The sequence below is a fragment of the Nelumbo nucifera genome, chromosome 6 (assembly GCF_055504915.1).
Source record: "Nelumbo nucifera cultivar China Antique chromosome 6, China Antique-T2T, whole genome shotgun sequence".
Classification (NCBI taxonomy): domain Eukaryota; kingdom Viridiplantae; phylum Streptophyta; class Magnoliopsida; order Proteales; family Nelumbonaceae; genus Nelumbo; species Nelumbo nucifera.
Genome location: NC_142654.1, coordinates 62,459,731 through 62,531,819, shown reverse-complemented (window position 1 = coordinate 62,531,819; position 72,089 = coordinate 62,459,731). Strand labels below are relative to the sequence as shown.

Here is a 72,089-nt window from a genome sequence, read left to right as displayed (position 1 = left end):
ATCCTTCTAAAATCCTTCAAAAGGAAAGTCCTAATTGAATATAAATTCGAAATACTGCTAACTTGGTAAAAACAAACTAAGATAGAAACTCTGTGATGGCGCCAATTTGGTAAAAACGAATTAAGATAGAAATCTTGTGATTATGCTATTTCGTTAAATATTTACTAAGCTGTGTCGATGGCATCATCTCTACTTCTTATATGTCTTGGAATGGTCCCAACTTGCATAGAGCTTATTGGCCTTCTTCTGTAAATGTTTACTCAGTTGGTTCAAATCCCGTACTACATCATTCTCTCCCAGGTTTGAGAGAATCCAACGTCGGATTTATGTTACTATTTAAGAGGCTACTACATATGTTGTTGCACTTCCACCTTGCTTTTTTGTTTCTAACCCTTTGACAGATAATTGGTGATGTAAGCCTCCAATATGAATTGAGATTTCTTCATTGTATATCTTAAATTTTAAAGTATATTTCTTGCACTTCACAGAACCTGAATCTTCTTTTATTGACCATTTTGAGCATTACAAGAGTGCTTGCCAATAAGGATTTTCATAGATGTGCATGTAGACAATGTGATCATAATCCCCAAGATGATAAGTATTATCTTCATCATATTGAAATTCATAATGAATGATGGTGTATTTCTCCTTAGTAATTGATTCTTCATCATAGATTGGAGGTTTGTTCCAATCAAGTTTCTCTTCAAGAGATATTGCTGATGAGAATTGCCACACAAGATTTTTGTTACAATCCTCAACAAAATTAAAACAATCAACAAAGTCATAAGATTTGGTTTTACCTTTAGACTTTGAAATTGCTAACTCCTCTATGGAATTCCAGTCAATGAATTCATTTGAGGCTATACCTCCATTAAACTCTGGGAACTCAACCTTGAGATCTGTTTCCGATTGCTTTTGTTCACCACTTGCAACTATAGCTGATTTGGTTGTTTGCCAAGTAGAGAAACTTGCATGAAACTTTGGGATCTCAATATTGAAACCTATTTCCCACTATTTCTAATCACCACCCGCAATTATAACCGACTTGGATGCTTGCCTTAATGATGAAAAGGAATGAGCGGAAGCACTTGCATTAGAGTTGTTGTCCCTTTGCAGCGATTTCAGCTCTTGAGCAAGTGCCTTGACTTGTCTTCTCAGCTCTGCTACGTCTCCTTACGTTTTGTTGTTGGGTTCCTGCTCCATGATGTGAGCTACTTGTTTCTTCTTAGGAGCCATAATCCGAAGAAGGATCAAACATGAGCTTTGATACCAAATGGCATAGTACGGAAATGAAACACGTTGAGAAAAGCTTCAAAGAAAAGAGTAGAAGTCGAACTATCAGGAAGAAGAATTCTTCACTGAATAATTAAGAGAAAATTCAATATAAAAAATTATCTTAGCCTTCCCCTAGCTATTCTTTATATAGGCATACACCCTTATGGTTCATATTCCTAATCTGAAAACACTCCATAATAGAATCCTACTAAAACTCTTTAAAACAGAAAATCCTAATCTAAGAAAACACTCCAAAATAGAATCCTACTAAAATCCTTCAAAAGGAAAGTCTTAATTGAATATAAATTCGAAATAATGCTAACTTGGTAAAAACGAGGTATGATAGAAACTTTGTGATAGTGCCAACTTGGTAAAAACGAACTAAGATAAAAATCCTGTGATGATGCTATCTCAGTAAATATTTACTAAGCCGGGTCGGTGGCGTCATCTCTACTTCTTATGTGTCTTGGAATGGTCCCAACTTGCATAGAACTTATCGGTATTCTCCTGTACTACATCAGAAGCAAAATACTGTGGCACTTTCTTCAGTTGAAGCAGATGCATTTCAGCCACTAGTGCATCTTATGAAGCAATTTGGCTTAGAAGACTTTTGGAAGACCTTCAATTTGTGCAAGATGGTGCAACTACAATCTACTGTGACAACACTTCAACTATTGCAATGACCAAGAATCCAGTTTTTCATGAAAGAACAAAGCGCATTGAGCTAAGGCACCACTTCATCAGAGAGTTAACTAAGAAAGGAGAGATTGAATTGAAGTTCATCAAGATAAAAGATCAAGTTGTTGATATTTTCACCAAGTCTCTAGCTTTTGAAAAATTTCTGCATTTTAGATCTCTAATGAAAATTACAAATTAAGAGGGGGTGTTGAAAAGTAAGTGGTAATTTTATAATTTTCCTTTATGTTTTGTCTTTTGTATTAAGTGGGTTTGTCTTGGGAGTTGGAAGTTGAAAGGTCTCTACCGTAAAAGTAAAACTCCTTTATATTTCCTGTAATTTGAAAGGTCTCTACCGTAAAAGTAAAACTCCTTTATATTTCCTGTAATCTGAAACATTTTGTAATGGAGCTCAAGAAGCTAAGAACGTAGTAAACCCAGAACTCTACGAGGGCTTTTCATATTCTTCTCGTATTCTCTTCATTCGACATTCCTCTTCTCTTCTACAGATTTTTTGCTTCTTCCTTTGATTTTTACCACCACACTTCCGTTGCTCTAACACATATATAACACTAAAGTGATCATGTGAAACATGATTTTCACTGAATTTTGTAAAACAACAAATTTAATTTAACTTGATAATTCAAAAATGAGTTTTAGAGGGTCATAGCATGAAAGAAGGTGACAGAAGTGCATATATAGTAACACTGCCTAACAACTGCTAGTTCGATGATGTTAGAGAACAAAACCTATTCAAGGACCTCACTTAACAGCTTAAGTTTTTAATTTGAATGGTTTTCTGAAATGGTATTAGAGCCACTTTGACTAAGTGGTCTAGTGTTCGATTCTCGTCACCATCATTTTAAAACCTATTCAAAGACCTCGTTTAACAACTTAAGCTCTTAAGTTGAATGATTTTCTGAGAAATGAGAACTTCCACAATGACCTTCTGGACCAGTCCATACCCAAAACTTGAACTGAAGAGTAAAATGCAGGCATTTTTTGTTCCAAAGGATTGGTCATATTGGCGGAGACTGTTCTTAAATGAAATGGAAGGCATTTGAGTTGACTCAGTCTGGTATATTGAGTGAGGTTCTGGTCACATCAGAAGTTGCGATCAAAGTCAACTCAGCTGAGTCAGTGCTAACTTGTCAGCTACAGTCCTACAATATGGTATCGATTGATTATTCTGCCATCACAAACCAAGAGAGATGGTTTTCTTTTCTTTCTTATTCCTTTTCAAAGGGGGGAGCCGGGGAGGGAGGAACCAATCAAGCAACAGAAAATAATTGAAAGGCAATGAAAAGTAAATAGTCGAGATGAGACGTACTCTATTATTCTTTGTTTGATGATAGCAATTTTTTCTACTGGAGTTGAAACGTGGACACAGAAGTCAATAGCTTCTCCCATATCAGGACTACGATAGAAATTACTGATAGGCTTGGTTGAGAGAACACTGTTTGGATATATTATCTTCTGGTTGTCATACCGTAGAAATACCGTACTTAAGATGTTCATCTCTTCCACTATCATCTGATACAGGAGCAGAAGTTAAAGTCCCTACAACCTTAAACAGTTCACATGAACAAACTTCTCTGTGCATGAATATTCTAAAAAAAAGGAGAGAGAGAGAGAGATTACCTGAACTCCCTCCACTTCGCACCGATCACCAACGTCATATGGGTGCATTGCAAACAAGAAAATTATTGATTCGAATACCGTCTTACATGTGTTCCCAAAGATAAATACCACCACGAGGATCTGAGAGGAAATAGCGACCAAGAGACGGCTGGTTGTAATCCCGAGTATAAGAAGCCAGATAATCACTATGATGATGCCCACAATGACATTTACCATCTGATGGAGTTTGTTAACAGCTGTTTTCGTATCATTTAGTGTCAAGGCAAGAGCTCTCCTTTCTCTAAATGCATTAACCTGAAAAAATTATCACCCTATCATGTTTATCAAGAGTAGAATAGAAACTGCACACGTGAAATTCCAAAGCCTAAGCAAGCAACTCCTAGAAGCTCAATATGCCTAGCCATGGTGGTTTTGTATTGAACAAAGGGTTACTGCTATATTGAGAAATAGACTGCTAACCATGCTCAATTTAGAATCAAGAAGAAAACAGCATGAACTTTCCCTTTCAGTAAAAGAATAAATTATTGGAGACAATATAGTGATTTTGGGTCTATTTGCACAAGATCCAGCTTTATCCCACTATTTCGATGCTCACAAGATAAAAGATGTAGATGATAGATTTCTATACTGCAAGAACAGCCTTTTTATTATTTCCTTTTTTATTTTTTGGAAGAACAAGTTTTTTTTTTAATCTTTAGCATTTATAACATTCTTTTTTGTTTCTCTAGATGGTGTTTTATCATATAGATACAGATAACTTGAACAATATCCTTTCTCATATTTTTCTTCATGTTGTATGTCTCCCTACTTTTCCACCACAGTCAACATAATTCTTGTGGCTGCATTTTTTAGGTTTTCAAATTTACCCAACAACATAAGTGAGTCGTTATCTACCACAAGTAATGAGAATGGTAATAACCTTGTAAGAGTAAGAAAATAAGCCTACATAGAAATTCCGTTTCTGTGAAATGGAAAAATATTCTGTATATGTTTTTATGTATTGTGAAATTGTACTGGAAAAGTATTCCTTTGAGTGAAAGAATATATCTCCACAAGTAAGCTAGTATTGGTTCAGATGTGCTTTAATTAGATGTATTCAGCCTTTTCTACCATGCGGAATCACAATTGTGGAGAGAGAGAGAGAGAGCATACACATGCACAGGTGTGCATGTCAAATGTCTTCTGCAATATTGAAAAAGGAATATTTTTTTTGAAAAATATATTAAGGGTATTACTATATAGGGGTGTCAATCGGACCAGGTCCAATCCAATCCAATGAATATTTTGGACCATTTTGGACAGGAAAAATGACCTACCACCCAGTTCTTCAAAGCTGACTTGCTGATTCTCTTATTTTCAGTGGCTCCTTCAAATAGACTTATGGTCTTCAAAGCTTCATCTTCTCTCAAGAATCGCATAAGATCCTCGGGGTAGATATACCTGTCAAATAAAAGTTAAAAAATTCTAAGACAGGAAAAGGTAAAAGAGGAAACATGAATTTATTTGTATACTCTAAGGAACATTTGCAGAATGTCAAAGGTTGCAAGTTACTCCATGGAACAAACTTGACATCAAAGATTCCACACAAATATCCCAACAACAAAAGGGAGAAAATTGAAGAAAAAAATTGCAGCCAACAAAGGAAATTCTCTAGCAAAAAATTCCAGTTACCCTTACAACTGGGAAGAAGGAAAAAAAAAATGCAATTTAGAAGCTCTCAAAATTTTAATCCTCTGTTTCAGGTTAGGATCATTTTAATCCACGCAAAATTCAAACAAGGGACACATCAACCGAATACTCGGTGTGCTCAATGAAGAAGAAAAACCCGCATTCCCTTTAAATATTAACATAGAGCTGCAGAATTATGAAGCTTCTCAACCAAGAACAAATAATTCACAAAAAGGAATCTATATATATATATAATGGAAAGAGGAAGGAAAGGAGGTGAGGAGGTGAGGGGTTCTCTCACCACAAATCTCACATGTGACTCCTCTCCTTTCTCACATATGCGCATATATGTTTTTTAAATGAAATGACTAAAAATATAACAAGTCATCAAAATTAAAATTTTCATGGGTTTCCATTGTCTCTCATAAAATTCATATTTACTCTCTAATAAGATCATTCTTAAACCCCCCCCCCCTCTCTCTCTCTCCCGCTTAATAGTCAATATTTGTAACATCTCCCCTCACTATTAAATCTCTTCTTTTCTCTTAAATCTCTCTTAATCCCTTTTAACTCTTTTTAATAAAGTAGGGAATGGAAATTAGATGGAGGGGGTTAGGTTAAGGGCTAACTTAAATATGAACCCTAGCTTGGAGCCAAACTAATGTCAAAACCCAAATGTAAATACATGAGGTGTACCAATCTTCTTCTTATATTAAAGTCATAAGAAATCATTGCTCATTTTCATGGGTTATAGAGCTTTTGTCACTTTTTTTTTATGTATTAATTTAATGTAAATGTGTTTCATCGATTGTTTTGGCTCATTAATAAAATGTAGTAATACAGCACATAATGTGAGCCTTTCTTTATCTCTGTCAATTCAAATTTGTATTTTTTTAACTTGGATATTTATCTCATCCTAACCATGTTTTTTCAGATTTATAGTGCTACACAATGGGGTTCCCCCAATCCTACGAGCAGTGGGATTTGATCCCAAGTCTCGGCAACAAGTAGAGAACCTACCAATTCCAATTGAGTCACCATCAGTTGGTTCTCATGCTAAATAGTTAAAAAAAAAAAATTCCTACTATTTTATTTTTATATGTAATGAACCAGAAATACATAAAAATTTTGGTGAATTTCTACTACTTCATTTATCCCTTAAAAGTAAAAGGGAAAAAAGCAAAAAGCAAAAAGCACTTGTAAGTGGTGGCCGGCATCAAGTGGAACCAAAGTCGACAAAAGAGAAATACATCCTAAATCCTAATGAAAGAGAATTCTTAGACGGGGAAACAAAAAGCAAAAAGCAAAAGGCAAAAGATGATGATAAGGAGAGAGGAATCAGGGATGGAAAGGAAATGTATACATACTTGGAGCCATGCCTAGTCACATTGTTGAATATCTTCTTTGCAGCAGCTTTTGCTTCAAATTCACTCCGTATCTGCATGGATGGCTCGTCATTGTAAGTGGAATCCGAAATCCTTTCATCCAGTGTGGACAGAACGCCATACCGAATTATATTCATCAGCCTCTTCATATTCCAAGCAGAGATATTCTTCTGGTTCAACTTGTGCAGGTGGTCAATTGTGATGCCCTGATCATCTGGTTGCTTAGAAAGTGTACCGGAAAGCCTGAAGCTCTTTGCAACCTTGAGACTCCTCTGGATAACATCATTATTTACAATTACTCGCTCAACTTTGTTCGACGATAAGGCTGCGGCCCGGAGGTCGGGGGGTACCTTAGCACCCGCATTCTGGAGGTTCCGAACCTCGGCCATGATCCTCTCGTTTTCTTCCTGTATATGCTGGATTTCAATCAAAGGGGGCCCGGAGAGGGTCTCTATCACATATTGATTGAAAAGAGAATCCTGAATCCTATCAAAGTAGGTGCTGACATGGAAGGACGATGCTAGAACCTTAACTAGCAGTGTTTTTACGAGCCATATAAACGTAGTTACTAAGAGTGAGAACAAAATCTTGGTTATGTAAGGCACAATCATACCATTTGCATCTTTCTCCATGTTCCTGTCCAACATCGCATGCCAAGTGATCAAAACCAGGACTAACCAGATACAGTTCTGAACAGCCTTCCTCACCCCATACACAAAATACAGAAGCCGCTTTCGTAGAAGGAAGTTCCGCTCGATGAAGAACACCACCAGATGAATCCCCCACCCGGAGACTAAACGCCCACAAATCAATACCAGAATAAGGACCTCCCATTTCCATAAATGGAGTCTCCACACGGTCTTGTGCTCCAGCGCAGGGATTGAAAGGCTGCAAATTAGTGCTGCCACGAGTAAAATTAAACTCACCCATTGAATAAGTGTGAAGGCACCGATCTTCACTTTCTTGTATTCTTCCGGAATGTCCTCCTGCAAAAAAGGATCGTCGTCGTCCTCCTCGCCTGTCTTCCCCATCAACCCGGATTTCAACTGCCCGGATTTCGCCACTCTCCCTGATTTCCGATCATGTTCCTCCGGTGGATCCAGGAGCCTTGACTTGGTCCTTGTTGGCAACAGGCTCGAGTTGCGCCGAAACGTTGCATTGGAAGTGCATTTCAAAACCTCTCCTTTGCCATCACCACCACTCAAATCCGCCAGATGATTGTATTGCTGCCGTTGATTCTGTTCCTCTGTGTCCGACGATTCCTTGTAACGTCGTCGGATGGAATCCGGGGCTATCTCAACGCAAGGCTCTTGGAAGGAGACCTTGTGATCCCTAAACGAAGCCTCCCTGTTCACTGGGCTGTCCACAAAGGAAGCGGAGTTCCGATTATTCTGAAGCTCGGCCATCTCCAAGTCCATATCCAATAACATCTCTCCCGATTGCTTCTGTTTATCCAAGAACTGCTCGATCAGCTTCAACGGCGGATCGTCGACCCCTTGCGGTTGATTCTGAAAGAAGAAGCTATCGGCATCGGCGCCCGATGCATGTTTGTCAATGTTCTCGGCCACCATGCTTTCATCCTTCCAGAACTCGTAGCTGGATTCCCGCCATATCCTAATACCGGGCTCCACCACCTGTTGAATATCTGTGCTGTTGTTATTGCGAGAATTAGTCTGTTTTCCGTTATCATTGTTGTTGTTGTCGACCTTGACGACAACCTCTCTGCGATTGGTCGGAGAGCCAGATTTGGATATTTGGTCGTCGATATCTACTAAGAGGATATGCTGCTCTTCCTGATTCGGTTCTTGCCCGGTGGCCGAGATTTTGCGAATGTGTCTTGAGGAAGAATGCGCTTTAAAGGACCTTGTAAGCGATTCCATGAAATGATGAAAATAGAGGTTGTGGTTGGTGCACTTACAACTTACAGAATGTCTGGGAGATCGAAGAGGGAGGGTGGTCTCGTGAGTTTCAACCACCTGAACAGAACCCTCGACATAGATTTATCTTGTCGCGCCTTCTTTTGTCTGATTTCTGCTACTGAGAAAGAAAGGGCACAGAGAGAGAAGCAAAAATACGAAGAAGCCCTCCCTGCAGGATGCTGCGACTCTGCAACAAAGAACAGTTGAACAGGTGACCCAGAGCCAGAGGACGACGACAAATCGAATCGATAGGAGTATGCAACGTAAACATAAACGTCTAATCCGTGCGTTTCTCCCCTCCGCTTGGTCTCTACTTTTTTAGTTTGTAGAAAGGTCTCCAAGACTCCAACGAAACAATAAACAAACGACTTTTTATTTTAATAAATTAAAGGATAACTTACACAAACACCCTTGTAATATCGATCAGTGACAACTATCCCTGAATTTTCATTTGCTGTAACAAAAGATGCACCCGAAACTTCCGGACTTTTTGCTCCGAAACCCTCAAACTTTCGACCCTGAAAATAAAAAGGGTCATTTTCGATCCCAATGTCGCAAAGGGAACCTCGGGGTAACTCGGAGGGTACCTGCAAGGAAAAACAAAGTTATTAGAAAGTCTTGGTCAAGTAAGTAAGGGCTGAGCTCCCGAAGCATGGTTTTCAAAACCGGACCGGACTGGACGGTTAGACCGGAAAAATCAGTAACCGTTCAGTCCCCGGACCCGGTTATACTGTAAACCAATAAATCCTAAAACCCATTGAAAAGGTAAAAAATAGCTGACTCGGGTGGTTGAACCACTAAACCGTTTGACTTGGGCAACGGTTTGCAGGCTATGAAATTCATTTTCGTTGAATTAAAAAAAAATAAAAAACAAAAGAAGACCCTCATATCCCCAATTCCCAACTCTTTCGAATTAGGGTTAGAACGAAAGTCATTCATTTTCGTTATAACCCTTCCTTCCTCTCAGCCATCATACCTCGACTGACGACCTGTGGTAGCCACGACTTACGGCGACTGACAGCGATTCACGGCGACCGGCGACAATTGTGAGCTTCATCTATGTCGGTTTGCATTTTGTAATCAATAGCAACAAGGAGCCCAGGACTTAGAGCGGTGGCCGACGATTTTGCAGTAGTGGTTGGGGGTTTCTAACATGTTGCGGCAATAGCAATTGGCAGTTGACACTTGCCACTTGGAACTTGGAAGCAATACTTTCCTCCCAGAGTTGTAGCGGCAATCACCGGCAACCAAACTAGAGTCCACAGGCGGCAATTTTTGTGAGCTTAACACCATCACACCACCATTACCGGTAGTGAAACCGTGAAGGTATAAAATGCTTTGCTTAATTGATTCTTTGAATTTTTTTGCTTAATTAATCTTGCTTAATTTTCTTTTTCTGAATTCTTTGATTAATTAGTTATAGAGAGTCACATACTCACATTTGCTTAATTAGTTTTGCTTTATTATTTTTTTTTTCAATTCCTTGTTTATTTGTTATGTCAAAGTATGACGATGATGATGTGAAAAGAATGATAAAATCGCTTTTTATTTTCAATTAATTAATCAAATGATGGTTATTTGCTTAAATTAATTGCTTCTTGATTCTTGATTTTGCATTATTAATTTATTATATAATTTTTGCTTCTTGGTTCATGCATGGATTTATTGATGCAAGATTACATTGCATATATTTTGTGTAAATGAATGTGCTTGTATGGAGTGATTTTATATTTTGGTTAGTTATTTTAGTCAATTAATGTGTTATTCTAAAATTTAAATTTTAAATTTTGTGTTTGTATGGATGGATTTGTTTTTAAGTTGGGTTTATTTGATTGAATAAAGATGGTGGAATCCCAAAGTCTAAATACTAATACATCTGATACAACTCCATCACAAGAGTCCATTTCATCAAATGCTAGAGCAAAAACATATTCTTCTTGGGAGCATGTTTCCCTTAAAATTGACCCTCTTAATCATCAAAGTCAATGACATGTTTTTGTTGTCAAAAGACTTTTAAAGGGGGAGGGGTTAATAGGATGAAACAACATCTTGCTCAAAGGAAATGTGATATTGCAATTTGTCGTAAAGTACCCTATGATGCAAAATACAAAATGGAGCAATTGTTCAATGAAATGAATGAAAGAAAAAGAAGTGAAAAACAGCCTATGAATTTTGTTGATGACACTAGAACACAGTGTGGAAAGAATGATAATGATAATGATGTTGAGATTAGGGAAATAGATCCACCTATTACACATGATACTTATCAAGGGAAAAAATCAATTACATCATCGGGAAAGGAAAAGCATATTCAAGGCTAATAACTAGCGTCTTTTGTTACATGGACCACTCTAGGTGCACAACCAGGTATTAAGAGTGTATTGGCATCTAAGGGAAAAATTAGTTATGTGGATTGTGTTGTTATGAAGTGGATATGTGATGCACTTGCTACTATTGGTTCAGGGTACAAAGCTCTTTCTTTTCATAATTCTAGGACCAATTTGTTAAAGGATTTAGTTCAGGAGGTTCAAATGTCAGTTGATAAACTCCATAAGGATTGGGCTATATATGGTTGCACTATAATGGCTAACGGTTGGACAGATATACGCATCTGGACATTGATTAATTTTTTAATGTATTGTCTTACAAGAACTGCATTTATGAAGTCTGTAGGTGCTTTTGAAACAATCAGGAGTGTAGAGAATTTATTTCCTTTGTTTAAAGAAGTTATTGATTGGGAAAAATCAGAAAATGTTGTTCAGATAGTCACTGACATTGCTGCAAATTATGTAGTTACAGAAAGATTATTGGAAGCAGAATTTCTATGGACTTATTGGTCACCTTGGGCAACACATTGTTTGAACTTGATGCTAAAGGAAATTAGGGAAATGGGTTATATTGCAAATGTAGTTCAATGTGCATCTAAAATTATAAAATTTGTCTACAATCATATTTTTGTACTCTCAATGCCAAGGAAGAGACCTAGTTGAGTTGAGATAGTATGTCCTAGACCCACTTGCTTTGTAACTAATTTCATTGCATTGGATAGCATTTTGAAGCACATGCATGATTTGCAAAATTTGGTAATAGATCAAAGTTTTAATGACTTTAGGTATGCCAAAGATGCAAAGGGGAAGGAAGTAATACAAATAGTTTTGGATTTTGAATTTTGGGCACAATGCAAAATGATTGTGGGTTTCACATCACCTCTTATTAGGGCATCGAGACTTGCAGATTCTGAGTTTAGGCCTGCAATGGGGTATATGTATCATGCTATGTTAAAGGCAAAGGAATCATTGAAAAAGTATTTTAATTATAAGAAAGTTGTATATGGCCCAATCATGTAGATTATTCATAGAAGATGGAATAGACAAATGGGTCAAAGGCTTCATCTTGTAGGATATTATTTTAACCCGACCTTTCAATATGATCCGAAATCAAAAGTTAATTCCCCGGCCATTATATCTATAGTTTTTTATGTCATTGAAAAGCTTGTAGTCAAATCAGATGATGTAGAGATAAAGCTAAACAAAGAGGCTACTATTTTTGAAAGTTGTGGTAATTTTGGAAGACGGGCCGGCCTGGCTCCCGGACGGGCCTTGAACAGGTATATGGGCCCGCAAGCTTAACCTCGGGCCAAAAAGCCCGGCCCGCAATAAATTCGAGCCGGGCTCGGGATTTGCCAAAATAGCCCGGCCCGGCCCGACCTATAATTAAACCTAAAAACCATAATTGAATACCCCTCTTTTTTTCACCTCTTTGCCTCTTTCCCTTCTTTTTCCAACCGAACCCTTCTTCTCCACATCCTCTTTCCCTTCTTTATATTCTTTTTTTAATGTAAATAAATTATGATTTATATTGATTATTGAATTCAGAATTTATATTGAATTTATATTCTTTTTTAATGTAAATAAATTCTGATTTATATTGATTATTGAATTTATATTCTTTTTTAATGTAAATAAATTTTGATTTATATTGATTATTGAATATGAAAAAATTCTAATTTTTTTATTAGGTCAGGCTTCGGGCTCGGGCTTCGGGCCTAACATATTTCCATTAATGAAGAGTAAAAGCCCGGCCCGAACCCGGCCCGGCCCGGCCCATGAACAGGTCTAGTGAAGACATTTAAGTCAATGCCTCCAAGTAATAAATATATTTTTTTCTTATAACATGTTTATTATTTCAATTTTATTTAATAAATTAAATCAACTCTATTTCATTACATATAGGTGAATGGTGGTTGAGATTTGGTTGACACTCCAAATTTCAAAAGAATTGTTGTACGGACCCTTAGCCAGACATGTAGCTCATCTGGATGTGAACACAATTAGAGTGTTTTTAAACGTATACACACACACACACACACGAAGAGAAGGAATAGGTTGGAGCACAAAATGCTTAATGACCTAGTATATGTTCATTATAACCTGCATGTGATGGATGGGTAAGTGTTTTATGTTTCATAATTGTCTATTTTTTGTGCTTTCGTTGCATCCAATTTATCATTTATTGCTTTGTAGGAGAAAATTGAAAGTCTTGACCCAATTGGGCATGAACATGTTGATGTTGTGGAAGATTAGATTGTGCACGATGATGAGAATCCTCCATTACTTGATGGTTATGAAGAGGGCGATATATTTAAAGCTTATGAGACAACATTTCTAATAATGAAATCACCATCAAGAAAAAGAGCTAGGACTAATGGTAACTATTATTGATATTATCTCAAATGGCATTTCCATACTTGATTCTTTTAGCTATTTTTTGAGTTCTAATTTTCTGTTTTCATTCTTTAGATGGTGATGATAATTTTTCATTGAGAAATGGGGAATCGTGGAGGAAAATGTAGCCAACACCAGACTTGAAGATGTAGATGAAACATAACCTCTTGAAGATGAAGATGAAGATGATGTTGAAATACCACCTGGCTTTGGTTGTTAGTTGGTACCATTGAGAAAGGAGGCTAGCATATATTTTGAATTTAGATTATTGGATTAGTACAATTTGCATGTTGGACTTGAAGTTTTGATTTGTGTTTAATACTTGTTGAACTTGGTTTGTGATCTTTTTATTTTTGAGTACCTAAGTATTGTGTTTGATGAATTAGGAATGCATGATGTTATGGCAATATCTATGGAATCTTTTGCAAATTTTCTTCTCTTGTCTTCTTAATATTTTTGTACAAGAAGTCCAAAGGAAACTTTGAGAGACTTGACCATCTGAAGGGGTTCCTTTCCATTTGTATAGGTAATGGCATTTCTAAAAAAAGTCTTGCTTTTATTTAGTTTTACTTCTTGTTATGTACAGATTCATTGAGTTACAATTTCTAATGTACAGCTGATTGTATTTGCTATGAATAAAAGCGAATTGGTTAGAGTAGAGATGTTTGATCTTCAAAAAGCTCAAAGGTACTTGAGTTTTTCCCTCATTTTCTAACATATAACAGATTATAATGGCATGAATGTTTAGGAAAACATTATTTGAAGTTTACTCAACTCTATGTTGATATGAACTAGATAAGCAAATTGTTTGAACTTTAGGAAAACATTGTAGTTTAGTGAACTCTATGTTTATATGAACTAGATAAGCAAATTGTTTGAACTTTAGAAAAACATTGTAAGTTTAGTGAACTCTATGTTTATATGAACTCAAACTTTTTGTGTTTTTTTTTTGTATTTTTTTATATTTTCTGTGAACATATGACTGAACACATATCACTAAAACATCCTACGTTCTTTTTTATGTTTTTTCTGTATTTGTTTGCAATTTTCTATTTTTTACATTTTTTTGTGTTTTTTCTATATGTTTTGGATTTTTTTTTGTATTTTCTGCACATGTATGAGTATGACTAAAAACATCCTAATTTATGATTATTTTTTTCTGTATTTTTTAGAATGTTTCTATACTTTTTTTTGTATTTTCAATGTGTTATGTACTTTGTTATTTTTGTATTTAATAGTTTTATTTTTCTGCATTTCTTGATTTTTTATGTTTTTCTATATTTTATTTTTATATTTTCTATGTGTTTTGTATTGTATTATTTATGTATTTAGATAGTTTTATTCTTGTATTTTTTTTTGTATTGTATTTAATTTTATGCTATTTTTTATTATTTGTGAATAAATTTTTTTTATTTTTAATTGATTTATGACATCACGGGTCGAACCATTCGATCCAAACGGTTGAACCGCTTAACCGAAAAACAGTCCCCATATCGGTTCTGTTTCCAAGTTGTTTTTAAAAACCTTGTGCCGAAGTGATATGGAACATAATGAAACCAAAAGTCCCTAATCCATATTTAACGAACCTTTATATAAAGCAAGGGTCGTTTGTGTCAAATGAGACATGTTGGGGTGACGTAGGACACTTGGAGTCTCCTAAAGGACATGTGCAGCTCTCGATAGAATACCTGGAGCTTGGATAGGACATGTGTAGTCTCCCTTATGCCACATTGCTCTTGCATGGAGAGGTCCTAAGACCCATTGATTGACAAGATGGACACACATGATGATGGCATTGGCAATGACTGTCAACGATGACTGGGGGTGTCAATTGGACTGGATTTGGTCCAATGTGATCCAGTCCAATGTGAGTCCATTACAAATGGACCTAGTCCAATCCAATCCAATGAATATTCTGGACCATTTTGGATGGGTCCAATTCAATGTTCGGACCGTCCAATCTGTTCAAATTCACTTTAATTTAGATTGGTTTCAATCCAAACCCGGTCAATTGGCACCTATGTTCTTATCTTATATCAATGGATTAGATATTGGCTTAATCCAACCGAATCCAATATAAGTTTGTTATGGACAGACCAAGTCCAATCCAATCTAATAAATATTTTGGACCGAATTGGTCCAATCCAATATATCTTATTGGTCCATTCAATCCATCCAAATTGATTTTGGACTGGACAAGTCCAAAATCACATGGTGGAGTTCAGTCATGCTTCCATTGAGGTCGCTTAGTTAAAGGGGTCGTGTCAGTTCATGCTACGAACTTGGGTCATACGCCAAGTCATCACTTGGTGTCCTGATGGTTTAGTCGGAGTAGCTGCTAGGTTGTTCCCAACAGGTTCAGCTCGTCGAAACGAGCTGAGTATGGCAAGGTGGTTCCTAGTGCTAGGGGTGCTCATGCTTTTGTGACACATTTTTTAAACCAAACCGATATCACCAGTTTTTACATTTATCTGAATCAAAACCGAACTAAAACAAGCAATTAACCGATCTTCGATTTTTCAGTTTTTTTATATTGTAATTTTTATTAAAATGAAAAAAAAAATCAAATTCAAATAAGAAAATCAACCTGTAATGCTACATATGATACGTTTTTCAGAAAAACATCAATCAACCTCATTATTCTCTCAAAAAAACCTTAAACCTGTAAATCCATGATCATCCATTAATCAATCTAAACCGAAAAAAGAAGAAAAACCTATGCATCCATTAACATGAAAACGTAATGAATCTAATGATACGTTTATCATTAAAAATTTCAATCAATCTAGTGTGATGAACCTAAAGAAGTGAGAAGAAAGTTGATTTTGAACAGAAAGATCACACACGCACTGGGTGATCATTGATAGTATTAATAGTTGTTTTGATATGGTTATCATGTACAAGGATAAATACAAGTGGAGATCAGATTGGTTAGGAATTTTGTCTTATCTTGATAAGTTATAGAAGATGAGGCAAAATTATTTATCTTGGATAGCTGGTATGTGGGCCGATGCATGAGCCTGAGGAGTGGGCTCACTATCATCCCCCCTCAAGCTGGACGGGGGTGTGCATACGTGCAGCTTGTGAAGAAGATGAAGCAGACAGGTAGCTGGTAGACTTTTGGTGAAGAGATCTGCTAATTGCCCATGAGATGGTACGTGATGGACTTCTAGAATGTTGCGAGCAACCTGTTCTCAGACGAAGTGGTAGTTAACCTCGATGTGTTTCGAGCGAGCATGAAAAACTGGATTGGAGGTGAGAGCAGCAGCTGACATATTGTCACACCAGATGACCAGAGTGGAGAGAATAGGAACATGAAGCTCTTTGAACAGAGAGCACAGCCAAGAGATTTCCACAGCAGTGTGAGCAAGGCAGCGATATTCGGCTTTTGTGGAGGAACGAGCAACTGTGGGTTGTTTCCTAGCACACCAGGAAATAGGTTGTTTCATTGCAGTGAGGTGTGCTTCAATGGGTTGCTAGAGATGTTGGCAAGCTTGACAGACTGGGAAGGCGATGCCAGGCCGGGTGAGGGTGTCATATTGGAGTACTCCAATAAGACTTTTGTAGACGGTTGGATCCTTCACCGGTGGGCTTGAGGAGAAATCAATTTTGGTAGATGACGTCGGTGTGCAAGTTGGTTTGCAGCCACCCATATCTGCATGATCAAGAAAGTCGAGGATGTACTTGGACTGATGAAGGGATAATCCATCACTGGTGCGGTGTACCTGAATGCCAAGAAAGTATGATAACGGGCTGAGGTCCTTCATTTTGACAAATGAGTTGAGTTGTTTGACGAGAGAAGAAAGGGAAGATGGTTTGTTGCCTGTTATGATTATATCATCAACATATAACAGCAATAAAGCATGTGTGCCACCCTGATGGTAAGTGAATAAAGATGGATCAGAGGTGGAGGTGTGAAAGCCCAGTTCGACTATGACGGACCCAAATTTATCATACTAGGCCCGCGGGGCTTGGTGAAGCCCATAGATAGATTTGTGCATATGAAAAACATAATCAGAATGAGTGGGTTCCACGTAGCCTGGCAATTGAGCCATATACACCTCTTCATGAAGGTCACCATGCAAGGATGCACATTCAACATCTTGTTGGCATAGTGGACAGCCCAAGGAAACTGCAAATGAGAGTACAACGCGAATGGAGGTGTGCTTCACTACCGGACTGAATGTTTCAATGAAATCAATGCACGGTTGTTGGTGGAAACCCTTGGCGACCGAGCGAGCTTTGAAGCGTTGTACTGATCCATTGGGGTTACGCTTGATGCGGTACACCCATTTGCAGCCTACAACATTCATTCCAGGTTGGTAGGGAACCAACGACTAGGTCTTTTGCTCCCAAAGTGAATGAAATTCTTGGTCCATGGCGGTGTGCCAATCAGGGTGTTTAGACGCTTGGGTGTAGGAGGTCGGTTCAGTAAGGTGGAAGGTTGTAAGAGATGTTAGAAGGGGGTATTTGGTACTGTACGCCTTAGGTTTAAAGATCCTAGATTGGGAACTAGTGACCATAAGATGGGTGCATTGAGGCGTTGTGGACTGAGTAGGCGGTGGTGGGCCAGTGGTTGTTGGGTGTGGTGGTGGTTAAGAATGAGCTGTAGTTGAGGGTTCAAGCGAGGTAGGGAGTGAGCCCATGGTTAGAAGAGACTGGGCTGGGTTGTTGGGGCCTTGGAGACTGGTTAGCGATGGTACTGGGTGCTTCTGTGTGAGATGGTGGACCGGGAGGAGTCTGGATTGTGGAGGACTTGGAGGACGTGTGGTGTAGGAAGCGGGTTTTCGGTGTGGGCCAAACAACACTAGTAGGCCCATAAGAGGTTGGTAGCCATGGAGAACTGGTGAGCGGCTGAGGTTCTGATGGTGTGGTGGTTTGGGTTGAAGGGAGAGAAGGGAATGTGTGTTCATCAAAGACAACATGACGAGAGATGTAGACTTGCCCATTTGTAATGTCCTTGCACCTATAGCCCTTGTGGGACGGGTTGTATCCCAAGAAAATGCAACAGGCAGAACAATGGTGAAGTTTGTGTGTAGAATAGGGTTGTAGCCAAGGGAAGCAAAAACAGCCAAACGACTTGAGATGTGTGTAGTCCGGACGGGAGTGAAACAGCCGTTCAAACGGGGACTGTGAGCGGGAAGCTAAAAGGGGCATTCGGTTGATGAGATAAAGAGCAGTGGTGAAGGATTCATGCCAAAAGTGGATGAGTAAGAAGGGTGAGACCCATTTCAACGATGTGGCGATGTTTATGCTCAACCACATCGTTTTGTTCGGGTGTATGAGGGCAAGATAACTAGTGTGTAATGCCATGATCATTAAGAAAGGAAGATGATTTTGTTCCAAAGAATTCACCCCCCATCAGTGTGCAACACTTTTATCTTAGAATCAAGGAGATTTTTTATTTTGGCTTTGGAGGATACAAAAATGTCATAGAAATGCGATTTTAATTGCAATGGAAAGAACCAAGAGTAGTGAGTGTAATCATCAATGAATAAAGCATAGTACTTGATTTAGAAATAGAGAAAACCGGGGCTGGTCCCCATAAATCACATTGTAGAAGCTCTAATGGTTTGTTGGAATGGTGATGGACACTAGAAAAGGGGAGACGACATCTTTTGCCAAGTTGACAGGATGAACACATTGTGTTACTATCTTTATTCTTGATAGGTAATTATGAAAAAATTGCAAGCTGAATATCACAGGAGGGATGACCTAGACGATGGTGCCAGATGGTTTTAGTGGGGTTACGAGTGGTGAGAGTTGTGGGATTGTTGGTTGTTACTATGGGCTGAAAGGGGTAGAGTCCTCCTTCAGTCGGCCCTTGTTGCAGGATCCTCCCGGTCTTCTTGTCCTGTACAACAAAGCTAGAAGCATAAAAAACAAACTTGTAGTTATTATCTTTTGAAAATTGGTAAACTAATAGCAGGTTAGAGGAGGCATCGAGACAGTGAAGAACATAATTCAGATGAAAAGTATATGGATAGGTTAAAGTGGAGGTGCCGGTTTGTTTGATGTTTAAGCCATGTCCCGTTACCCACCGTGACCGAGTTGGAGCCAGTATAAGGGAGCAGGTTAGAAACCTTACCAATATCTGGAGTGATGTGGTCAGAGGCTCTAGTATCAAAGTACCATGTGCCGTCATCAAGAGGATCTCGGGAAGCTGCTGCCATTGTGACTAGTTTTTCTGGTGGATGTCTACCTTGGTAGGTGAGATTCAGCCTTAGGAAATAGTCAATGGCTATGTGTCCAACTTTGTTGCAGATTTGCTAGGTTGGTTTAGAGCTGTTATTGGTTGGACGCGGAGATGAAGTGGATTGGTGGCGCCCTTGATTTGATTGTGAAGGCTGCGGGGTGGTTGCATTTTGCTGTTGGTGGTTGGAATCATGCTATGGAGTGTATTGGTGATTTGAAGAGTTGGGATGGCGAGGATGCTCCTGTTGTCGTGTCTTGGCTGCAACAAGGGCATGAGAGTTCTCTGTAGGAGCATCTTCGACAAGGGACATCTCTTTGCAGATGAGCAGATCATGAAGTTCTTCCAGTGTGACAGCCGCAATCCGAGCACGTCCACGAATAGTAGAGGCAAATGGACGATATGATGATGGCAATCCATCCAAAATATAGATATGTAATTCATCATCAGATACGGGTGCACCACATCCCGCGAGTTGATAACTGATAGATTTAACTTGCTGGAGGTAGTCATGCATGGTGAGAGATCTCTTTTTCATACATTGAAGTTTCTTGTGAATGGAAGTGACGTGCATGGGGGTGGACGAGACATAACGATGTTCCAGAATATCCCACACTTCCTTGGATGACTTTATGCCAACCATGTAAGGCAGAGCCGATCTGGACAGAGTGACCTGTATCCAAGAGAGAAGCATCTAGTCATGTTCGTACCAGGTTTCGAACATTGGATCATCAGTACTTAGAGCTAATTTGGATCCATCGATGAAAGACATAAGCCGATGCCCTCTAAGAATGGGCTCGAACAATGATTTCCACAGGAGATAATTTGTGTTGTCGAGCTTTATGGGCACAAGATTGGAGATATTTGATATCACCAATGAAGAAGATGTTGGGAATGAACTGGCGTCAATCTGGGAAGTTGAGGTTGAAGCTGACATGATGATGATGATGCAGTTTTTCTATGGCTCTGATACCATAAAAAAGTGAGCAGAAAGTTGATTTTGAACAGAAAGATCACACACGCACTAGGTGATTATTGATAGTATTTATAGCTGTTTTGATATGGTTATCATGTACAAGGACAAATACAAGTGGAGATCAAATTGGTTAGGAATTTTGGCTTATCTTGATAAGTTACAGAAGATGAGGCTTATCTGGGTTAGCTAGCGTATGGATGAGGTTTATCTTGGATAGTTGGTGTGTGGGCCGATGCATGGGCTTGAGAAGTGGGCTCACTATCAGAACTTCCATTGTTTCAAAACCTGTACTGTTGTACATGATACATATATATCATAAAAAAATCAATCAACCTACACAATTGCACATCCATTCTCTCAAAAAGCAAAACTTATACATCCATGATCTATTAATCAATCTAACCCAAAACAAACATGTGCATCCATAATCCATTAACTTGTACTGATGCACATGATACATTAAGTCATTAACATTTAACCAATATAAACCGAAAGCATTAAACACTCCACTTGTATCATAAAAGTATTAGCTAATAAACTTGTATCCTAAAAGTGGTAAGTTAGAAACCACTAACTAATAGACTAATCAACATATATTATGGTACTAATAATGTTCAATTACCATAAAATATATATTGTAAAAGTTTCACATCATCCACAATATATTGTAAAATATATTGCCGGTGACGATGGAATCCTCTAGTTCAGCACTGTCATTGTCCTCCGCGGTTACGATGTCGGCATCATCCTCCTCTGTTACTAACAGCATGAAAGACTTGCTTTTGCATTTATGGTTGAGAGACCATTTTTGGTCGCAATTGTAGCATAATCCCCATTGTCGTCGTTCTTGCATTTCACTCGGTGTCAACCGCTTAATGGGGATATTTGAATTGTTGGCATGAGCTTGATGGCATGTGGTCGGATTAGGGGCCAGGAGAGCTGGGACAGTTGAAGGCGGAAGAACTGATTGCAGGGCATGTTTATTGCCAGACAGTGTAGGTGGCGGACCTGATATAGGTGCTGTGATTGAAGATGAATGTTGGGCTGAACTTGCGTTCCTACTCTGCCACCTTGTTATTGAACTAGAGCTCACGGGATTTCCATCGTACTTGGCTTCGAACATGCGAGCTAATGAGAAAGCTTCATTCAGGGATCTCGGCCACGCAATTAACAACTCTCGTTGTAGCATCGATTTTAGCCCAGATGTAAAAAAAGAGTTCAGCGAGGACTCTGAAATACTGGTGACTCTGTTCATCAGTCGTTCAAACTCTGCTTGGTATTCGCTCACCGACGCTCTTTGGATAAGTTTTGATAAGGCACCTTGGTAATCCTCAAATTGTGAAGGTCCGAATCGTAACAAGACTTGTTGGAGGAAATCGGCCCATCCGGTCAGTAAGTTGTTATTGGACATCCACTGGAACCATTTGGATGCCATCCCTTCCATATGAAATGCCACGATCCGTAATCTCTGTTCCTCTGCGGTCCCGACAAAATCGAAATATTGTTGTATGCGAAAGATCCATGTAAATGGGTCGGTACCGTTGAAGCGGGGAACTTCAAGTCTCAACGAACGGGCTATCTCGGAATCACCTGTTGTTTTTGTTCGGTTTTGGAGCACTGGTAGTGCGGGGGTAGGTAGCAATCCTGAAGAGTTTCCTCCATTGGTATCAACTCCCTTGCCACGAGCCTGAGTTTGCAGTTGCCCAAGTTGGTGTTGCATGGTTTCGAGTGATAATGTTTGAGTATCGTGTTTTGCTTGCAAGAATTGAATTTGAATATTCAAGGTGTCAAATTGTTGTTTCATGGCAGCAAGAAGGTTTTCTTGCATGGTGTTGAAAATTTCGGATTGGTCGGCCATAATTTCGAACGATAACAGGTGAAGATTGGTAGGCAATGAAAGCACCAATTTGATACGGCCTTGTATCGGCTCCGGCACTCTTCCGAGTGAGTGCTTACTCCTACGTGAAGGTAGAGGAAAGAAGAAAGGGGAAGAAACAGAATGAGAGAAGGCAACTAGGAAGATTAAGCAGAAAGTTTGGATATTATTTCACTCCCCCTCCCATAATACAGCAAAGGACAATATATTGAGTCATGCAAAATAATTAACCAAAACAACTTAACAAATAAGAAGCAAATCTCCTTGATTATAAGAAATCATTGTGACACAATTCTCTCCATCTATTTTCCTTGATTAGAGGTCCATCATCTCCACAAATCTGTCTTGACAGATTTCCTTTATTTGTAGATGTAATTATCATCCATCCGATGTGCCGCTTTCCTTACTCGGGTGGAACGTCTAACTTTGTGCTCATCTTGATTGATATTTTCCGGAATTGTTGGTGTATCATTCTCCTCCCCTTGTAGCACCACCTTGTCCTCAAGGTGTAGATTCAGATATATCACTCCACTATACAAGTACTTGAGTTTCAACCTTCCCATGTTTGAGAACCTGCCGCGTTGCACAAATTGCCACTAGTACCGAGACCGGTCTATTGTCCACCGCGTCTTGAGGCAATGCAAGTGGAGCACCGACTTCTTCGCCCCGTAAGGGCCTTAACGTCGAGATATGAAAGACGGGGTGGATTTTAGAATCAGCAAGTAAATCCAAGCGATATGCCATCGTGCCAATGCGCTCGAGGACTGTAAGTGGCCCATAATATTTTTTGGCCATCTTGTTGGATGACCTGTGCGCCACAGAAGATTGTCTGTAAGGTTGTAACTTGACCCATACCTTGGTCCCCGGTTCTAGACTTAGTTCCCTCGTTTCTTGTTAGCTTTTTGCTCCATGCGGTGCTGCGCCTCGCGGAGATGAATTTTCAACTGTTTAAGTAAGGAATCGCGTTCCTCCAACATCTCATCCAAAGCGTGGACCTTGGTGGTATTCTGGACATATGGTGGAATTATTGGCGGCAGACGTTCGTACAAGGCTTGGAATGGAGTCATTTTGATACTACTATGGTAACCGGTATTATAGTTGAATTCCGCCCACCCCAAATAATCATACCAGCTCTTTGGTTTGTCTTGGGAGAAAGCGCGTAAGTACTGCTCCAAGCCGCGGTTTACCACCTCAGATTGGCCATCGGTTTGAGGGTGATATGCGCTGGTATGCTTTAATGTCATCCCACTTGGCTCAAAAAGTTTGCTCCAGAATTTGCTCATAAAAATGGGATCTCGGTCAGACACGATTGTGCTAGGGAAACCATGGAGCTTGACCACCATGGTGGTAAACATGTCCGCAACCTTGATTGCCGAAAAATTTGTGGGTAATTCTCCAAAGTGGGCGTACTTTGTCAGCCTATCGACCACAACCATGATAACCGTATAACCATGGGATACGGATAGAGCCACCACAAAATCCATCGTCAAGTCACCCCAAACTTGTGACGGAATAGGGAGCGGTTGAAGCAATCCCGCTGGCACCTGTGTTGAATGTTTAATCTACTGACAGACCATGCACTCCGCCACAAATGTCTCCACATCCTTGCGCATTTTGGGCCAAAAGAAGTTGGTTGAAAGCCGCACCAGAGTACGTTTCACGACTACATGGCCTGCCATCGGGGTCGAATGAAACTCCTGTAGTAGTCTGTTCTTAACAACGGAGTCAGGGCTAATATAAAATTACCCTTTGTAAATCAAGAGCCCATCATGTCTGGTATAGTCAGGGGGCAACGAACCAGTGTCAAGTTTTTGATGAAGCTGTATCAAGTCGGGTAGTGTACCGTTCTCAATGCACAGCTGATCCAAAAATGCTGGGGTCGAGAAACTCGTGATCATCATGGATTAAGCAGGTTCAGACTCCGATGGCTCGTCTTCATGCATGCGGGACAAAGCGTCAGCCACATGGTTAGCATGCCCGGGCTTGTATTTAATCTGAAAATTATAGCCCAATAGCTTTCGGACATAAATCTGTTGCTCTGGAGTTTGCACCACCTGCTGAAGAAGTTCCTCAATACTGCGGTGATCTGTACGGATAATGAAGAAACGACCCAACAGATATTGTTGCCATTTGTGAACCGCCTCAACAATGGCGTAGAGTTCCTTCGGGTAAGTTGAGACGGCGCGCATTCGTATCCCCAACTTCTTGCTAAAGAAGGCAATTGGTTGGTTTTCTTGCATCAACACCACACCCACCCCCACGTTGAACGCATCCGTTTCGATGATAAATGTGAGATCAAAGTTGGGTAGTCTTAGCATGGGAGCATGCGACATTGCCTCTTTTAACGCTTCGAACACAGCGTCTGTGTTTTCTGTCCATTTAAACTGGTCCTTCTCTAGCAATTCGGTCAGTGATGCCGTGATGTGGGCATACCCCTTAATAAATCGGCGGTAGTAACCCGTAAGCCCCAAAACCCCACGATGTTGCTTGAGAGTTGTAATTGGTGGCCAATTGAGCATAGTATCAACCTTCCTGGGATCGGCATGCACCCGTGTTCATCCACTATGTGACCCAAGTAATCAATGGAATGTTGACAAAAATGGCATTTGGAGAGCGTTACATAAAATTGATTAATTTCCAAGCATTGAAGAACTTGTTGCAAGTGCTGGACATGCTCCTCATTGGCGTTGTATATCAGAATGTCGTCGAAGAAGACGACAACGAATTTACGTAAATGGGAAGCTAGCGCCTTGTTCATGGTGGCCTGAAATGTGGACGTCGCGTTCGACAACCCAAACGGCATAACTAGGAACTCATAATGCCCCTCATGAGTCCTAAATGCAGTTTTATAGATATCCTTCTCATGCACACGTATTTGATGATAACCGGCACGGAGGTCCAATTTGGTAAACACCGTGGCGCTGCCCAATTCATCAAACAACTCGTCAATGGTGGGAATAGGGAATTTATCCTTGACGGTTGCTGCATTTAGGGCCCTATAATCTACACAAAATCGGTACGTACCATCCTTTTTTCAAACCAAGAGAACCAGAGAGGAAAATGGGATTTGGCTTGGGCGAATGATCCCTTGATCCAGCATTTCTTTAACTAGCTTTTCCATTTCCGTCTTTTGGAAGTGAGGGTATCTGTACGGCTGGACATTCACTAGCTTCATCCCCGGTAAGAGGTGAATTCGATGTGTTTGAAACCGGTGAGGAGGGAGGTCCGTAGGAGGGTGAAATAAATGCTCGTAGTGCCGCAACACCTGAATAATTGCATCTGGTAATTCATCTGGGAATTGGATGACGGTGGTGTCACTTTTTGGTGGTGCATCATGTTGTAAGTGGTACAATTCTTAGAGGTTCGTCACATCCTCGGCCGAGACAAGTGCTTGTAATTGATTGAAGGATATTCGTTTCGGGCTCAAAGCGCCGTCTCCCCGTAACACAACTTTTTCCTCATTCCATTGAAACTCCATTGATGGAATAGCGAAATTTTGAGCAACCACGCCTAGGTTTTGCAACCATTGGACACCTAACACCACGTCCGGGCCTTGAATGGGAAGGACGAATAATTCCACCGTGAAATGGTGACCCTGCATAGATAATAAGACCTGTTGGCACTTACGATTACACACCATGAAATCTCAGTTGCCAATATAGACTTTGAAAGCCGAAATGGGTATGGCCTGCAAGTGTACTCCCACTATCAATCAATACATGAACTCGTTGAGAATTAATTTCGCCCCATATTCGCAATGAGCGAGGGCTATCCAGTCCTGCCATGGAGTTGAGACTCGAAATATCGCCGGTGATGATGAAATCCTCTAGTTCAGCACTGCCATTGTCCTCTGCGGTTATGACGTCGGCATCATCCTCCTCTGTTACTAATAGCATGAAAGACTTGCTTTTGCATTTATGGTTGAGAGACCATTTTTTGTCGCAATTGTAGCATAATCCCCATTGCCACTGTTCTTGCATTTCACTCGGTGTCAACCGCTTAATGGGGATATTTGAATTGTTGGCATGAGCTTGATGGTGCGTGGTCGGATTAGGGGCCGGGAGAGCTGGGACGTTTGAAGGCGGAAGAACCGATTGCGGGGCATGTTTATTGCCAGACAGTGTAGGTGGTGGACCTGATATAGATGTTGTGATTGAAGATGAATGTTGGGCTGAACTTACGTTCCTACTCTGCCACCTTGTTATCGAACCAGAGCTCACGGGATTTCCATCGTACTTGGCTTCGAACATGCGAGCTAATGAGAAAGCTTCATTCAGGGATCTCAGTCGCACAGTTAACAACTCTCGTTGTAGCATTGGTTTTAGCTCGGATGTAAAAAAGATCAGCAAGGACTCTAAAATACCGATGACTTTGTTCATCAGTCGTTCAAACTCTATTTGGTGTTCGCTCACCGACGCTCGTTGGATAAGTTTTGATAAGGCGCCTTGTTAGTCCTCAAATTGTGAAGGTCTGAATCGTAACTTGACTTGTTGGAGGAAATCGGCCCATCCGGTCAGTAAGTTGTTATTGGACATCCACTGGAACCACTCGGATGCCATCCCTTCCATATGAAATGCCACGATTCGTAGCCTCAGTTCCTCTGCGATCCCGACAAAATCAAAATATTGTTGGATGCGAAAGATCCATGTAAATGGGTCGGTACCATCGAAGCGGGGAACTTCAAGTCTCAACGAATGGGCTGCCTCGGAATCACCTGTTGTTTTCGTTCGGTTTTGGAGCACTGGCAGTGCGGGGGTAGGTAGCAATCCTGAAGAGTTTCCTCCATTGGTATCAACTCCCTTGCCACGAGCCTGAGTTTGCAGTTACCCAATTTGGTGTTGCATAGTTTCGAGTGATAGTGTTTGAGAATCGTGTTTTGCTTGCAAGAATTGAATTTGAATATTCAAGGTGTCAAATTGTTGTTTCATGGCAGCAAGAAGGTTTTCTTGCATGGTGTTGAAAATTTCGGATTGGTCGGCCATAATTTTGAACGATAACGGGTGAAGATTGGTAGGCAATGAAAGCACCAATTTGATACGGCCTTGTATCGGCTCCGACACTCTTTCGAGCGAGTGCTTACTCCTACGTGAAGGTAGAGGAAAGAAGAATGGGGAAGAAACAGAATGAGAGAAGGCAACTAGGAAGATTAAGCAGAAAGTTTGGATATTATTTCACTCCCCCTCCCATAATACAGCAAAGGACAATATATAGAGTCATGCAAAATAATTAACCAAAACAACTTAACAAATAAGAAGCAAATCTCCTTGGTTATAGGAAATCATCGTGACACAATTCTCTCCATCTATTCTCCTTGATTAGAGGTCCATCATCTCCACAAATCTGTCTTGACAGATTTCCTTTATTTGTAGATGTAATTATCATCCATCCAATGTGTCGCATTCGTTACTTGGGTGGAACGTCTAACTTTGTTCTCGTCTTGATTGATATTTTCCGGAATTCTTGGTGTATCATACGGAGAGTTGATTACCTTTTGATGATGTGACCACCAAAACGAGTGTCGGCGTTGGAAAAATAGTAGATTTCGATCGGAGACAAAAGGATGGTAAACAAGGGTTCTCCTCTGAAGTCGAGTAAAAAATAGAGGGTCAAGCGGGAATGGGATCCCCATTAGCTAGCATGCATTTGCTCCACACACATAATGATGGAGCTCGTGCGGGAGGACAAGTGTCCTTTTTTTTTCGTGTGGAGCACCTATGGGGCGCCAGGTGGTGAGGCTTGTCTAGATCTCCTGTCCACAAGAATTCTGCCCACATCTATCCACACAACATCACAGATAAATTAGCTGCCCACGTCTATCCATACACAGAGAACATCTCAACTTCTTGCACATTATTATGGACGGGAGTAACATGTTGTAGGTAGAGTTCTTATGGGTAGGAGATCTAGAGTCCTTACATGCACATTTGCATTGGGAATATACATCTCTTGTATTTGTCCTGGGGATGCTCCCAATGCACGGTTGGAATGTTCTGTGGGGTGTCGATGCGAATCTATATATATATATATATATATATATATATATATATATATATATTAAAATTGGCCTGTCCATGTCAGCATATCTCTCCTTTCATAGAAGATATTTATCTAATTTCTCTATTTTTTGTATTTTTTCTTATTTTCTTTTGTTTTAAAAATATAAAAACAGTAATCATTGCTTATCTTGATTAGATTAAACAACCAATGAGATGCACTTTCCCATAGCCTAAATAATCACTTCTCCTAAAATTTCTCCTAAACTACCTCCCCCACTTTCCTCAAAATTATCTCTAATTCCTATTTATCTTCTAAATTATCTCTAATTCCTATTTATCTCCAAAATTATCTCTAATTTAGTAGAGAGTTTCTCTCCTAAATTATTTCTAATTCCTATTTATCCTCTCCCCTACTTTTTATCCATATCTATCTAAAGAAAGTTTGGATTAAAAAATTTAAGAATTATTTAAATATTCTAACAAAATTATATAATAACTTTAAAATATTTATTAAAAACACAAAAAATAATTTAATATTTTTACAAAATATATCACAAAATTATGTATTAACAATTTAAATTATGTTTTTCTAGATTATCAATTTAAATGTGTTTCAAATATTTAATAATATGTAACAACTTTAAATAAATAAAATTCAAATAACAAAAAAATTTAAATATTTTATAGATCATTTAAATATTTATCATAACTAGATTTTAAATAGTTAAAATAACAGAATTATGTAATGAATTTAAAAAAAATTCTTAAAAGTAGAAAAATAATTATAACATAATATTGAAATTAATAATAATTTAATATATTACAAAATTAATAAGAATTATGTAATAATAGTAAAAATTATTATTTTATGGATAATTAAATTCAATAAATAATTGATATTTTAAAATTTAATTATTTTACATATTATTTAAGTATTTAAATAACTAAATATTTTAAATAACAAAGTATTTAACATAACTAGATTTTAAATAGTTAAAATAAAGAAATTATGTAATAAATTAAAAAAAATCTGAAAAGTAGAAAAGTAATTATAACACAATATTGAAATTAATAATAATTTAATATTTTTACATAATATTATAAATAAAAAAATTTCACCTATATCAAGTAATAATTTGAGAAAATAACTTTCAAAAACATTAATATCTATTAATAGTAATTTTAAACTCTTAATGTGTATTTATTATATAATTATATATACTAAATTTAATATTTATTGTATTTCAATAATTATTTATTGTTTTTTGTGATAAATGTATTTTCAATGATTATGTATAAATTTATTTTGTTTTGTAATTTAACAGAAAACTTTCAATAATTATTGGAGATTAAACTACTATTATTGAATTTTTTAAATTTAATTTATTGTACTTATTGTATTTATTGTATTTTTGTTATAACTTATTGATTAATTAGTATTTATTAGAGATTAAACTATTATTTGGGATTATACTATTTACTAACTAAGTTAATATATTTTTAGTACTTATTGTATTTTTGTAATTATTGTATTTTTTTGTAATTATCAATATATTTTCAATAATTGTGTGTTTTCGCTATAAATTTTTAATAATTATTGGAGATTGAACTTTTGTTATTTATCGAAGATAAGACTATTAATTTAGCTAAAATTATGAGTGTTCGTGAGTTGGTTCGGACCGGTCGTAGGCTATTTGGCCAACCAAATTGACCTAGTCAGGTTGGGGAGTTGGTCAGTTGAAGCCGACTAACCTTTTGTGAAAACCGACCCACTCAAGTTGTATCGGTTTGAGTCGGTTTTCACAAAAGGGCGATCGATTCAAAAGATTTAAACTTAAAAATTAATTTAAATTTTAAAAATTACAATGCAATTGTAGGTACATGGTGGTCACTTAGACCATCAGAACAGAGGAGGTGTCAAACTAATACTATGCGAATGCCCGTAATGAGTCCACAATTCATCACACATCTGCGATGAGTTCATAACTCATCAAACATCTGTGATGAACTCATAGCCGAAACAGGTTGCGATGAACTTTGGACCCGTGGAGACTTGCGATGAGTTTAAAGTCATTACATAATCGCAATGAGTGCAGACTCACTATAGATCAGAAATATATAATAGAAACACATGCATCACTAAATAGTAACGTCACCCATGCCACATCTTTTTAAAAGGATCACGAAAGGAAGTAGCACACGTGTATTATGAAAATCCTCATATGAAAGGAAAGTTCATCCTTGAGATATATCATAAGACACGTGGTGAAACCCTAGCAGTGCTCCCTAGCAACTGACACCAAATCCAAGATTCTCTTTCCTAATGGGAACCAAACAATTTTGGGTTTTGGTTCATTCCTTTCGGGACCTCGGGATCCCTCCCTATAAATAGGGATCCAATTCTTAACGAGATAATCATTCTATCACCTCATCCATAGCCTTTAGCCTACCTTCCACACTCAGCTTTCCTTTGTCCTTCAAGGAGACTCCCATACATAGCCTAACCACCTCACTCATAGCAATTATTAAAAGACAAATTTAATAATTAGATTTATAAAATTAAACATTTTAGACTAAGAAAAATGGGAAATTTCTCACTTTTTCATATTAAAAATTACATTTAAAATATAAAATATTAATATATATCTATGGTTAGGTCATTCGATTTTGGTCGGTTTACAAATGGACAAAGTGAAACTGGTCCAACTTGGTCGAATTGGGAATTTTTTGAACCAAAGCCAACATAAAATAGTAGAAAATCGACCAATTCGGGTCGAGTTAATCGGGTTGGTCGGTATCATAAGTTTGATGAATAAACCTAACTAAAATTAATTATTGTTATTTTTGTATTATAAAAAATTTATTAAAAGTAATATATAAAAATTGAATAATTATTAATTATTTAAAAAGTTGAAAATATAAAACAATTGTATACTCTTATGTGTTTCTATTAGGGTCATTTACTAGAACAGACCTTATAGTTTTATATATTTACTTAATCAATATTTCATTAAGGAGTGTTTGTTTACTTAATCAACCTTTCATTCCAAAAAATAGCCTTAACATTTTTTTTTCTACAAAAAACAAAATTGACCAAATATAGCCAATAGAGTGGTTGCTCATGTCTTATTAATGGCAAAGTGGTATTTTTTATTTCTATTTCCTTTTGATTAAATTTATTTAAATGAACATTAGGGTCAACACTGTCATTTTTTACTATCATTCAAATGGAAGATTAATTAAATCTATTGCAAATTATAAGTAATATTTTAGTAAAATGATAAATATAGAGTAGATTTTTAGTAAATTCATGAAACTATAATAATATTTTAGTAAATGACCCTTTTTATTATTTATCTTTTGTTGAATAAATCCCGCGTCCCCGCTAGTATATATTAAAACGGGAAGGGTTCGGGTTTAGACGACGTGGTCCTTTTTACGCGCAGGAAATGGTATGTGCACCTGAATTTATTTGAAGCGTGCTAATTTTGCTCAAATGAAGCCTATAGCGGGAGATTCGTATGCTTTTTATCATTTTTTAACAGTAGTGATGTATTCACGCTGGCAGCACCCATCTACGTTGCTTTCTGAAGCATGCGGTGGCAGACATTGCCGGTTGCGGAGGCGGAGCAAATTGCCGATGCTCTGCCCCAACTGGAGCAAAAGAGAGGTGGACGAGAGACAAAGCGATGTTGGTTCCACAGTAGAATCAGCAAAGAGAGTGGTCGGACGATCCGAGCGTGCCATGGCACAAATTAAATCTGAGAAGGAAGAAGTCTGTGGCTGCAAGGGCTTCCGGCAACAGCCGAGGAAGCGAATAGGCTTGCAAATACACTACTGCTGCTGCCGCCATTGGGACTAGAGTTGTTGTTGTTGCTGCTGCTTTTGTCTAAGCAGATGATGGCTAATGGGGTATGATTTAAAATAATGCTGGGTTTTTCCTGCACCTCCGGCAACTCTAAAACACGAGACTAAAAAGAAAAGAAAAGAAACTGAGTCGCCGCTTACCCTAGAGGAAGGAAGGAGATAAAGAAAGCAAGCTTTTCTTTCACTTCTTTATTTATTATTTTAAGAAAAAGGGTCGAACGAAAAGAAGAGCCAATCATAGCCTCTTTTCTTTCAATCCCCATTCCTTCTGTGTTCCAATCTTTGGAATTTCTTTATCGATTTCAGAGATTGAATCACCCATCCCGAACTCGAAATCCTCCGGAAAGTTTTATCAGAACTTTAACAGGAAGACCCTCCACTCCCTTCTCTGTCTATATCTCGAATAGTTGTAACCGGTAAGTTGTTCGTTCTGATGATCTAATTTTCTTTTTTTTTTTCGGGTTAGTTGTTCTAATCTAATCTCGAGATCTCCAAAAGAAAACAAGACCAATATAAGACAAAATATGCAAAAATCCAAAAACCAAACTCAAGAAGCTTTTTTTTTTTGTCTTTTTTATATTTTTAAGAGTAAACTATAGAAATGAAAAACCTCCCCTCGGTTTTCTGACAAAAACCTCCCTTAATTTTGAAAAAAAGTACAAATATCTCCCTTTGTTCGATTTGTCAATAATTAAGATGTTAAAATTACTTAAATGCCCTTATTACCGTTAAGCATTATCCTATCCAATTTAAAATTTCAACGACAAAAAGAAATGGAAGGGTAATTTGGGTTGAGCCATCTCATTGCCATGTTCGCAAATCCATTCCCATCTCCCTTATCTCTAATCCCCATCCCCATCGCTCCCAAGAATCTTACACCGACCTAATTGAAACGAGGATCTGAAACAGCAATATCCTGAAGCTATTCACCGTCGAGCTTTAAGAGGTGTGGAAGAAGGGCATTTGCCTCTCGCTGAGACCAGATGGCAAGACCCAAGTCACTGTTGTGTGTCTTGGTATTATGGTTACTGTCCGTGTCAACACTGTCACCAGGGCCGCGCGGGTTACTTCGCTAATTCTTCTTAAAAGGATTTACAGGGAGCTAGGCTCGTTCATCGTTCATGCTAATTGATGACAGATGTACGACTGAGACTTGTGGGGCCACGAGAATTGCCAGATATTCATCTGAGTCCGAATCTGAACTTGCTTTTGGGAAAATTTCCGATCATTTCCCTGTATTTTGGTTCGAGTGGTAATTTGGTCCCCAAACTTTAAAATGTGACAGACCAGTATTTGAATTTTTAAAATGTGACAATCCAGTACCTTCTATTAAGCAGTCTGTTAATCAGTTGTTAAGTGATATTTGAAAAGTCAAAAACACCCTTTGAATGCCATCCATTTCTCTTTATCAATCATCCAAATGTTGACAAAAAAACTAAACAATCTCAAATCCTAGTTTCAAAAACATTAGTAACTGTTTAGAAGAATCTAGAATTTGGGGTTGTTCATTTTACTGTCAATGTTTGAATGGTTGATAAAGAGAATTAGATGGCATTCTTAGGGCATTTTTGATTTTTCAAATGTCACTTAATGCCCTAAGAATGCCATCTAATGGTTGATAAAGAGAATTAGATGGCATTCTTAGGGCATTTTTGATTTTTGAAAGTCTGAATACTAAATTGTCACATTTGAGAGTTCGAATATTGAATTATCATATTTTAAAGTTCGAGGACCAAATTGTCACTCGAACCAAAGTATAGGGTACTGAAAAGAAATTCTCTTTATTAAGGAATTTTTGGACTACAATCCCCTTCAGAAATTTGAATTGTATGTAGCCCACTCCTAATCTATTAATAGCCCCCTATAAACCACATCCTCTCCGTGAATTTGATATCAATCCACGAGTTCAAATTTGCACCCCACCGCCACTCACCCCACACACTAAGCATGTGATCAGCGTTTCTGCGTGCGGGGCTAATGGGATGGCTGTTAGCTTGTCTCGTTAGCCCCAAAATTAGACCAAAATCCTCATTTCTACATTCCCGCCCCCTCAACCGATCCCTCATGCTTGAACTGGCCATCCCCTAACCCCGTTCTTCTCCCCTCCACCCGAGTTCTCCTTCTCCGGCACCTGCAACCACTCTGGTGAGATTCACCTTGACCAGGTATCTGCAACCTGATTATCTGCAAAATTCAGCGCTTTCTCTATTCCCTACCAAGCGTGGCACTGCCGGAATGTCCACTTTCTACTTCTTCTCCTCCGGAATTTCTCTACTCTCCGGGATAGCATATATCTTCCAGTCGTGGCACGCTCTCTATGTTGCCTCCTCCGTCCCCTCAATCCTCTACCTAGTTGCAGTGATCCCCTTCATCCTTGAGTCACCTCGCTGATATCTTGTTCGAGGCAAGGTGGACCATGCCATGAAGATCATGAGTAGCATTGCTGAATCCAATGGAAAGCAGCTACCCGACGGGGTTCGCCTGGTAATACAAATTGTAATTAAGGAATTAGTTGCATCTGCTGAGCTGGAGAGTTGGTTGCAATAACTGACATCTCCCTATATATATATGGTTGTATGTCTAAGATAAGACACAAAAATTTTCCTGTTCTTATCTCTGTTATGGTACCAGAGCTCTGGATCCTTTAACCTTCGCATAGCCTTCTCAGTCTGCAATCTTCGATCATTCCTGATCCCTGTTCGTGGAGAAGATCTCTGAGCATTTCACAGAGATCTCTTTACTTCCGTTTGTCAAAGCTCGTCTCTGTTCTTCGCTGAAACCAAGAAGAAAGCTCGTCCCCTATTCTTCATTGAAAGTTTCTCAGTCTGCGATCTTCTTCGATCATTTTTTTTCTTCTTCGATCAAGAATGGGGCAAGCTCCAAGATTCTCATCCGTCGCATCAAGATCACCTAAGATTCTCCAAAGTTCTTCTGGTGAACAGTGCGACCGACAAAGGTGATGAATTCTTGACTGGAGATCTCTAACCAAGTCTTGATAGAAGCTCCAAGATTCTCATCCGCCGCATCAAGATCACCTCCAAGATTCTCCAAAGTTCTTCTGGCGACGGTGCAACCAACAAAGATGATGAATTCTTTGACTGACGATCTTTGTTAGCCAAGTCTTGATAGCTCTCTTGGTCTTCGTTCTATTGTTCACTGTGTTTTCTCTCATTATCTTGGGTGCTAGTCGGCCTTACAGAGCAAAGATTGTTTTCTCTCATTCTCTCATCATCTCTGGTAATTTGAACAGAGCTTTGTAAGTACCCGAACTGGCTGACATCAGAGAAGTTGGTGAGGGATCTGATTCTTCGGAGCTGCATTTCAAGACCAGATTCCGCTCTTCATCTCTGGTAATTTGAACAGAGCTTTGTAAGTACCCGAACTGGCTGACATCAGAGAAGTTGGCGAGGGATCTGATTCTTCGGAGCTGCATTTCAGGACCAAATTCCACTCTTCATCTCTGGTAATTTGAACAGAGCTTTGTAAGTACCCGAACCGGCTGACATCAGAACCGGTTATCAACTACCACTCTTCTTGTTGTCTATGTTGTTTGCTCGAGCTTTTCTTGCTGTTTATATTATCTGTGGCAGGGGAACCCGAAATTTCCAGATTTGTTAGGTGGACTAGTTTTCTGCTGATCATGTCAAGTTTTACATCAACAGTGGAACTCTCACCCTTGTTGGATCCTGCTTCACCATATTACATTCATCATTCTAATCATCATGGATCGATCACTATTTCGCAGGAACTCACAAGCTCTAATTACACTTCATGGAACAGATCTTTCCTTCTAGCCTTGTCAATCAAAAACAAAACCGGTTTCGTGGATGGAACCATTAAAGAACCTGCTCTGGATGATGCTCTTCACAGTGCTTGGATGAGATGTAACAACTTAATTGTTGCATGGCTTCTGCGATCAATTTCCCCTCCAATAGCATCCACTGTGTTCTATATCAATTCGGCATCACAGATATGGGAGGTCTTGAAGAAGAGATTCTCACAACCAGATTATTCAAAAATTTGTAATTTGCAGTTGTCTCTTAGTACAATTACTCAGGGAACAAGAACTGTTGATGCCTACTTCACTGAATTGACAGGAATATGGGAAGAATTAAGGAGTTATTGACCTTTGCCTCACTGCCAGTGTGGAAAATGTAACAAGGACTGTTTCAAGATTTTTTCTGAAGCGCAACAAAAGGACTATGTGTTCAAATTCATCAATGGTTTAAATTAATCATTTTCTGCCTTGAGATCATAAGTTATGATCATGAAGCCCTTCCCCAATCTTGATGAGGTATATAATCTTGCCTTAAGGGAAGAATCTCAGAGAAATAGCAGGATTAATGTTTTTCCCTTACCTAAAGTCAGTACGATGGCAATCAGTTCTGGAAATCAAAAAAAGAAGTCAAGTGTTATCTGCAGTCATTGCGGTAAAAAGGGTCATTTAAAGGATAAATGCTACAGAATAATAGGTTTTCCTCCCAATTTCAAATTTACTAAAGGAAAATCTGCAACTGGTGGTACACATTCTGCTAATAATGTGACTCAAGGCACTGGCATTCTGTCAAATGTTTCTAAGACATCACCAACATTGTCACTCACTCCTGAACATACAAGAAAGTTGCTGACTCTTCTCAATGGCTGTGACTCTCATAGCAGCCTCATTTCCCAACCAGAACCTCCAACCAACGCTGCCTTTGCAGGTATATTGGATCATACACACTCTATTAACTCTCATTGCTCTTCATTTCAATTATCTCTCACTGATATATGGATTGTAGACACAGGAGCCACATACCATATTGCTAATTCTCTCAAATACTTTGATTATTACACCACTATTCATGGTTTCTTTGTCACTTTGCCAAATGGAACTAAGGTTCAAGCCACACACATTGGAACAATTCCTCTGGCTTCTGCTATTATTCTGAATGATGTGCTATTTGTCCCTTCCTTTTCATTCAACCTTATTTCAGTCCAAAAACTTGCCAAGGATTCTAATTCTTCTGTTATTTTCACTGCTGATTCCTGCATTTTACAAGATCAATCTTCAAGGATAATGATTAGTCTTGCTAAAGCAAAATCTGGCCTCTATCTTCTTCAACCATCATTCAAATCTGGACATCATTTTTTCTCCTACTTCAACACTTCTGCTATTACACAATCTACTACTCCTTTTCATCTTTGGCATTTCAGGCTAGGGCATAGTTCTAAAGATGTAATAAATAAGATACATCAATGTAATAATGATGTTTGCCCTGCTGAATTCAAAAACTGCCATATTTGTCCTCTTTCTAAGCAAATGAGGCTTCCCTTTCCCCTTCATGTCAATAACACTGTCTCTTCTTTTGAACTCATTCATATGGATATATGGGGACCATATTCTACTGCAGCTATTGGTGGTTATCACTATTTCCTTACTATTATTGATGACTTCACTAGATTTACTTCGGTTTTCTTAATGAGAGCAAAGTCTGATGCTATTTCCATTATTCTAATGTTTTACAATATGGTTAGTACTCAGTTTAATTGCTCTATCAAACAAATTTGTACAGATAATGGACCCGAGTTCAATCTCTATGAATTCTATTCTTCTAAGGGTATTGTGCATCAATTGTCTTGTGTTGGTACCCCACAACAAAATGTCGTTGTTGAGCGTAAACATCAACATTTATTGGTTGTTACCAGGTCCTTAATGTTTCAAGCTTCCATGCCAATGAAATTCTGGAGAACAACAGTTTTAACTGTTACATATATCATTAACAGACTTCCAACTGTTGTTCTGAACAACGTTACACCATTTGAGTGTTTGTTTCATAAAGCTCCCCAGTACGGCCATTTCAGAGTTTATGGCTCATTATGTTTTGCTAGCACCTTAAAACATAATAGAAAGAAGTTCCATCCAAGAGCCATAAAATGTGTTTTTGTGGGATATTCCAATGGGGTGAAGGGATACAAACTCTATAATCTTGATAATCATTCTATTTTCATCTCTAGGGATGTAGTATTTTTTGAATCTGAATTTTCCTTTTCTTCATCCTCTGCTACATCCTCTATGCATACTCGTGATGCACAATCCTCTTTGTTTGACTTCTCTACCATTCATCCTTTACCACAACCTCAAATTCCTGCTGACAATGCTTCTTCCCCAACAGCTTATGTTCCTTCCAATCCTAACTCATCCACTCCTGTGTTTAATAATCTTCCTACTTCTCCTGCTAATGCACATCCCCTTGCTGCTTCTCATCTACAGCCAGAGGTTTGTTTTGATCCTATACCTCTAAGAAGGAGTACAAGAGTGACTAAACCACCACAGTACCTAGCCGCGTATCATCATGACTTACCTGCTAAATCATCCCATCTGTCTACAGCACATCCTATTCAGAATTTCCTCTCAGCATCCCAACTTTCAGATTCTCATCATGCTTTTACTGTTGCTTTGTCTCTTCTTGATGAACCAAAATCCTATTTTCAAGCTAAGGATCACAACCATTGGCAAGAAGCCATGCAAGCTGAATTGCTTGCCTTGGAAGAGAACAACACTTGGTCAATTGTTCCCTTACCTCTAGACCAGCATGCAGTGGGTTGTAAATTGGTATACAAGGTGAAGTTAAAATCTGATGGAAGCATAGAAAGACATAAAGTTAGACTAGTGGCTAAAGGTTATAGCCAATAAGAAGGATTTGATTATCAGGAAACTTTTAACCCTGTTGCAAAACAAACTACTGTGAGGGTGTTTTTTGCTCTAGCAGCTCATTTTGATTGGTATCTAGCTCAACTTGATATTAACAATACTTTCTTATACGGTGATTTGAAGGAAGACGTTTATATGGATCTTCCTTTGGGCTATGCAGTTGATAAACCTCCTCACTGTCCAACAGGATCCAGATTAGTGTGCAAACTAAATAATCATTGTATGGTCTTAAACAAGCATCAAGACAATGGAACACTAAATTTTCTACATCATTGTTTGAGTATGGTTTTATTCAATCAAAGGCCGATTACTCCTTGTTTACAAGATCCACTACTGAAGGATTTATTGCATTGTTAGTTTATGTTGATGACATTGCTATAGCCAATAACTCCACTGCACTCATTGTTGATCTCAAAATGTTCCTTAGCTCCAAGTTTAAGCTTAAGGATCCGGGTTCATTGAAGTACTTCTTAGGTCTTGAAATTGCAAGATCTAACAAGGGAATTGTAATCTACCAAAGAAAACATGTGTTGGACCTGTTGAATGACCATGGGAAATTAGGTTGCAAACCTGTATCTACTCCCATTGATCATAATCATAAGTTGGCCAAGGATAGTGGAACTCTTCTTGTTGATGCTTCATACTACAGACAGTTGGTTGGGAAGTTGATATATGTCACTTTCACTCGTCCCGACATCTCTTATGCTGTGCAGATTTTATCTCAATACATGGATAAACCTACTGATCTTCATTTACAAGCTGCAAATCGTGTATTGAGATACTTGAAATCTTCCCCTAGAGTTGGCATGTTCTTCTCTGTAGGTTCTTCTACACAATTGAGGGCTTTCTCTGACAATGACTGGGCTGGTTGCCCAGATACAAGGAGATTCGTTTCTAGCTTCTGTATTTTCTTGGGTGATTCTTTGATTACATGGAAGTCTAATAAGCAGAATTTGGTGGCACGAAGTTCAACTAAGGCGGAGTATCGCGCTATTGCAGCCACTACTTGTGAATTGATGTGGCTTTCTTCTTTGCTCATTGACTTTCGCATTATAGTTTCATTGCCTATCTCGTTACATTGTGATAATCATTCTGCGATCTATCTTTCTCGTAATCTTGTGTTTCACGAGCAGAGTAAACACATTGAGGTAGATTGCCATTTTGTCCGGGATCAAGTTCAGAATCGTTTCCTGCATTTACTGCATTTGCCCTCTTCTGATGAGGTGGCAAATGCATTCACCAAGGCTTTGCAATCTTCACATTGTCGGCGCTTAATAAGCAAGATGAACAGCTCAATATCCATATTCATCTTGAGGGGGGATAATACAAATTGTAATTGAGAATTAGTTCAGCAGAGAGTTGGTTGCAATAAGTGACATCTCCCTATATATATAATGGTTGTATGTCTGAGATAAACACACAAAAATTTTCCCGTTCTTATCTCTGTTACCTGGCCCTGGACGATGAGCTCATGAACGCCGGCGCCGATGTCTCAAACGACACGCAAAAGAACTGCAAGCAGGCAGTGACAGTGAAAGAGGCTGTTGCAACAGGATCCCTGCTTGATGTCATCCGGTCACCCCTCACCCGTGTGCGCCTATTCCTAACCGTAGCCATCAACTTTGTGTGTTCTGTTGTATACTACGGACTCAGCTTGAGCGTCGTCAACCTCAAAACTAATCTCTACCTCAGCGTGCTCCTCAACGCCGTTGCGGAGATGCCAGCATTCCTCATAACCGCAATTCTGTTGGACAGGTTTGGAAGGAAACCACTGGCGATTGGGACGATGTTGTTTAGCGGAGTGTTTTACTGGGCGGGGAGCGTCGTGAGGAACTACGGAGTAGGGAAGGTGGTAAGGATGGTGTGTGGGATCTTGGGGATATTTGGGATGGCCGGGACCTACAACTTGTTCATATACACAGCTGAACTGTTTCCGACTGTGGTTAGGAATGCAGCACTGGGGTGTGCGACACAGGCTGCGCAGATGGGAGCGATACTGGCACCTTTGGTGGTGGTTTTGGGTGGGGGATTGCCATTTGCAGTCTTCGGGGCATGTGGAACTCTCGGGGCTCTGCTTGCATTCTTCTCGTATATCAATCTCCCACCCGTGAACCACCATGTTGTGCTCCTTGTACCTCTACCTCTCCAGAGGCAGCTTGAACTCCATGTCCGTGAATACCGCGTCCGAGTCCATCCACCATATCCATTCCGCTTCCAGGTGAGCAATCCTCGCGGCCCGCTGCACTAGGATCTTCGCCCAAAATGTTGTCATCTCAAGTTGCAAAAAGGCATTGCTGTAGAAGATATCATAGTCATGGATTTGGCAATAATTCACTTTGTTCTTGAACAATCTCAGGAGGAGGTGATCGCCGATGGGGTTCTGGCACGGCGGTGGCTGCGGTCCAGACACTAGGAGAATTCGCTCCTGTATTCCGGGGGAAAAATATGGGTGGTGCAGCCATTCACGCCGTAGTAGCTGAGATTGGGGTCATCATAGAATGTGGGAGAAGAGGGGTCGTGGCTTCGGTTTACTGTCATTGACGCAGCAGCTTGGGCGCAATCATCTGAGGCGAATACCTCCTAGACAGAGGGCTTTGGCCGTGTGACAGCAGAAGAGAAAGTAGGGGTAGGGTTGGGAATGATCGCTGGTAGTTGTAGTAGATGGCCGGTGGTTTCTCTGATTTGAAATGAGAAACAAAATATCAGAGAACAGGGGTTTATCTGATTTAAAGTGAAAAAATAAAATAGCAAAACAAAATATGAATGTTGGAGAATACCTGATCAAGGTGAGCGGTCGCCGGTGCCGGAGAAGAAGAGCTTGGATGGAGGGAAGAAGAATGGGGTCAGACATGCAGGAGACATGCGGGAGACAAATTATCATATGCGGCAGGGCGAAAAGTGAAACGGAGACATTGTAGAGTGGGGAATTGGGAAGTCAACGCAACTCAGAATCTAAGAGAATGTTCTGATAGGTTATACGGTATCTTGTCAGATAATTTACTTAATGGAAAAGTATAGATAGGTTTATTGCAGATTTCTGAATTGCACTGTAAATCTATCAAAATTCAAAATATCAAATATGACCGCATTCACACCTTGCATACAACCTTTTATAGTTGTGCATTGAGAATATATCGCATTTGTATGTTTTTCTATAAGATATATTCCTAATGTACCACTAATATGAAAGACCGTGCAAACGGTGTGACTATAGTTTTATGAGCACCCAAGCCAATCTCATTCCACACCAACCTAACAATACTTTCCATCCGCACATCGAGAACATCTTCGATATTTATGTATTTTTACTCATACGAGATGCTTCGAATATAGGGACAGATGTGCTGTAAAATCAGTTTTAGGTGCTTTCTGTGAGGTGCAAATCCAAATCCCTACATGTATGTGTCTTATCTATTCAATATATGATAGATTTGCACAGTTGTGTTTTCAGCAAATAACTTGTCTGTTCACCATAAAAGGTTGTCGACACACATATACAGGACTATAGTGCACATTGCCAATATCTCTTGTGCTATTTAATTATTTATTAACGGTGAGATCATAATAGACTGAAATGGTTGCAAATGACTTCTTCCTCTATGCGTAGAAGCCAGATTTGCTCCTCACGACGTTGCTGCCAGTGTATAAATAAATATAAAATAATAAAAAAATATAAGATTTTCTACTTTATATCCTCTTTTAAATGAATTCTCAGACTGTCTCAATATATCCAGGTTTTGACCCTTAATGAATCTTACTGATTGGTATATAAAAGATAACGTAATTCAACACTTAGTGTAATACTATAGGAGTTATATGTATCTTTTCAGTTTTACTTATTAATCTCCAAGGTCCATGGCATAACTAGAAAATTGTTCGAGTTTAGTATTTCATCCATACACATTACATGTGCTTTGGGTCTAACCCTACCAGGTGAGACAAATTGTCCCAACTTCTTTAGCATCACATCGATATCATCCTTAGCAGGATAAATTCCCCAAGTCTATCAAACGGTTGAGAACATTCTAAACTAACACGAGTCTCGTAAGTGTCCAGTTTAAGGGGTAATTTATAGAAACATACCAATATCAACATTAAACAATAATGTACTTTTATTCATTAACAATAAATGTATATGTACATCAATCTGATTGGATCCAAAAGCATACACTATCACGATGTTATTCCTATGCAACGTGGGTGCATCGTCTAGCCATGCATCAGATCATCACAATTGTTGATCAAGTGTTCCAAAGCTTCCTTCGAAAATTCATATCTTAAAGTTCCCATTACTTTTTCTTTTGTATTCAATTTCTATTTATTTTGTTTATCTTTTTTAATAGATTATTAAGGGTAAAGTATAAAAACCTCCCCTAAGGTTTCACTTCAACAAAAGCTTCCCTTGCAATTCAAAATGTTAGATTTGCCTTCTTGACTTCATTCTAGCCAACAAAGTTATAGAGTAAAATTACTTTACTCATTTCAATTTGACCCAAGGAACTTTTTAAGTTAAAAGTTAAAAGTTCTTTTTGGAGCATTTTATATTATAAATTCATAGGTGTAAGGGTAAAATGGGTATTTAAAAAAACACAATGTATTAGGCCAATATTTATTGTCTATGACGATGACAGAAGTACGGGCATAAAAGGATTGAATCAAATCGAATCAGACAATATACGAATTCAAATCTGATTAGAAAATTTGATATCTAATTTTATTGGAGATTCAACAAATATTGAAAATTAATATTCAACTTCAAATTTGATTAAAATTTTGAATGCTTGATTTGATTCAAATTCGACAAGTTAATTATTTTAGGTAATTAACAAATATATAAAATAAATATTTTATTTATATAAAGTATATAAATTATTTTTATAATTTAATTATTATATAAAAATTATATAAAATATTTAAAAAATTTATATATTATGTATAAGAATTAAATAATCGATCAAATTTGAATATTTGTCAAATCAAATCAAGTCATATCTAAATTTGATTCAATTATATCGGATCTCAAATTCAAAATCAGATTTTCTAATACCAATGACACCCCTAGATGGAAGGATGGTATCTAAGTTTTTTTCCAAAACTACAAGGAGGTTTTTATATTTTACCATATTATTAATTACTTTTTCCTCTAACAAAAAATTTCTTAATAATATAATTATTTTGAATTAATTTTAAAAATTATTATAACTATTTACTAATCTTCTTATTTATTAATGATAAAATATTCTTGAAAAAATGAATACAAAATATTAGATGTTGAATGACTCAATCCACAACGGGTAGCCCATCCCAACACCCCTCCCCCCCAACCCTGGTGGCAGCCGTCTCTACTCCGACGAGTCAGAGAACCTACCAACTGAGCCACCATCAGTTGGTTACTAGTATCTAGTTTTACCAAACGACCTATAAGTGAGATGTCTATTGGGGGCGTACAAAGTGCATTGAAATGTACAACTAAATGACTTGCATTATACATACGTGGTGAGTCTGCAGTTCAGACCATTTGGCTAAGGGTGAACAACTAAGGAATCTTCCATGTATAAAATTGGATCTGGGCCAAAAAACTCTTTCCATGTGGTCAGAATAAATCCCTCTTTTTATGGATTTTTTAAAATGCTAAAAAAACAGAATTCTAGTGAAGAAACAGATATGCTAGGGATAAGTGCACATTGCACAACTTTGTCTCCCAAGTCTGTGCATGAGATCCCACCATGTCCTTGGTAATGTGGTTCCACCATTTCTAACTCATAGTTTCCAAGGATTGCACAACTCGTTTTACTAGCATTCTTCTTGAAATAACCAAATTCATTAATGAAAACTGCATTCCATATCAATCACCTTTCCATTTAAGGTAAAAAAGAATCAAAACTTGATTTCATCAACTTTGCACTACAGTTTTTTTCCTTTTTTTTGTAGATAAGAAACCTTGCACTAAGTTTTAAAGGTGGATGGTGACAATAAAGGTGGAGAAAATGAAAAACACAAACCTAAGGAGAAATTTTAATATATATAAAAAAAAAAAGGCTAGAAGTAGGTTGGTAATCAGAAAAAATACTGTACAGTGCAGGACAGAGGTAGATTGGAAATGGACTACTTGATTAATGCATTAGATACACATTACAAACAGTAGCCTCTCTCCTCTCAGCTTCAGTGGTGACCACGTCTGAGGACTGAGAGAAATCCACCAGATGATTTGTCTTTGCGCCGGTCTTCACCATCATCACCAACCTGTTTCAATAAGTTGTAAGGAGACCGATATCCAGTATAAAAGAAACATTAAGCGGGGCCTATGTCTAACATTTCTAACCTCCTTGGCTATTTTCTGCAAGATCTCTATAATTTCAGAAAAATCAGGTCTTAAAGTTGGATCTTGCTGCCAGCATCTCTCGAGCAGTTCTGCAAGCTTTGGATGAGTATTCTTTGGGATTGTTGGTCGTAAGCCCTGATTCCATGTGAAAGAAAATGATTTATCATGCACGTGCATCTTGGATTCAACATATAACTGATTACTACTTGCCAAAAACCACAATGATATCAATATATGTTGTCATTAAATAGAAATACTCTTACGTGCATTGCTGATAAGTTCAGCATTAACAGAGATTAGTGATAGTTGTACTTGTACCACACACAATGGAGATTTCATACATTGTTGTTATTATGATGAGAATAGCATGACAATTGCTGGTATTTAATCACTAAATAAGCAGATGTGTATAAGACTAATGGATGCAAAATGTGAGAGTAGAGATTCTAGACTCTCATTTGGCACTTGTTTTATTGAGTTGATTAGAGTGTCCTAGGTTTAGCATTAACAAAACAGAATTATTCCATGCTAAAGCACAAAAAATTTGGCTGTCATATTTTAGATGTGATTAATACCTTTTGTACCACACCTACTGCTGCTTGTAACGGGGTTAGAAACTCATATGGAAGCTGGAAATCAATCATAAAAACGTAATAGTAGATTAGTACATTGTTAGGCTTATGGCATCATCATTCTCAAATAGAAATTAACCCAAAAAACGAGAGAGTAAACGAAATGATAAGTTAAACCAAAGAACCCATTTCATTTCAAAGAATAAACTAGAAGTAATTACCTTTCTTGTTAATAGCTCCCATAGCACAATTGCAAAACTGAAAACATCAGCCCTGTGGTCATATGGCTTGTGTTCTATTACCTTTGTGGAAAAAAAAAATACAGCAATAAATGAATCCCAGTAAGGGGCATGCAAATATCCATTTAGAAGGTAGTCCGGCATATACAGAAATATCACTAAGAATACAATTTAAAGCTATGTGAATTTGTTGAGTCAAATTTTTATCTTCTATAAAATTCCTACCTCAGGAGCCATCCAACGATATGTTCCAGTTTCAGCAGTCATGACACCCGATTGAGCTTGCACTCTGGCAACTCCAAAGTCAGCAACCTTAACAACCTGAGGCACACAGTTTAAGAATATTTAAACTAAAGACTACAATCACAATAAACTTCCAGGCAGGCTTGTATACCACAAGGAAATTGACAAGAAAATAAGTTAATGTACAGAGCAAGAAGCAACCACCACACCAATAGATACCTTATAACATAAAAACGATAAAATCATGAAAACATCAATAGTTGGCATGTACAGATTATATGGAAATGCCTACCTCATTTTCATCCATCAGAAGATTGGCAGCTTTGAGGTCCCTATGTATTATATTATTTTGGTGCAAGTAGTTCATTCCCTTGGAAACATCAATTGCAACTTTGAGCAAGGATGGAAGCTTAAAGACACCCTTTTGTTTATGAAGAAAATCATATACACTTCCACCAGACATAAATTCTGGCAAAATGAAAACATCATGGAAAAAAATGATGCTCAGTTTCCAAAAATATTTAAAAAAAATTCTGCAACGAATGGCACCACAATTTATGATAAAGTACCTGTCACAATGCACAAACTTGGAGGTTGAGTACATGCTCCTATGAACTGCACAACATTCTTATGCCGGACTTTCCTGAAAAAAGCCAGAAGGAAACAATTGTAACAGACAGTGGAAAAACAAACCCAAAAAAGAAGGCACAGGAAAAGATCTATTTTAATTTTCTTCTTTTATGTTTCAACTTTCAAATTATGATGTGCAACTGAAAAATCATTCACTGACAAAAGAGAGAAGTGGATGAAAATAAAATTTGATAAAAGCCTTAATGTGAGAAAAAAAATTAAACCAATAAGCAAGAAACTACTCGGTAACTGTTCCCATAAACTAAGTATAATTTAGAGTACCCTTAAGAAGCACATCAAATGTAATGAATGTTCTATTGGATTGGATAAGGATCCCTATAGATGTACCTAAGGAAAAGCATTTTACACATTCAAGAGTAGAAAGTAATCTCTTGTAAAAAATAAGGAAAAAAAAAGCCACATCTTGCATGTTCAGTACCTCATTTCAAATATAATGAATGAATTAATTTCCTAACCAAGGATTGCAACTCAGAACACTTTCTAGTGGTTCCAATCCATAAGTTAGCCAATACATGCTTGGGTTCGAATCTTCACATCCTCAGTATTTTGGATTTATTTCAAGGCAAGTTCGGTTCCAGGCCGGTTTATCAGATCGGTTCGGCTAGGGTAAACCCTAAGACCCTGGAACAGGCCTGGGTGCGGGCCAGTTCCAAGAATTTGGAACCAAACCCTACCCTATAACAGATTGGATAAAGTCGGTTCAAGGCCGGTTTGAGGTTGGTTCCATTCAGTTCTGGGTAGAACCTACCCATTTGCTCACCCCTATGCCAACCTATAACCTATACAAGCATTTTTTTTATAGATACTACCTATACAGCATATTAACTTAACAAACCTCATAATAAAGACCTCTTGTGCAAATTCTCTCTGCATGTTCTCATTTACGTGCTCAGGCTTTAGGACTTTAATCGCAACTTCTTGGCTGCGGTAAGTACCTTTGTACCTGCAACAGTTAGGGCATAAAATTAAGAAAGAGAAAGGATAACCAAAGATGGATCCTGCTAATTGGAGAAAAATTATTTAGAGCAGGGGAACAAAGACTAACAGATCTCCATATGATCCAGATGCAACTTTGTTCTCAAATTTCAACAGGCCGGCATCAATTTCCCAGACATCCATCCCATCAGTAGGTATTCTTACATGATTGGGTATGGGCATAGGCCCAGTCTGCTGATTGTTGCTGACAGAAGACGATAGTTGGAGTTTTGACAAAGATTTCTTCTGCAGTTAACTTTAAATCATCATTTACAAACACCCAGGCAATAGATACATACATACATATCAGGTAGCACCAGTCTCTCTCTCTCTCTCTCTCACACACACACACACACAAAATACGATGTTTTCAAACTTTTAAACAACATCAATCATATCATCAGACTATTGTGGAGTTAAAAACAGTTGTTCAATGGGTAGCCAATCCATGTGGGGAAAATGTTATCTGTACCATCTAATTATTCTGGATAATGTTTTTTTTTCATATGGTAATCTATTTGTAGATGGATTAAAACATGTCTTTTAAAGCAAAAACAGATCAGAGCATTCTTACAATTCTTCCAATGTGTTCATCACATGCTTTTGTTGTTATGTTTCTTCCAATGCATGTGCCATGTGCTTTCAAGATGAAGAATCAGCCACCTATCTTCTAATGCACTGTGCTATGATTAGGCAGCCTTGGCAATTACTTACATCGTATGATGGACCTTCAGCAATGGAAGGCTCATTGATGTTCCACCAGGTTATCTGTGGACCATGAGACTATTTCATTACATCTTGCAACATTTGTATTGCTTAGGTCCTCCTCTTTGTCAGGAGGGATGGCCTGTTCTAAACAAATGTCTTGTTGAACAGTTACCTAAAAAATATTTCTTCACTAACAGAACCCAGTATCTTTTGTCTCTTTCCCAATGCTCTCTAGAGGCTTCATCAATTATTCAATTACTCCAAACTAATGTCTTGTTGAACACTTACCTAAAAAATATTTCTTCACTAACAGAACCTAGTATCTTTTGTCTCTTTCCCAATGCTCTCTAAAGGCTTCATCAATTATTCAATTACTCCAGACACATGCATTCATTGGTATTTCCTTTACATCAGACAAATCTATGCCTACTTTTTATCTTGTTGCCAATTTTAATCCTCCTTGTTTCATCATGCATCCATCTCAACATGCACACCTCCACTGATGCCACATTTCATGGGCCTTTTGCTTCTCACTTCCCCACCATTTTGTTCTCCAAAGCATGGATACCCTCACAATCATCACAAAAAACTTCTTATTCAATTTTTAACAGTAAGGAGCGAGTGCAACACTGCTGAGCAGATCTTCACATTATCCACCCAACTTTTTTTCTGTTGGTAATGTTGTGCTTAGGGGTGTGCAATCGGTCGGTTCGGTTAGAACCAAAGACCTAACCGACTATTCTGTTTGACCATCTCTCCCAACCGAACCACACCAGACTACAATTTAGAACCGAACCAACCCTAACCAAATACAGTTCGGTTCGGTTTTAATAATTAGTAAACAATTATATATTAATCTTTAGTCTAGGTTAATGAACAATTAATACAACTACAGTCATTTAATGAACAGTTGAATGACTAATTATTAAAGCAACTACACTCATTCTTCACAAAAAATTAATGAATAATTAATAATTAGTCTAGATTTTAATACTCTAGTTGTTTATAGTCTCTAGGCTATTTAATTAACTATTATTAATTAAAAGCTGGAATAGGCCCAACAGGTCAAAGCACAATGGGGAATTGTGAATTGACCATTGCCCATTGGAAAAGATAATAATTATTAATTAATGAGTATAAAGTATTGAATAGAATATTATATATTTAATATACTTAATTAATTACAACCACTAATTCGGTTTGCGGTTTGATTCAGTTGAAAATCTTAGTCAAACCGAACTGAAACCAAAAACCGATTTTTTTAGAAAATAAAAACCAAACCAAACTAATACTCGAATTAACCAAACCAAATTAGCTTATCGGTTTGGTTCGGTTCGGTTTTCAGTTTATCAACCAAATTTGAACACCCCTAGTTGTGCTTGATATCTTAATCTATGACAAGAACTGTGTTGTGACAAAAAAAGATCCACTGAAAAATCTCATAGTATTAACCTTAACTAATTCCCCTTACAATTATTTCTTGATTCAATATACTTTGAAACCTTAAGATTCAAAAAACAAAAAACTTCATATAGTTGTGCTAATCTAGTAACCTAGTCCACAACCAGTGCAAGAAAAACAATATGGATTCAAGGGCAACTGACTTACTTTCAATATCAAACTTATTTGCCTTGCCTCTACACAATCTTCTTATAGTCCACTAACAATATGAAAAGCAGGAGACTAGGCCATTTACATAAGACATAAAAACAATTAATTGGCATTATATTGAGGTTTTACAACTGATAGCTCAAGTAGCACATCGTAAGAAAGAAAGCCACTCTTCACCTGCATATTTCAGCATGTAAAATCCCTGTCTTTTGTAAGAAAGAGAGCCACAGTGCCACATGCAAAAAAGTAAGCCCCTTTTTAGCCAATTTTATAATTTAACGGATTCTTTTTGTATGGGGGAACTACAAGAAATGGATGAATGTGTACTACTTTCATGGACAAGATTAAGTGCCTATATGGGCAATCTACAGGGTCCCTACAAAGAGGGCAGTTTGGAATGGCCAACTCTGCCTTAAATATGGCAATAAAAAAGGAAAAAATACCTGCACTAAACATGAAATTCTAAACAATGATTGACATATACACATAAATAAATAGTCAGATGGAATAGGTAGATAGAGAGAGTACCTCAAACTTTAAAATTTCCATTTCCAGTTCATGTCTAAGCCGCTCTGTTTCCTAGCAATTCCCAACATATAAGTGAATAAAGTAGTTTATGGCGAAGTAAAAGTAAGAGTTTTTTTTTTTTTTTTTTTTTTTGGGGGGGGGGGTGGATACAGACTCTATATTGTTATACTTTAACATATGAATGGCATTAGTCTATTAACACAAGAAAAAGGAGAACAAAGTAAGAAAATAATTATAGCCAATATTCTCAGAAAAAATTGAGCAACATTATAGACACAAAAATGACAAGAATATTGTTCAACCTAGACGTTTTTCAACTTGTAAAAGGATTGTATCAGGGATTTTAGTTGCAACTTTTTATTATGTAACTGTAAAAATAAGTGCTACTCAACCCTTTCTGATTGGTTGCCTATTGCAAAAATGATTGCATCAGGTGTTTCAGTAGGCAAGAATAGTGTTACCCAACCCTTCACAATTGGTTACAATAGGCTAGCATAGCGCTGCCTAACAATCTAGCCAAAGGAGTTGAAAAAAAAAAAAAAAAAAAAACAAAGAGCTTTAGAAGGATTTATCTATGCCAGAGTAGTGTGAAGATGCCCTAGAATTTTTGGGGTTGATATCCCTTACCAATACAGTCTCTGGGTCTTAACAGCACTTGGATTCTGCAAGTGGATTTCCTACTTATCTCCTCTTTCCTTAGACTTCCTTGCCAGAGAATGGTGATATTTAGATGATGAGAAAAAATACAATATTAATTAAGCCTACAGTAGCATATTAAAATAAATAAATATCTCCTGAAAAGAAATTGTTCTATACTACAAGTCTTTTTTTTTAATTCAGTTTATAGATGAAAATAAAATATAAGACGAAAAGAAAGACTTTATTCTGTCAGCCTATGGGTATTATAAAGACCCAACTCTCAATATCTGGCTATCATAGTCAAGTGTTGCAGCAGTCAACCAAGATAGCAGGCATTGTCTTTTTTTTTCATCAATAAGATAGCAGGCATTGTACACAACAATAAATATATCCCAAAGTAGGCACACAGAAAGGTTAGAAGGTTCTTGACGACTTGACCAGGCCAACACTCCTGCTACCAATGACATAGATGAACCAATTAAATAACAAGGTGGTTTAACCCACCTGGGCAAAAAGTGATTGCTACCACAACTCAAAACAAAAATGTCATCAGCATAGAAAATTAAATTTGAGTATTACTACTACCTTGCCTCAGACTAAATCCTTGTATCAGCAAAGTTCAAGAAACAACCTAAACAAAAAGTAAGCAGTACTAGTAGAACCCACACAAACGTCCCCAAAAAAGGAGTTTAGAAGAGATGCAAAATACCAAGAGGAATGAGTGGGAAAGAGAAAACTAGGAATGCTAGCACCAGAAATGAGCATATTCATAGTATCCCTGAGAAAGTGATAAAATGAGGGAAAGTATATTAAAATGGCTTACTTATGTGCATGGAAGACCATCTAAAGAACCAGTAAGAAGTGCCCTGTTGCAAGAGAAGGGTCTAGAAGAGAAAGAGGTAGGCCAAAAAGGACATTAGGTAAAAGTAATGAGAAGTGATTTGAGGGATCATAATTTAACAATGGATACAGCACTGAACAGAATATGTTGATAAATTTTTATTTGTGACACTATAATCAGAATGTTGCAAGGAAAAGTCTGATGCCCTACAAAAATATGTTGAAAACTTCCTGTCAAGAGTCAAGACTAATAAGCTACCTTGACAACTTACCGGACAAAAAAAAGATTAACAAATTATCTTTTTGTAATTGTTGTTTAGTGTTACTCTTTTCCCTTTTCAATGCTCTCCCTTGTTCTTTTCCATAAACTTTTATGTTTCCAATCAAAATAACTAAATAGAGAAAGAGAAGGAAATACCTCATGAGGCCAACCATCAACAACAAAGACATCCAAGGAGTAGCCATCTACTGTAGAGAAAGCATGTGCTTCTTGGATGTTCAGTCCAATCTCAGCAAGTAATGCAGTCAACTGGGAATCAAACAAAGCAAAACTATCAAAAATTTGAAAAGAGTTTCTAAAGTAACAGCAATGAACTTAATCTTTATCAAGGATGTCAGCAAGCCATTTTGGCCATGGGTCCTCCATAATGCAAATGTTTAAACCAGTCAAGAGGATTTATCCTTGACACAAGTTTCAAGAGAGCCTAAATATCATTATTTAATTGTGACCTCAACATTCTATGTCAATAATAAATTGCCTAAACGCCTAGTCTGACAGCAGCCACTTTGTGAAAAGAAAATAGATACAACAAAAGCAAAGATTAAGTTTCATATCCAATCCACCCCTCCCAAATACCCCCAAATAGCTGGACCAGAATTGGGCAATGCCCTTTTTAGTTTCCATCTCTCACCAAGTCCTTTGATCTTTAAGTCAAGTCAAAGTTATGCCTTATCTGCAAGCAAGGTTCAAAATATTGATATGCCTGATACACCGGTAGTGGCGTATCGGCAGTATCGGTAGCTTTTTTTTTGTTTTTTTTTTTAAAGCTGGTTCAGATGGGCCGGTTTAAGGTCCATCCACCCTCTGAACCGGTTGAGACCCCGAAACACCCCCTGTAGGGGTATCGGTAAGCCCCTGATACGATACGTATTGGCTGATACGGCCCGACATGTATCGATCCTTTGAACCTTGTCTGCAAGTAAGGAATGAAAAACAGGCCTATTTCTCCAAAAAAAAAAATGAAATGAAACTTTTATTGTAAAAATATTTTTTATTTAGTTTAAGAATTTCCTCCCAAGTTTATGTTGTTTTATTTGTCATAATGCCACATCCAATACTTAAGGTGAGACTCCATTCAACAATTTATCAACCCCCATAGTATATTCTTCATCACTCAATCTGATAGCATCCCTCCACAAGAGTAAGATTCAAAAGGTATTTGTGAAATTTAATACTGATTAAGTAAAGAAAATGAACATTAGTTGGTAAATTTTGGCCAAGTAATTCATCCAGTGTGCTGATTGTTTTCTTGTAAAACAGCAATAAATTCTCTCAATCATATATCTATTGAACTCTTGTTGCTGAAATCCTAATTCAGCCTCCGAGGGCCCCCACCTATCATACACATGAACACTTCAAAATGGGTGATACGTCTACCAGACACATCAATTTTAAATTTAAAATTAAATTCTGTTTCAAGCACCTTTCCTGTGTTTTATCTTTTCAATATCAACGAAACATAGATCAGCTTCTACCTAAGTGTGTTTTATAAATGAAAATGCCATTAGAAAAGTTAAAAATTGACTCCACATTTCAGGTCAAGATTTTTAGTTAACAAAAGTTGCTTTAATTAAGAGTTCAGGCAAGTCCAATGCCATTATGGCCAACCACATGGCAAAATGGAATTTATCAAGACCAACATCAATATTCATTCTTCTAGGACCATCCTACTGGGATTTGATGTTCTCACATAGCCATTACTATACACTAGTCTTTCTTGTCTAATATAAGCAATAACCTCCATTTTTAGTGATCTCTTATGAAAGTGTTTAGACAAGATATAGATAGAGAGATTGACATGGGCAAGTATACATAAGCATAAATACATGCATTATATCATATACCAAGATGGTATGCTTGAAAATCATACTTAGCATGAAGAATGAGTGATCCAAGTTCTAAATGATGATATAACAGAACCCCCAAATAGTGGATTAAGAATTTAATCACATTAAATTGAGTTTTACAAGATAGATCTAATGTGCTAGAGTAAATAACCAGCCAATTACCTGACTTAAAAGTTTTGGCTTGTCATCTGATGAAAATGTGACTTCATGCATGGGCCTGTATGATAATCAAATATATAAAAAAACATGAATTTCATAAAGATACAGACATTAAAAAAAGCACCATTCACTTAGAACCTCAGAAATGATGAGCAAAATCAAACAGTTTAATTAATCAAAAACAGTGCAAACTACAACTCTGCTGCAGCCAAAAAGAAAAAGTAATGATGACAATGATTCTACCCTTGAAAATAAATTACACAAGAAACCACTTATTTGAGCTAGAAACAAGAAGAAATGAGTAATAATGATAAACATTATTAAAAAGAATAAAGGATCAGATAAGTAAATAAAAGAAATAATGATCATATATTGAAAAACATATCAATCAACCACCAAAATAGAAAATGAATAGAATGTTTAGATATCCTTATCCAAACAATGAAATAATAACCAACAAACTAAATGAATCTTTAAGTTTTATAACTAAAATACAATTCACCAACTAAGACAAAATTCAGAAATCCACACTCCATACTGTATGGGATCACTCTAATCATGCATGCAGGAGAAATCTCTTTAAACCAAATTAGATCTAAGGACCATATAAATCTAAGTATGAGATCTAAAAGAGAACACTGAGTGATTATAATTATGTGTATGTGTGTATCACTATATATTCTATACATTATCCAAAGACTACCCACAAAGACAAATTGGATTCCTCAACCAAGCCTAGAAACCTTAAAACTTGACCTTTTACTTGCAGCCAATTAACGAAGCTTAAATGACAATAAAGTAAAAAAAAAAATAGTCTTTTAAAATAAGCAAAAGATACCTTTTAAAAACAATACTACTCCAACATAGACATAAAATGAAGCTCAAATGACAACAAACAAAGCAGGAAAGGCCCCTAATTCTTCCTAATAACTTGACAGAAAAAAACAAAATTTTAGTGTGTTTAGAAATACTTCCCAAGTACTCAGATCTGAACCCTCTTTAGGGTCTCACTAAAATAACTAAACCTTGAGCATCAAGCAGAGTATCGGTATGCCAATTTTAAAATTTTGGTATGCATAATAAGCAAGAACCTAATATATATAACAGAAATGCGATAAAAAATAATGCAAGCCATACAAATGCATAAGAAGAAATACTATTTCCAATGTATAAATGACCATAAAGTATAAGAAATGGAAAGTCAACAATACACCCATATCAACAACTAGAATAGTTTTGAAATTTGAAATATGAGATATGAGATATATAACTTGTACACAAAATGACGGAAACATGACAATTGTAAACCTGCATAATGCTTTTACTTAAATATCAATACTTTTTTTATTAAATTAACTTATAGATTTTATACTCAAATGTTATAAAAGTATAACAACTAAAATTTTGCCATTTTGCATCAATTTGTTAATTCAAATAGATCCATAATGACTAATTATAATAAAAATAGAACTCCAAAAATAAATAAAAACGCAAACTTATATACTGAAGAGCTTCAGTTTCTAAATAATTTATGAATTAAAGATTCTAAAAACCAATTGCATTTCACAAACAAACTAAGTCAAATACTTGTCAAAAAATAAAATGAGCCAAATTCTACAAAATACATGCAAAAATCAAGCCATGCATGTTTTTTTATAGGAAATGATAACTTTCATTAGAGAATTGAAAAGATTAAAGGCTTACCACCCACAAAATGGATGGAAAAAGAAAATCAAAAACTTACAAACAGGCCCAAAACAAAGCCTCCCTAGTAACTCCTTGCTTAGCTAAAGTGTCAGCCGTTCCATTTGCTGACCTTCTTACCCATTTAAAACGCACCCCAATCTCCCTTCTAAGCTAATAATCTCTCTTAGAGGCTGTCTAAGAGACACACTCCCAGGTTTCCAGCTTGCATCCACCCTATTACCAGATTGGAGTCTCCTTCCACTTCTAATTGCTGCATTCCCCATTGTTTCGCTAGTTTCAAACCTTGAAGTAAGGTCATTACTTCTGCCCTTAATGAATCTTCCACCCCAATTGGGCCCTAGTAAAGGGCAAAGATTTTTCCTTCCTCGTTTCTGTACACACCCCCAACTCCCAACTGACCTGGATTACCCGAGGAGCTTCCATCAAAGTTTAGCTTCACCATGAACTGAGGCGGTGGTACCCAACATTCTTGTACCACAGGGGAGGAAGGCGAGGATATAGGGTGGATGCAAGTAACTGATCATTGGAAATTTCCAGTTTATGGTGGTACCCAACATTCTTGTACCACAGGGGAGAATGGTGGTACCCAACATTCTAATCAAGTCTTGCATGTTTATCCATTAACCTACAGATGTGGTCCAAGTAACTGAACATTGAAAATTTCCAGTCAATTATCCTTACAAATTCATCAAATTTATTTAGAAAAAGGAATGTAGATAGTCTTCTTTTGGGATTTCTTTATAGATTATATATGCCCCATATTGGATAACAGTGGTTTGACCATCATGGACACTAATTGAACATTTTGCCAATCAAAATTTCTCATATCGCAATAAAGTGTATTATATTGCCCATAAAAATACACATATTTTGCTTTCATTCAGGGACTAAAATCTCTTTTTTTTTTGAGAAAAGGTAATGTATACTGTATTAGATGTGAAAATGGACAGCTGAACATGGGGTAAAACTTCCCCAAGAGAACTTTAAGAAAGAAAAGAAAGCATCTGTTAGTACCCAAAAAGAGGGCATCTGTTGACATATAGTGAGTCCATGATAAAATTGAAAGAAAAAAAAAAAAAAAGGTGGATGATACAGATAGTTTCATATTCTTTTTGTGAGATATAAGATTGTTTTTGAATCAGCAGATTTCAGAGGTCGAAATGGGACAATCATAAGAAGGGTGGCTTTGGAGCTAACCAATTTTTTTAACCTTTCATGTGTGGAAATCAAAATCCAGTCATTCTGGAATCCCTTGGGAATTCTGTCAAAACTTAGAAATTTATAGCTCCTTGATATGAACACAGCCTAAAACAACTTACTAAACAAGAAACAGGCAAGGACAAGAAACCACACAAATTTATAGCTCAAGAAAATAACCAAGGGGATATTGCAGATACCATACAACCAATTGACAACCTTAAGGCTGTGTTTAGTTTGAAAGAAAAAGATAGAAAGGAAGGGAAGGGTAGAGACACCTGTACACAGTTTGTACAGGTTTGCCAATCATTTTTTCAAACCAAGCACAGCATAAGGAAATTTCCAAGCATAAATTACTTGGTTTTGTACAGGTTTCCCTACCTTTCCCTACCTTTTTTTCAAACCAAACACAGAATAAGGAAATTCCCAAGCATAAATTACTTGGTTTTGTACAGGCTTCCCTTCCTTTCCCTACCTTTTTTTTGTTCAAATCAAACACAGCATAAGGAAATTTCCAAGCATAAATTACTTCGTGCTTATTTAGGACATTTCTTAAACAAGCCCTAAAACTTTTTTTGCAGAGAAGCTTACTGTAATAATCCAAATTTTGTGACACTATTTACTGAGAAAAGAGAAGATTTTCGTACACAGCACTATCTCCATCTTCAACATTTGACTGGGATTCAAGAGCAAGGGCTTCAAGATTAGGTGATGAACCAAAGGAAGGTGGCGGATGAATGCTACATAATCAACAAGGAGATAGACATCATAACATAATAAATGAACATTAAAACATAAAGAAAGTTAAAGAGCATGATGACAAAGCTCATTTATAAATATTGTCCTCAGGCAATGTAAGATTGAGGAAGAAAAACAGTAAAACAAAGAGGCTATAACGAACAAAGAATGAAAAATATAAAAACAATACCTTTGCCTGCTACGGGAATTAGAACTGTGAGCATCATCTTTTCTTGATAAGTGTGAATCAACAGAATTTCCATAAGGGACAGGAGGAACCTGTACAAGAAAGAGATTAGTGTATGGAATTTGTACATGTTTATAATGCAATTAAAATAGCGTTAGGGAAAAGCCTTCATTTAAGGAACTAAACAATGAAAAACAAAAAATTGAAACAATGTAAAGAAACCAAACAAGCAACAATAAAACCAATTGAAACTTGGGGAAAAAAAAGCATCAGCACAAGGCTAACCAGAACACAAATCAAAGTATGGTTAAATGAATTGGTACACACACAAAAAAAAAGAAAAGAAAGAAAATCTACTCCAAATCTCATTCTAATGACATCATACCAATTGAAAGCCACAATGGTACCTACATTCATGAAAGTTTGAGTAAGACAAAAGAACCAGAAAAAAAAAAAAAAAAAACTTATCACCTAAGAAAATTTAAACTCCTAGCAAAAAAATCTAGTTTTGTTCATGTCTTAATCTTAAACTTCTAGCAACTAAATCTCTTTATTCCCTAGTACAAAACAACACCAAGCAATAGGCTCTTCTATGTCCTTTTGAAAAGGCTCTCTACCAGCCTTGCTGAGATTTCCTAATCAAGAAAATGAACTAATCTCAACTTAACCTAGCACATGGGTGGGAGGGCAAAGAGTAAAGAATGACAATTTCTTAATACTCCAAACTACTGACATATTTTTTGATAAATGTCCAAACTACTGACATTTAAGACCACTAAAGAAGAGAAGTAATTTCTCACTCAGTAAATTTTTCTTGTGTCCATTAGATCAAGGTAGTCCCAACTCCCAACCATGATCAAAGACAATGGACCATAAGGACCAGCAAAGAACAGTTGAACAATATAAGAGCAAAAACTTTAAACATTCAAAGTAGCCTTCGGCAGCAATAAAACATGCAAGAAGACATTGGACTAAACAGTAAATACCCCAAAACAAACAGAAATGAATATGAGCTCTAGTAGGTAAGCCGAACATAATAAATTAAAATAAAAAAAAAAACTGGAAGATTTTATCCAACTTTTAAGAATGACATTTTCATGAAATTTTATATAATTACCCACTGTTAATTGAGTAATCTAATCGCCTTCTAATATGAAAAGAAGGAACATTTTATGACCTAACAATTCGAAGAGCATTTACCTGCACAAGACGGACATCAAATACAGGTCTAGTGCGGATATCTTGCGCTAGCCGCAGTAATCTCTTGTGTGTTAGAACATCTTCTGCCCTCTCAGCATTCACATCCATTGCGTACCTACAATGCAGCAATGAAGGACCTCAGCACAAGCACAAAACTATGATAAGTATGAATAAAAGTATAAGCACATGCTTAGAGTAAGAATGATCAGAGAACCTGGCATCTGAAAAAAAAAAAATCTAATCACCGATGCACATGGTCAAATAAAATAACTAATATAGACAAGCATCAAGGAGTGAATTCGATTCGTTCTACTACTACGTGTTTTAGTCTAAAACCTTTCCACGTCAAAAAGAGGAGAGACGGACTAAAATATAGATAATGCCATCAAACAGCAAATAGAACATAATTTTGAAAGAAAGAACAAGCAACAAATCAAGAATCAAACCAAAGAATAGAAAATAAAAAACACCTAGAGCACAGAATGATTCAGAATGTAATCCTTTAAAGACCAGATTCGAAGATATTGACAAAGTATCAACAAGATCAATAAAATGGGAACAACAGTGAAACAGAAAATGAAATAAAAACAAGAAGAGAGTAAACAGAAACAACAACTAGGGTTACGGTACCTAGCGGGTAGTCGGTTGAAATGGTTCCAAAGTTCATCTTCAAAATTAGGAGCATTTGCCTCCTCATTGTTCGATTCTCTGAGCCTACGAAGCACCTCGTTATAAACCTCAAGCTTCTGCCTTTGCTGACGAGGGTGAGTAGGCGATGAATCCACCGCTCTGCTACTCCAACTCTCAGTATCTTCCATCGCCATTAAAGAACTTGAAACCAATCAAACAATCAAGCCAAAACCGAACGACAACCACGGATACGAAGATGAATGAGAAGACGAAGAACAAGAAGAAGAAAATATAAGAGAAAAAGCCTGTTTCTCGACTGGAGATCCAACACTATCTTGAAACGCGAAGAGACAGAAGCACGAAACAATTATGTCTCATGGTTGAAGATGAAAAAAACGTAGCTGGCCAGCGAGGTAGAGAACACGACCACAGACGGAGACGAGGAAAACGGTGTGAGAAAAAAAGATGAAAAGCTTTTTAAAGCTTACATTATTTCCATCTATCCATCGAACTGTGACGGAGTTTCTTTATTTTAAAATATTTTCGCAATATTTTATTATCTCTCACCTTCCATAAAAAATAAAATATAATATAAAAAAAAAATGGAAACAACGGCGGTGGCTTCACTGTTCTCCTTCGTCTCTAGTTTGCCCTTTATAGCGGAATGTTTAACGGTGTAGTGCGCACCCATGCCGACGACGACGAGGCGAGGATCGATAGATTCATTCTACCGACGCACGAGAGGTTGCCCCAGCGCCCTTTGCGTTATTTCCGGAGCGTTTTATTAATTTGGGTTCAAACTGATTTTGTAGATTTTGTAAATTTCACTTATCAAGGCTTTTGATTTAATCCATCGTAATCTCTAGTTCCTTGTCTCTCTTCGATAAAAGAAATCCGTGATGCTGTCTTTCTGCCTCCCTCCTTCACAGTATTCTCGTCTTTCCCTAATTCCCATTCAATATTATAAGGCCAGTTTGGTTCACAGGAATACGGGCCTGAAATTTGATTGGGCGGAATCGAAATTCTATTTCCATTCCTTTTGAAATGCCATTCCCTCATGTAGGCTTTGTTTATTTACCAGTATCTTATAGAGTAAATTGATCAATCGGATAATTACCCTAATTAATTTATCAACTTTTAAGCATCTATAATGGGCTCACTCCCATAAAAAGATTATTTTTTAGAAAGTAAGGATTCTTATTTTTGGTAAATTAAGATGTTTTTGGTATTGATGGGATTTATAAGATAAAGGTTTTGTATGATTTTGTCTTAAAAAACGAGATAAAATCTATTTTAAACGTTTTGTATGTTTTTTTACACCTCAACACCAATAGGCGCCATAGTTAAAATTAGTGTTTTTTTAATAAATGATTCATACGATATACCAAACACCATCTAAGTTGTTTATCCATCCACCCAAAAAGTTAAAAATCTCCCATTTACATCTTTACTCAAATAAGTGGAAATTGGAATGAAATCTCATTTCAATTTATTTTAATTCTAATTCCAATTATAAGGAATTATGTATCCAAATCCAATAATCAAACCCTAAATAAATATACGTATAATCCTAATCCTAACAACTACAAATAAGTAGACAATGTGAGTTTATTCTAATTGTAGGGCATGATCTATAAATAAAGAGATGGGATCTGTTACTCACACTTGGGCGGCTCACATACACATCTACCGTGCATTCAAAACATCTCTCATAAATAATAATTTAAAAATACGAAGATGTTCCCAATAGATAGTAGGATGTGCGTGTAATGCGCGTGTAAAGCGCTCACTGTGAGGAGCAGATCCGTTCTCATGAATAAAGGAACCGAAGTCCATCATTAAAAGTAAAGCTAAATTTCACGAAAGAAATGTGATAAGGCGTTGAGATATGACTTATAAGGTGGAGATTTTTTTTCATCTTTTATTTTTCTACCCAGGTAAATAATTGAGTTGTAGTCTAATCGATGATCAATACTCTGCCGCTTTGGACATTTTCGATATGCTTTTGACGGTCCAACCTGGTTACGTGTCCCATATAGTTTAGTTATCAAATATATATTGAATTCAACATAGACACGTGTTTAAAAATAGGAAACATAACCAACAACTGAAAAGCTATCGTACCGGTATCATGCCTGAAGAACCGATAATGTCATAATATCATCCAATTGGCAACCAATCAACTGGTAGTCATTCAAAGTCCACGTGGGATTTTTATTGGTTAAGTTGATTCAGGTGTAACACATTTACGGTATCATATAGAATTTGTCGCCTTTTCAATGGAATTTGATCCCAAGCTGCAACCAGCCAAAAAAACCCATAACAAGATCGGATGAGATTGGTTAAAATACTTTGTTCAGTGGGTTTTACTATAATACTTTTTAGAGATGTTTGACAAAATGTGTTGACAACATCCATAAAAATAGTTATCATTAAAATGGATAAAATTGCCTCAACACATTTTGTCAACATCCCTGACTGAGTAATATTTACCCACCACCTAGAAGATCGGGGCAAGTGATATCCAAGTAAAATCTCTTTTGCTTATTTTTTTCATCGCTTCCGCGTGAATAAGAAAACGAACATGAAAAAAGTGGTTGATGAAAAACCACAACCTCATTGTACTAATAACTATTAAATTGATAATAGTGCCTCATGTCAACATATAAATGCCCCACAATTAGGAATACAAACAGATTAGATCGGATTCAAATCAGGATATATTCGAATTTGATCCGATACTGTTTATGTCAGATCTAATCGGATTGGATCTGATAGGACACAATTTGAATTTGAATCCTATCGGTAAGTTAGATCTTCGGATTTGATCTGTTCTGATTTGTTCTTTTTAAATTAATAAATTATTAAAAGAAAAATATAATATACATATTTTTTATAAAAAATAAATAATATATATATATATAATATCGGACTGGATAAAGGGTGATCCAAATACAATCTAATCCAAAAATCCGAACTGGAGTGATCCAAATTCGACCAAATAGGACCGGATCTCATATCATGATCTGATCTATTTGCACTCCTACCCACAACTACAATCTATATGGGTGCAGAGTTGTCATGCCATATTATTGTTTAAACAATCCACAATGTAACCATCAAATTCAATTAATCCAGATTCAAAAACTACGGCTATGTTTAATTGGACATTTATTGAAAAAAAGCTATTACATTAGCATCAGAAACACTTGAATTTATACAATAAACTCAGGCGACAGGTGAAAGATAAATGTATGAGGTGAAATAAACAAGAAAAACAATAGATACTAAAGTAACGTTTTTCAATTGAATATTTATACGGGAAACACCCCATCTATAAACACCTATAGAACTAAATATATACTAAATTAAAAAAAAAATTACAGATTATACGATATTATACATTTTTTTTCCTTTTACGATAACTGTACACTTGTGGCACATTGGAGGAAATTATATGAGATCAGGTTTATATAGGCCAACGCTCTCTGACGATTCAGATAACCGGTGATGTTGTCCCCGTCCCCAACTGAACGAGCTGAGGTGTATCGAGCTTCACCAGCTGATTTAGTCTAACAGTCAAGATAACGGTAAATGGAAGGGATTACTGGTGACTGCGTATTAAATTAGATTAGATATAGACTTAATTAATTTAGTAATTCTTCTTCGAAATGAGATATTGACAAAATAGGTGACGGTCAACGTGACGAGAAGACTAGAAAACGTCAAGGGCCGGCACGTGGCGGGCCGCACATAGTGAGTGTCGACAGTTTTGGTAGACGAGCATATGCGCATCTTAATAGCGATAGATCCGGTTATTAGGAATAATTATTTCAAGGGAAAGCTTATGCAGGGGATGACGTGGAAGGGGGAGGAGCCGTGACTTCCGAATGCAGCCAATCCGATTGAGTACTGGGTGATGAATATCGAGACGCAGACGCCCCGGGGATGCACGTTGACAGCTAGTTCATCGCAAGTTCGGTCGTCTGTTAAGGGGAAAAATATTAGAATATCTTATCCAAAACGTGGGCTTCATTAAGATATATATATATATAATAAGCATCTAATAAATAAATGGAATCCTGGGCACCATTGGTAGAATAGAGATGGCGAGGGAAGATTTAGGAGAAAAGGTTTCAAGTCGACTTTGTCATGGTGAGCACAACATGTTTTAGTGATGGCAATTTTTACTCTATTCTATGGCTTATCGTCTAGATAGGGTGGTTTTTTTTTCTTGCAAAAATGGATTTTGGGATGAAACTGGTTTTAAGATTTTGTAACTAGTTTGTATATGGGTAACATATGATATTAGGTTAAAATTGATTCTTTTCGATCCACGTATTGTTTGGAGACATATGAACATTTTAGGGAAAATTATCAATAAGTATTCTGTACTTTGGCTTGAGTGACAATTTGGACCCTAAATTTTAAAATGCAACAATCTAGTACCCGAACTTTTAAAATGTGATAATCTAGTACTTGTTGTTAACTGGTCTGTTAATCAGCCGTTAAGTGATATTTGAAAAATCAAAAATGTCCTGTGAATGCCATTCAATTCTCTTTAACAACCATCCAAACGTTGACAAAAAACTAAACAATCCCAAATCCTAGCCTCTTCTATTCAAAAAAAGTTGGTGACTGTTTAGAAGAATCTAGAATTTGGGACTGTTTATTTTATTATTAATGTTTGGATGATTGATAAAGAGAATTAGATGACACTCAAAAGGTATTTTTGACTTTTCAAATGTCACTTATCAGCTGATTAATGGACTAGTTAACGACAAATATTGGATTGTCATATTTTGAAAGTTTGAGTACTTGATTGTCACATTTTAAAATCCGGGGACCAAATTGTCACTCGAGCCAAAGTACATGGTATTGGGGATTTTCCCAACTTTTTTATTGAAGGCAAATAGTTCAATCAATAGGGTGATGATGACTAAATTCATTAAGAAATCTGCTTGGTATGATAATCAGAAGATATAGTTTCAATTAAAAAATTGGGAATAGTAGACCAAGTAATGACATTTTGAATTATGTATGAATTATGAAAATAATTGATCGTTTATGTGTTGTTTATGCGTTTTACCTAAATAATTGAAAATCCTGATATCTATTCATAGGAAATTAGATGCAAGTTCTAAACCTAATATGTTTTGATATATTAGATTAAACCAGATCATTTTCAATCCATATATTGTTGGAAGACAGATAAATTTATATTTAAGATATCAAACTTAATTAATAATATATTTTAATCAAATAAGTAAAAGTTGTGATGTCTATTTATAAGAAATTAGATGAAATTTCTAAACCCAACCTACCAACCTAAACCCCACCCTCAGGTAGGGTTGTGAGAAGGAGATCCAACTCCTCTACATGCCTGCTGGGAGTTTAGTTGGGGGAGTACTAAGGCAGACATGGGGCATAGGTGGGCCCATCACTTATGCTATATTGTATTAATAACCCACCACTAAAAGCTGACCGTTGAACTTTCCTGTATATATCCAAATTAAAACAAAAGATATAAAAATGGCTTTTGCATTCATTATATATGGCAAGTCAATTCAGTCGAGGATGGAAACTCTACTTGTCCTGACACAAGGAACCGTCCAATAAGCATGCAGGTCAATCAAGGGTAGTTGAACGCGGTTGATTTTCTATTATTATATTACACTTCAGTACTAACATCTTGAAAGGTAGCGTTTGATACATCTCAAATAACAGGAGCTGAAAGCTGCTAAATGCCGAAAATATTCTAAATTTAAAAAAAAAGGAGTACCACCCAGTTGGCATTTTAGCAACTTTCATACCTACTTATGTCAATTATTGAATGGTACTCCCTAACTCTAAGGTATACCACCAATTGAGGATTCGGCACAAAAGTTATCAAACAACTATTGAGTCTAATGCTACTTATTTGAAAAAAACAAATTTTTATGAGTGCTCGGTGAAAAAGCATTTATTTTACAGGGGTAATATAGGTATTTTTAAAATGACTAGTAGGTTAAGATAGGCCGGAAAGGAAATAAGCTAAAGCTAACCTATTTAGTTCACCTGTTTCTAGGTACAAGCACTATTTAAAATCCATGGGAGATATTCTCAATGTGAGACTGTAATGACTAGTTGGGGTAGTATTGGTAGCATTTGTTGATAGTAAATCTACACTCAGAAAGCAGCTGATCAAGAAAAAGATAATAAGATACTATATTTAAAAAAAAAACATGATAATAAGCAGGGTTATCAAAGCCAATGCGCAAACGTGGCGTGTTATTAAGCATGGTGTTTTTCTAAAGGCCAAAAAACACAATTGTCGATTTTGTTCACCAAACGTGTAAACGTGGCGTATTATTAATATTATAAATATTTTATTATTCCATCTCACGATCACCACCTGTCAATTGTCAAATCTACCACCAGCACCACGGGTGGATGGATATAAAGATAAACGCTTGACTAGTAGGAGCCCAGGAGGTACGGGAAAGATAATAGGTGATTTTAGTTAACAAAATGAGCAGATAAACTTTACATAAAGTTGACAAAACTTAACTAATCCACTTGTAATATTCATGCACATAAAATAAAGGAAGAGAGAGATTAACAAAATGAGCTGCAAGAAAATAAATGAATTAGATATTTTTTGTACGAGTTGGATATTTGGGAAGCTAAGGCAAATATCTTTATCATATCAAAAAGATTAAAAAACAACTAGCAGAAGGGCTTAGCGTTGCAAGGGCTCGCTTATAAATTATCAGATTCAAGTTCAAGTTCGGTTCGAGTCAAAAGCTCAGAAGTTAGAGTTCGTCTATCTTTAATTAAACGTCTTTCAAGTAGTTGAGGTTTCGAGCCGAGGTCTCCCTCAATTGTCGTGGGGCCAAATTGAGGTTTCCCTCAATTACTGAAGTATCGAACTGAGGTTTTCCTAATAGGCGAGGTGTCAAGCTAAGGTCTCCTTAGTTGACAAAGTGTCGAGCTGAGGTCTCCCTCAATTGTTGAGGTGTTGAGCCGATGTCTCCCTTAGTGACCGAGGTCATCCTCAGTGGTCAAGGTGTCGTCTAGCTTGAGTTCAATTCGAATTAGAGACTTAAGCTTGAGCTCAAAAGTTTGAACTTGACTCGGCTTGAGCTCGACTACCTTTGATTGCAGGTCCCCTAGCAGCCGAGATGCCAACCTGAGGTCTTCCTCTCAGTTGGAGATTGAGTGGCATTCTTGTAATTTGTAATAAAAAGAGAAAAAGAGAGTTGGTAGGAGAGAGAGTGGTATTCTTGTAATTTGAAACAAAAAAAAGCAAGAGAGGTAGTTGGTAGGAGAGAGTGACATTCTTTGTAATTTGAAACAAAAAAAAAGAGCAAGAGAGAGAGAGTTGGTAGAGAGTGGCATTCTTGTAATTTGAAAAGAAGAAAGCAAATTTATTGTTAGATTCCATTTCTTGGCTTCTCATGTCGGGGTTCGCTCATAAACTATCAGGCTCGAGCTCGATTCGAATTAGAGACTTGTGCTCGAGCTCGGCCCGAGTCAAAAGCTCAGAAGTTTGAGCTTGGCTACCTTTGATTGTAGGTCTCTCAAGCAGTCGAGGTTCCAAGTTGATGTCTCCCTCAATTACCAAGGTGCCAAATCGAGGTCTCCCTCAGTTGCTGAAGTGTTGAGCTAAGGTTTCCTTAGCAGGCGAGGTGTCAAGCTAAGGTCTCCCTTAGTTGACAAGGTGTTGAGGTGAGGTCTCTCTCAGTTGTCGAGATGCTGAGCCGAGATCTCCCTCAATGATCGAGGTGCCGAGCTGAGGTCTCCCTCAATGGTCGAGGTGTCGTCTAGCTCGAGCTTGACTCGAATTAGAAACTTGAGTTTGAGCTTAGAAGTTCGAGCTTGGCTCGACTCGAACTCGATTGCCTTTGATTGCAAGTCTCTTAGTAGCCGAGATGCCAAGCTAAAGTCTCCCTCAGTTGGAGAGAGAGTGGCATTCTTGTAATTTATAAGGAGAGAGAGATGACAGGAGAGGGAGAGATGGCATTCTTGTAATTTGTAAGAAAAAGAGAGAGAGAGAGAGTTAGTAGGAGAGAGTGGCATTCTTGTAATTTCTATGAAAAAAGGCAAAAAATAATGTTAGATTCCATTTCCCTCATCATGAGGCCTTCTTACGTACACATTTCAACTTAATATATTTACTAGCGGAGGGGGCCTGCATTGCAGGGGCTCACTCATAAACTATCAGACTCGAGCTCGATTCGAATTAGAGACTTGAGCTCGAGCTCGAGCTCGACTTAAGTCAAAAGCTTAGAAGTTCAAGCTCAACTACCTTTGATTGCATGTCTCGAGTTGAGGTCTCCCTCAATTGTCGAGGTGTTGAGCTGAGATCTCCCTTAGTGACCAAGGTGCCGAGCTCGAGCTCGGCTCGAGTTAAAAGCTCGAAAGTTCGAGCTCGGCTACCTTTGATTGCAGGTCTCTCTAGCAGCCAAGGTTCCAAGCCGAGGTCTCCCTTAATTGCCGAGGTGCCAAACCGAGGTCTCCCTCAGCTGCTGAAGTGTCAAGCTGAGGTTTCCCTAGTAGGCGAGATGTCGAGTTGAGGTCTCCCTTAGTTGTCGAGGTGCTGAGCCGAGATTTCCCTCAGTGACCGAGGTGCCAATCCGAGGTGACACCCTATGTACACACTCGATTAGGCTTTTGAGACCTTTGATTGCAAGTCTCCCTTGTAGCTGAGGTGTCGAGCCAAGGTCTCCCTCAATAGTTGATGTCTCCCTCATCTGCTGAAGTGTTGAGTTGAGGTTTCCCTAACAGGCGAGGTGTCGAGCTGAGGTCTCCCTTAGTTGATGAGGTGCCAAACTGAGGTCTCCCTCAGTTGTCGAGGTGCTGAGCCAAGGTCTTTTGCAGTGGTCGAGGTGTTGTCTAGCTCAAGCTTGATTCGAATTAGAGACTTGAGCTCGAGCTCAAATTTCGATCTCGGCTCAACTTGGCTCGAGCTCGACTACCTTTGATTGCAGGTTCCCTAACAGCCGAGATGTCAAGCTGAGGTCTCCCTTAGTTGGAGAAAGAATGACATTCTTGAAATTTATAAGGAGAGAGAAAGAGAGAGAATGACATTCTTGTAGCTCGACTACCTTTGATTGCAGGTTCCCTAACAGTCGAGATGCCGAGCTGAGGTCTCCCTTAGTTGGAGAAAGAATGACATTCTTGAAATTTATAAGGAGAGAGAAAGAGAGAGAATGACATTCTTGTAATTTATAAGGAGAGAGAGAGAGAGAGTTGATAAGAGAGATTGGCATTCTTGTAATTTGTAAGGAAAGAGAGAGAGAGAGAGAGTCGGTTGGAGAGAATGGCATTCTTGTAATTTGTAAGGAAAAAACAAAAGAGAGAGAGAGTTGGTAGGAGAGAGAGTGGCATTCTTTTAATTTGAAAGAAAAAAAGCAAGAGAGAGAGAGATTTAATAGGAAAAAAGCATAATTTACTGTGAGATTCCATTTTTTGTCTTCTTAGGCATTCTTTTCGTACACATTCCAACTTAATGTATTTACTAGCGGAGGGGGCTTTGCGTTGTAGGGGCTCACTCATAAATTATCAGGCTCGAGCTCGAATCAAAATAGAGACTTAAGCTCAAGCTCGAGTCAAAAGCTCGGAAATTTGAGCTCGACTACCTTTGATTGCAACTCTTTGAAGTAGTTGAGGTACCAATCCAAAATCTCCCTCAATTGCCAAGGTGCCAAACCGAGGTCTCCCTCAGTTGTTGAAGTGTCAAATTGAGGTTTCCCTAGCAGGCGAGGTATTGAGCTAAAGTCTCCCTTAGTTGACAAGGTGCTTAGCTGAGGTCTCCCTCAGTGGTTGAGGTGTCATCTAGCTCGAGCTTCATCAAATTAAAGACTTGAGCTTGAGCTCAGAAGTTCGAACTCGACTTCCTTTGATTGTAGGTCCCTTAGCAGCTGAGATGCCAAGCTAAGGTCTCCCTCAGTTGGAGAGAGAGTGGAATTCTTGTAATTTATAAGGAGAGACAGAGAGATGCCATTCTTGTAATTTATAAAAAAGAGGGAGAGAATTGTTAGGAGAGAGAGTGGCATTTCTGTAATTTGAAAGAAAAAATACAAGAGAGATACAGGGAATTAGTAGAAGAAAGTGACATTCTTGTAATTTGAAAGAAAAAAAAAAAGAAAAAGAGATAGAGTTGGTAGAGAGTGGCATTTTGTAATTTTTAAGAAAAAAAGGCAAATAATACTATTAGATTCCATTTCCCTCATCCTCATGTCTTCTTACGTACACATTTCAGCTTAAATATTTACCAGTGCAGGGGGCCTTGCGTTGTAAGGGCTCGCTCATAAACTATCAAGCTTGAGCTCGATTCGAATTAGAGACTTGAGCTTGAGCTCGAGCATGGCTCGAGTCAAAAGCTCAGAAGTTTGATCTCGAGTACCTTTGATTGCAGGTCTCTCAAGTAGCCGAGGTTCCAAGCCAAGGTCTCCCTCAATTACCGATGTGCCAAATCGAGGTCTCCCTCAGCTGATGAAGTGTTGAGCTGAGGTTTCCCTCAGTTGTCGAGGTGCTGAGCCGATATCTCCCTCAGTGACCGAGGTGCCAAGCCGAGGTCTCCCTTAGTGGTCAAGGTGTCGTCTAGCTCAAGCTCGATTCGAATTAGAGACTTGAGCTTGAGCTCAGAAGTTTGAGCTTGGCTAGGCTTGAACTCGACTACCTTTGATTGCAGGTGCCCTAGTAGTCGAGATGCCGAGCTGAGGTCTCCCTCAATTGGAGAAAAAGTGGCATTCTTGTAATTTATAAGGAGAGAGAGGGATGCCATTCTTGTAATTTGTAAGAAAAGGAAAGAGAGAGTTGGTAGGAGAGAGTGGCATTCTTATAATTTGAAAGAAAAAAAAAGCAAAAGAGAGAATTGGTAGAGAGTGGCATTCTTGTAATTTTTATGATAAAAAGGCAAAAAATACTATTAGATTCCATTTCCCTCATCCTGAGGCCTTCTAGTAGAGGGGGCCCTACGTTGCAGGGGCTCGCTCATAAACTATCAGGCTTGAGCTCAATTCAAATTAGAGACTTGAGCTCGAGCTTGGCTCGAGTCAAAAGCTCGGAAGTTCAAGCTTGACTACCTTTGATTGTAGGTTCTCAAGCAGTCGAGGTGTCAAGCTGACATCTCCCTCAGTTGCCAAGGTGCCAAATCGAGGTCTGCCTCATCTGATGAAATGTCGAGTTGAGGTTTCCCTAACAGGCGAGGTGTCAAGCTAAGGTCTCCCTTAGTTGACAAGGTGCCGAGCTGAGGTCTCCCTCAGTTGTCGAGGTGCTGAGCCGATATCTCCCTCAGTGACCGAGGTGTCAAGCCAAGGTCTCCCTCAGTGGTCGAGGTGTCGTCTTGCTCGAGCTCGAGCTCAGAAGTTCAAGCTCGGCTAGGCTCGAACTCGACTACCTTTGGTTGTAGGTCCCCTAGCAGTCGAGATACCGAGCTGAGGTCTCCCTCAGTTGGAGAGAGAGTGGCATTTGTGTAATTTATAAGGAGAGAGATAGAGAGTTGGTAGGAGAGAGAGTGGCATTCTTGTAATTTGAAAGGAAAAGAGAGAGAAAGAGAGAGAGAGAGAGAGAGTTGGTAGGAGAGTGGCATTCTTGTAATTTGAAAGAAAAAACCAAAAGAGAGAGAGAGAGTTGAAAGAGAGTGGCATTCTTGTAATTTCTATGAAAAAAGGCAAAAAAATACTTTAGATTCCATTTCTCTTATCCTCAAGAATCCTTACGTACACATTTCAACTTAATATATTTATAGCAGTGGGGGCCCTGTGTTGTAGGGGCTCGCTCATAAACTATCAAGCTTGAGCTTGATTCGAATTAGAGACTTAAGCTCGAGCTCGAGCTCAACTTAAGTCAAAAGCTCGAAAGTTCGAGCTCGGCAACCTTTGATTGTAGGTCTCTCAAGCAACCGAGGTGCCGAGCCGAGGTCTCCCTCAATTACTGAG

The 72,089-nt window shown here is 37.7% G+C and overlaps 2 protein-coding genes, 1 long non-coding RNA gene and 1 pseudogene across 6 annotated transcripts in view; 2 read left to right on the top strand and 2 right to left on the bottom strand.

The window, feature by feature from the left end:
• LOC104604328 (mechanosensitive ion channel protein 6-like) overlaps nt 1–8,966 on the bottom strand; it is a 15,035-nt gene extending 6,069 nt beyond the window's left edge. The window contains exons 1-5 of one of the 3 annotated variants that reach the window (XM_088889357.1): nt 6,627–8,966; nt 4,908–5,031; nt 3,592–3,885; nt 3,281–3,483; nt 533–1,309 (exon numbers count right to left, since the gene is read on the bottom strand). In XM_088889357.1, coding sequence (XP_088745483.1) covers nt 1,174–1,309; nt 3,281–3,483; nt 3,592–3,885; nt 4,908–5,031; nt 6,627–8,524 — 2,655 coding nt within the window. In that variant the 5' untranslated portion in view covers nt 8,525–8,966 and the 3' untranslated portion in view covers nt 533–1,173. Of the gene's footprint in view, nt 1–532; nt 1,310–3,280; nt 3,484–3,591; nt 3,886–4,907; nt 5,032–6,626 lie in introns of those variants that run through there. The other 2 variants (XM_088889358.1, XM_010268625.3) reach the window with 2 other exon arrangements.
• Nucleotides 8,967–9,428: 462 nt separating this feature from the next.
• Nucleotides 9,429–13,864, top strand: LOC104604327 (uncharacterized). Its single transcript, XR_736394.3, has 3 exons — nt 9,429–9,889; nt 13,087–13,270; nt 13,363–13,864. It is a non-coding gene; the product is annotated as an uncharacterized LOC104604327 (long non-coding RNA).
• An 18,014-nt stretch (nt 13,865–31,878) lies between these two features.
• Nucleotides 31,879–41,746, top strand: LOC104604389 (organic cation/carnitine transporter 4 pseudogene; annotated as a pseudogene).
• Nucleotides 41,747–44,677: 2,931 nt separating this feature from the next.
• On the bottom strand, nt 44,678–60,940 carry STY17 (ACT-like protein tyrosine kinase family protein). Of its 2 annotated transcripts, none has more exons than XM_010268623.3 (16): nt 60,163–60,940; nt 59,533–59,647; nt 58,336–58,424; nt 58,055–58,147; nt 54,507–54,561; nt 52,636–52,746; nt 50,739–50,789; nt 47,962–48,137; nt 47,752–47,859; nt 46,835–46,908; nt 46,558–46,733; nt 46,248–46,343; nt 46,005–46,085; nt 45,787–45,840; nt 45,212–45,346; nt 44,678–45,132 (listed from the first exon to the last, which is right to left on the bottom strand). In XM_010268623.3, exons 1-16 carry the CDS (start codon nt 60,354–60,356, stop codon nt 45,052–45,054), a joined length of 1,689 nt encoding a protein of 562 aa, XP_010266925.1. In that variant the 5' UTR covers nt 60,357–60,940; the 3' UTR covers nt 44,678–45,051. The 2 variants fall into 2 exon arrangements, with proteins under 2 accessions (XP_010266925.1, XP_010266926.1); XM_010268624.3 differs by having other exon boundaries at nt 47,962–48,134; nt 60,163–60,937.
• Between the last annotated feature and the right edge of the window lie 11,149 nt (nt 60,941–72,089).

Bases quoted from the DNA above. Each gene is read 5' to 3' on its own strand.
- STY17 (XM_010268623.3), bottom strand. From the start codon at position 60,356: ATGGCGATGGAAGATACTGAGAGTTGGAGTAGCAGAGCGGTGGATTCA. The intron at 52,747-54,506 runs GTAATTGGCTGG...TTTGATTCCCAG, and splicing joins AGCCAAAACTTTTAAGTCAG to TTGACTGCATTACTTGCTGA. The intron at 45,133-45,211 runs GTTAGAAATGTT...TTATTGAAACAG, and splicing joins TGCAGAAAATAGCCAAGGAG to GTTGGTGATGATGGTGAAGA.